A 72,089-nucleotide genomic window follows, 5' to 3' on the forward strand; every position below is an offset into this window, starting at 1 on the left:
GAATGGTTGTGCAAAAGTGGTGATGTCTAAAGACATTTCTACTAGAAACCCGCTAGCCCCAAAGGACAAATTTACCTAAACTACCCTAACAGTAATAAATTATCATTCATTCATATATCTATATATATATATATATATATATATATATATAATTTAAGGTGAACATAGAAATTGTGTTGAAAATATTTTTTTTATATTTTTTTTACATACTATTTATTTACTTATACATCTCACTCATATTGGGATGTAAAAAGCATTGATCAATGCATTGAGAAATTTTTTATTTTTAAATGCTCTATGATTAAATGTTGAAAAAATGAAATAAATAAAAACATTTATTAATTAATTAGAAATTTTTAATTACGTTTTACACATATATACATACATATAGTTCATAGTGATATATATATATATATATATATATATATATATATATATATATATATATATATATATATATATATATATATATATATATATAATAATGAAACTATTACATTTTGAAAAGTGAACAAATTTGAATATGTAAAAAATACATATTTGTAATATTTTTGTTTTCTTTTATTCTTTCTTTTTATAAATTTTATTTAAAGGGATAACTAATGAGTTTGAATGATGGAAGTGTTGCGGCTAGGGTTAGAGTCTGCAGCTAGAGTATTTAGGGTTTCAGTTGTAGGTTCTTCTTGGAGTAATTGAGAGGCTTTTACCTTTTACCTTTTGTTTCCTAGTAACACTCCATTTGAAGTTTAAGACATAAGCTTTATCGACAAACTCCTCGTAGTGTGCCTCAAAGATTTCTGTTGACGACCCATACAAATAGAAATTAGTCATGGAAAGAGCCGCTCCTACTAGATGGGAAGGGGGTTGATCTAGCTTATTACCTTTCCTTTATCTGAATGGAGGATAAGGAGTTGCTCAATTATTAGCCTATTGAAAATGAAAACCAAGAATTATGGGGTTAGTTGTTGAACCTCAGTCAAGTGCAATTAGAGGAAGGGGTGGTTGATAAGTTGGTTCGGGAGGCCCAAATTGTTTCCATTGGTGTTGAATATATTCCATTCCATCTGGTGGATCGCAAACACATCATCTAGCTATAACATCACCAAGCTTGGAAACTCAGTGGAGGCTTAGCCTTAGTGTTGAATATTTTGGATAGAATTTCAATGGCCACCCATGGAGCATTGTCGCGACACATCTTCCGATATGGCCAATTTCATCTTCCACAATTTGGGAGTTTGGGCTTGAATTTTTGTTCTCAACATTGAACCCTAATCTATTTGAATGTTTTGGCATAAGTGAAGGAATCCTTCTTGTAGAGGTACCTTCAATTCCCTCCCCCCCAAGGTACATCCTTCCAACCCCCTACAAGTAGTTTTTTTTGTGAACTATTAGTTTTGATGGATGAAGCAAGTCAGAACAAATGGGAAACCACTACAAAACCATCAGATAGGGAGCCTATCTCTGTATCAAAAGGAGAAGTGTCTCAAAAGTAAAATTGAGAGGCTCTAGGAAAGTGGAAAAATATTTAATGCATAAAGAAGGCATGTAAGAGAAGGATGCCTTTGGTATTAGGGGCAGACATTGTTATGCAACATATAGAATATTTAGCAAGGAAATCATTGGTTGAGAAGGTGTGTGGCAAGAAATTTTGTATACCCTTCACAAAGCATGGGTCGAGGAAGAGCTGAAGATGATGGTCAAAAACCCTCGAAGTCGGAGTATTGGTTAGGGGTTGGATGCATTTGATATTACAAGATGAGGAGGATGTTAAAGTGGTATCTAGAAAGGTTTGGAAGTTTTTTTTCTACAATTTTCTTCAAATTATGGTCTCCCCTCTTTAATGCCAAGTGAGAGCACTTGTGTATTGTGGATATTTGGGTAAGAGTTTTATGCCTCCCTATGCACCAATGGCATGATCTAATCTTCTATGATATTGGGAATTATGTAGGGACTTACCTAGAGCATGGAAATTCTTACTTAACCACTAGAGACAAGCCAATGGTGTGGATCTTAATAAATATTGACCTCCAGGGAGGTTTGGCTGAGGAGTTTGTTATTATTCAGGAGGAAGACTATCCTCTAGTTTTGGACTATGAAGGTGTACCTTACTATTGCAGGAGGTTTCACCAACATGGGTATTTTGTCATAGATTGTGTGCTACCTTTTCAAAAGAAGGTGAATAAATCCGCTGCTCCAATTTAGGGTAATGACCTCAATCACAGGGCTTCCTCATAGGAGCAAGGGGTTACAAAGGCCAAACTAATTCCTTGTTTCTAGCTTGTAGCAGGATATATCCACTCAAGGAGGAAGTCAAAATAAGACAAGGCAACTTGAATCCAGATAAAGTAGCCAAAAATTATGAATGTAATTCAAAGGTACACTCCCTGTCATGCGGAAAGAGTCGATAATGCGGACAAAACCGACCTCCCTAGAAGCAAAGGCTTTCTAGTGACAAACAAGACAAATAAACACTACCTTTCTCTAAACATGCATTTAGATTACAAGTGATCAGGTGATTGTAACATACCTTTAGTCCAACGCTTTGTAGTAGTCCAGCCTCGCCGATTCGGATGAGCTCCTTCTTCTCTTCGAAACCTGCATTCACTAACAAGCCAAAAGATTAAATAGCACCTGATAAACTCATAGAACAATACATATCCATCATACAGACCAAGGAGTATATGAAACAAATCATGAATAACAATCTATTGAGAAAAATGAGTTCATTTGCATTAAGTGGAAACAAAAGAAACCATTACAACCTGAGCCTTGGTGTTGTGCAGGTCCCTCCTAGGGTCCAACAAGAGTTTTCCTTTACTTTGATCAGCTCACCCACTCTCAAATAAGGCTAGGAAAGGATGGGAATCTCTCCTCTCAAGCTCTAAATGGGAGTCCTAATTCCAGCAGCATCTACCCTTAGGAATGTTCAGCTTTCAACCTCCCCTCCTTCTGACCCAATTCCTGTACTTATAGGGCTCTAGAGGAAGTTATTCAGGTCCACCATCAATGGGATAAGCCCCTCTTTGGATGGGATAGCTCCCCTCTTGATGGGATAAGTTCCTCTTTGGTAGGGATACATGAACCATCTGGAGGCGCTTCATACACGTCAAACAAGCTTCTAGAATGCTCTAGAAATGACCACAAGTAACTTTTTTGGAGTGAAACTTGCGCCTTTTGACCTTTAGAGGAGTACGCACCCATTGCTTTATAGACAGAGCGTACAAGTACGCAGGTATTTTGGACGTGGGATGCGTACACGTAGGTAAGGCTAAGAGAAACTGCATACCCAGAGATATATAGATTTTTAATGACTTTCTCTCTTTCTTGGAGTTTGACATGGAGAGAAGAGGTATAAGACTTGCCAAGGAGGATAGTATGACAGTTAATGGAGCCATACTAATTGCAAATAGTCATGGTGACAAATTTTAGTGTAACAGATTGCCCCCTAAAGTGCGAAGCCTGTAGTAGATAAGGGTTTCATATCATCTAGGAAGGGTGAAGTACTTTATCATTTCAAGGATTATCTTGTGGAGAGCCCAATCGGAACCTGAAAGTATTCAACACAAAATACATATATAAGATCATATCATCGCTGAGGTAGGCATTCCCATACTCAGATTGAAAACTTTAACTAACAAACTATCTACTGCTCTGATACAGGAATGATTTTGCAGTACATCATAATCATAGACTTTTTGTAGACACAGTATGGACGTAGCCATCTATTTATGATTAGTCTACTTGTATAATGAATACAAAACTCCTCGCAGCCTGGATGGTGGAAACTAGATCCAGGGTCTTCATTTCTACTTCCCGAACAGGTACGATTCTATCCATGTGAATAAATGAGTTGATGTCGAACATGGTAGAAACCAGTTGATTACTAGTCAATGATGTAAACTGTTAACAAGTGTGAGAGAGACCACCAGTGATGTCAATGGTTCTCAAAGTACCCAGTACAATCCATGAGATGTTAATGAATGAGTTGATTTCGAACATTTCACGGAATCCTTCGATCGAAAGTCAATGATGTAAATTGTCGTCAAAGGTGAGAAACCTGTCATTGATGCATGCAAACTTCAAGGTACTGTTGTTTTCTAAGTCATCTTTCTAGATAATGTGCTGATGTCGATAGAAAGCGACCCGTTGCAGGCAAGCCCACAACACGAAATCATAGATCAAGTTGAAGAAATGTAGCTGTAAGGACTGACTCAGGGATGGTCAAAATGGATGACGGGTATTTTGTAGATGAATTTTTATTGCAGAGACCTCTTGAACACATAACGACACGACAGATGGCTTGGTGACATTTGACCCAAAGTTAATACCCGGCTGAAAACTTTCAATGTGGTTTGATCAACTGTGAGGCAAAGGATTTCCCAACCCACGTGAATGAAAAGTGTCGTGTTCAAGAGTGGTAATAAGGCTTCTTCTGAGACAAAGGATAACAAATAAGTTCATTTTTCTCTCTTTTCCCCCACCATTTCTGGCAAGTACCTCTTTATTTTTTACAAGCTTGAGGAGGATAACATATGCTTGATTATAAGCTCATCCTTCGAATGAGTCCAACTTAGTTTTGATTCGAACCCTATGAAGGAGTGGTCCGTTCCTGTTTGTAATCGAACAGGTCCTTTACTGTGAAATTTTAACGAGTCCAGTATAGGAGAAACTTGGCGTTTTTCATTTTTAGAGAGTATGAAAAAACTTAAGAAGACTCCAGGTTGAACTTTTTCGTAAAGTTGTGTCTCCCAAGCCCGAAAAAATATAAAATAATACTTGAGAGAACCGCTTAGTCTTGCGACCAAGGAGTACTTTCATGATTAGTGTCTTTGACCTGAAAAGTAAAAAGCGATCAAGGACACGTCGTTTTATTTCCAGTATCGAATTTGAAACGACAAAAATGCAGCAATCTTTTCCTATTTTTACGGTCAGAAAAGAGCTATAAGGGGACCATCTTTTAATTTCGTTTTAACGAGTGTAAAAGAAACGCTCGGCAATCTTTTCATGTTTTAGGAGTCAGAAAATGGCTTAAAAGATGACTCTGATGTTTTGGTTCGTGAAAAATGATAATTTTCCCTGAAAATCCTTTTGTCCTGCACAAAAACGACACATTACTCATACCTGTTTAAGATAGGCAAAAATACATTGAAAAACATCCTTTCATGGTGAAACATAAACAAACTTAGCATTCATTTATCCAAAAAACCTATAAAAAGACCTTTTTACCATGTCATTTTACCATTTTACTGTTGAGGGAGAGAAAAGGACTTTTGGCAAGAAACTTCTCGTGGACTTTGCGGAGAATCCAATCGTCGGAATCGAGCGCCGTCTCTTTCAGGTATTTCACAACATCCTCCTCTTTGTTTTTATCCGTTTAGAATTTCATTTTAGGCCCTAGTTTGATTTTTTGGGGGCTTTAGGGTTTCAAGATCCGCTTTTTGGGGTACGCAGGTGCCCCATGGGCGACCTGCGTACCCCGACATTTTCTCCATTGGGAAAATGGCAGGTGTACGCGACCTACCTTCAGAGCAGTTGCGTACCCACGCTCTGTTTCTGAACGCGGGGTGCGTACTCCACGCAAAGCATTTTCAAACCCCCAAATCTCAAATTTGAACCATTAATTTTTTATTTAGTGAATTCTAATGGATGTTTTTTGGTGTGTAGATTGCCCACCACGCTTGATTGGCGCGAAAGAGAACACGAAGATGTCGATTTGGCCGCAATAGATCATCAACCCTCCATTGATGCTTTGAAGGCATGCGGTCTCTACAAATATTGGGCCATACCTGGCATGAGGGCCCAGGTGCGATTCTTAGAATGGTTTGGTTGAAAGGTGGAACGTTCAAGATCAATGCTTTTACATCGGAGGGCACCAGCTCGAGATAGATCCCTCAGACATATACTTTCTCACTGGTTTGCCTAATAGGGGCGAGCAACTGTCTCTGTTCGGGACTAGGCCGGGTGGCCAATCCCTTGCTAGTCTCCGGCTAGAGTGGTGCAATAATCAGCACCAGGAGAAGGGGATAGAAATCAAATACATATCCCGACCTGAACTTATGGTAATTGCCTTTACAGTTACCAGACTCTGTGGCGCAGCCGGTTTGCACATTGCCACCGGGTCCCAAATGCGGATGGCGATTGATTGCTTCCGAGGCACCATTTTCAACTGGTGTGACGCTATGTTGGCCAATATGAAGGGCCAACTGACTAGGGCAAAGAACGGGCAATTAAAGACCTTTGGGTATGGGCCTTTAGTTGTTAGCTTTGCCCTAGAGAGAGTTCCGATGCTGATCCCGCAGCATCTCACTGTTGCAGTTGGGCCTCCTCGAGAGCCAAAGTTGATGCGATGGGTTGTGGTGATGGCCCGACATCCTGATGAGGGAGCGGGAGTTGTCCAATTTCCTGCGGGTTACTTTCACTGGTTGGAGGACCAGGTCTTTGCGATCCAGGATTTTCCTTATGCCGAAGTAGATTTTCGCGGTGATCCGGACATGGTTCTTCCACAGGGAGAACAATGGGATGACAGAGGTACTTCATTTTTCACAAGTTTTTTTTTTTTTTAATTATTTACTTTTTTTTGTTTTTATATCGTCTTAAAACTGACAGTGACAATTTTCAAAATGCAGATGTAGGTCCACAGTGTCCGGCCAATCTCCGGCCTTTCCAGAGAAGAGTACCAGTTGCACCAGCACCGGCCCCATAGGATGCGGCTGCAGAGACCTTAGCCGAGTTGGAACAGGACCTAGAGCGTCTTACGGGGGACATACCAGAGACGACTATAGATGATATCCCTATCAGACTTCAGCGCTATGTGGTCGCAGTCCCAGGACCTTTTAGGAGGTTCTTGTGTAGGGTAGCGCGGGCAGTGGTCTCGTATAGAGAGCACCACCAGTGATTGGCTAGTCACTTTTTGTGGACACATGTGACATTTTGGTTTTTTGTACTTATCATTTTTTCCGATCATAAGGTGTTTTTCAACCTATGATCGAAGACGATGTATATTTTGACACACTCCTATCTATATATATCATTATTATCGGCTTATCTTGTTAAACATGTATGATGAAATGTTTTTTAAATTTACATGTATGATTATCGTAAATGTCTGTCTAACATTCGAGAAGCAATTGCATCTGCTAATGTATTTAATGACCTTGGAATATGCTGATATTCAATGTAATCAAATTCACGTTCCAAGAGGCGCACTCTAAAAAATAATCTTAATAACACTGGGTTTCTAATGGCATATACTCTATTAAGCTGTAATACAACGAGTTCAGAATCTAACCTCACTATCAAACTCCGAATCCCAAACGAAATAGATTCAGACAATAACTCAATCACTGCACTATATTCTGCAATGTTGTTTGTTGTTTGACCGAGGCTCACCCCATGCATAGAAACTAACTTGTCAGAGGGCGAATAGATAACCCAAGCTGCGGAAGAGATATTCCGTGTACTACGACAAGCACCATCAGCGAATCCAATGTACGTTTGGAGAGGCGTCGACATCTGCAATATCAAGAGTAAAACCAAGATAAGCCAGAATAATGACGAAAAACACACTCTCTAAGCTAAGCACACTGTCTATACTAACAAACACACCAGCTAGAAAGAAAAAACTAACCTAACTAAATCTCCATACCCATCATTTAAGCATAATACCTCTTTAGGTAAAGTCCATTTCTGAGCTTACCCAAAGAGTCCCCATCAAAATCTACCAGCTCATAGGCCCCTTTTGCTAGCTTTCGCTTGACAATGTAGGGCCCATGCCACATAGGAACGAATTTCCCAGCACCTAATTTATCGTTAGCTTGATCATATAATAGCACTAGGTCTCCTTCCGAGAAATTACGAAGGGTCACATTGCGATCATACTGAGCTTTCATCCATTTTGCGTGAGTCTCGATTGCCAATGCAGCGTCACGTCGAGTCTCATCTAATTGAGCTAAGTATAATAGACGCTTCTCCTCTTCGGAAGTAGCTGGAAGTAATTCGACAACCATTTGAAGTGACGGGATTTCGCATTCAATGGGCAGCACTGCTTCCAAACCATAAACTAGTTGGAAAGGAGTGAACCCTGTTGATGTTTTCACTGAGGTTCGGTACGCCCAAAGCGTGGAAAATAACAGGTTGTGCCAATTCGACCAATGAATACCAATGATTCGTCGGATCATGATAACTAGAACTTTGTTGATAGACTCAACCAGGCCGTTGGCTTGTGGATAATAAGGAGTTGAGCTATCGTGACGCAAACCAAGCTGACCTGTAAGTTTTGTCATCATAATGTTTCGAAAATGGCACCCATGGTCAGTGATTATCGCTTATGGGACACCAAACCTAGCAATAATGTGATTGAATACGAAAATCGTAGCTGTCTTGCCGTCTGCCTCGAATGTAGGCATCGCCTCGGCCCACTTAGTAAAATAATCAACCGCAAGGATGATATACGCATGCCCCCCGACCGAGTGAGGGTTACATGTAATAAAATCGATACCCCATTTAGAAAAAGGACCAACGGCAATTATAGGGTGGAGAGGAGCAGGTGGTGCGCGCATCTTGCGATCAAACACTTGACAATTGTGGCATTTTCGGACCGCAATGATACAATATTTAAACATGGATGGTCAGAAGTAGCCAGCACGCAACACCTTCTGGGCTGTGGCATACCCAGACATATGACCGCCACACGCTCCAAAATGACAGTCATTCATAACCCTTTCTGCCTCTTCATGAGTTAAGCAACGACGAAAAACCAAGTACGCCCCACGACGATAAAGAGTATCTCCAATAATTTTGTACTGTTGGGACTGGAATCGAATTTTCCGACGTTCCGACTTTGAAAGTTAGGGCCGAAAGGATTGGGTTTGGAGATAGACAATTATATCTCCATACCACGGATCTAAATTGCTGATGAGAAACAAAGATTCATCCGCAAGGGGTTCGTCTGCCACAGTTTCCGTATCAGCACGCGGGAAATCACACATCAACTCTGCAAAAACTAAAGATTTCTTAGACTTAGACTTTTCAAATTCCAAGTCGAACTCCTGCAGGATAACGATCCATTTAGAGTACTTGCCCCCTAGCAACTATTTAGTCAAAATGTAGATCATAGGGTTGCAATCCGAAATGACTGTAGTTTTACGAAGAAGAATGTAGTGACGAAAACGTTGGACAGCTTGAACGGCTGCCAAGGCCAATTTCTCCACATGTGAATATTTGAGCTCAGTGGGATTTAACGTCCGACTAAGATAATAGATCACATGTTCCATTCCGAATTCGTCTTCCTGGACTAAGACCATTCCAATGGTGGAATGAGCGGCGGCGAGATACAAAAATTAATCCTGGTTGTAGTTGGGAGGATGCAGCAACAGTGCATGGGTCAATGCGTGCTTAAGCGCATCAAAAGATTTCTGAGCTATCTCATCCCAAGTGAATTGAGCATTTTGTTTCAACAACCGGGTAAACCCCTTGGTAATCTCGGCATAGTTCGGAATGAATCGGCGTAAAAAGTTTTCTTTCCCCTGCAAACTTTGGAGTTGGCACAAACTCGAAGGAGGAGGCAATTTGATGATAGCTTCTACCTTCGAGGGATTGACGCGAATGCTGGCTTTTGAAACTACAAATCCCAACAATCGTCCCACTTCTATGCAGAAGACACATTTGTGTGGGTTCAACCATATACGATAATGCCTACACCTCATAAAAATCGCTCGTAAATGGACAAGGTGATCAGCTCGATGTAAGGAGTGAGCGGGCAAATCATCGAGATATGGTTGCACAATGCGCTTGATGTCATGAAATGCATAAGACATCGCCCTTTGAAAAGTGGCTTCGGCATTCTTAAGCCCAAAAGGTAATTTGCAATAAGCAAATGTCCCCCATGGACAAATGAAAGCCGTTTTTGGTTGATCGGCAGGTAGAATATTGATTTGGTTGTAACTGGAAAAACCGTCCATAAAGGAAAATATTTCACTGTCGACACAATCATCAATTATTTGATCGATATAGGGCGTTGGATAGTTGTCCTTGGGACAAGCACGATTGATATCCCTATAGTCGATACATATTCTTATTGTTCCCTGCTTTTTGTTAACCGGAACAATATTCGATACCCAATCCGTTAACGGGGTCGGATAAATGAAACCTGCTTTCAACAGCTTCTCAACTTCTGCTTTAATCGCAGCCGCTTTTCGTGGGTGAATCTGACGCAGACGTTGCCGGACAGGTTTAGCGTCTGGGTAAGTCTTGATTTCATGGACAACAATGGCGAGATCAATTCCTGGCATTTCCTCGTAAGACCAGGCAAACACGTCGCGGAATTCTTGAAATAGGGCCTTGTATGTTTGAATTTCATCATCTGAACATGAGGCACCTATATGAATGTGTTCAACAATTCCGGGCTTGACTGAAATGTCAATGGGAATAGTACGAGAAACTTTTCCCAAATTCAGCTCTGAATCAGGAAGTTTCATTGGATTCTGAGCGTCTTTGACATATTCAGCTGTAAAGATTGATGAGAAATTGTTTTCAAAACGATCATCCTCAGGTAAAAACGAAGATCTATGATGGAGATCTTCCCATGGTAAATCGTCTACGCACAGGATTTCACAAAGTTGTTCGTCAGATGACACAACTTCGGGAAATGTTATTATCTCTGAGGTTGACGCGAAAAGGGATTCCTCATGGACCACATTCATTTGGTCGATTTTGGTTGAACTTGGGTCGGAAAAAGACTGCACGGCTTCATAAGCAATTTCATATGGACTCAAAGGCATTGCATCACCAAATGAGTCTATCTCAGGTTCTGAAGGAACGATCCAAGGATCGTTGTAAACAATGGTGTCTGAAGTAATCATATGAATAGATGCAAACGAAGACACGGCGTTGATTGGAGGAAAAGGAAAAGTTCCCAGTAAACCGACATCTTTAACTAATCCTACACCAACATCCTTGTAAGGGATAGTCGTTTTACCGACATGCTGGATACTCTCTGAAGAGGCTGGGTCGGATGAAAAATAAGCCAGCTGGTCTATGGTTACGATCTTGCCATTGTGTGGAAATTTTATTACTCTGAAGACCGATGAAACGACCGCTGTCATAGCATAAGACCAACTTCGACCCAAAAGAAGGTTGTAGTCTAGAGGGGCATCAACCACCTCCACATCTAGACTAACGGTTTTTCCTTCAACCCCTATAGGCAAATCCTGTAGAATGCCAAACGGATGGAACCCACGACCATCAAAGGCCTTAAGAATTTTAGGGGATTGATTTAGTGAAGGAGAACCAAGCGATCTCCAACACTGTATCGACATAATACACGTGGAAGCTCCCTCATCAATTACAGTCCGATGAATAGGCCTGTTTTTTACTATCACTGGGATCTGGAAAGCCATCTGATGAGGTAAACACGGTGTACTATTTTCTAGATCAAAGATTATGAGGTTCGGGTCCTGAACGTCAACAGCTCCTATAGCCGACAAAAGTAATTTTCTTTGTGTTGGGCATGATTGCAGCACTTCTAAAGCCAACATTACTGAGGGTGAAACAGCTAAATCCTCAACAATGTTGTAATTCTGGGTCGCTCTCGCATGTGGATTGAAAGCAGACCTTCGAAGAACACCCTTGGCGGGCGGTTTGATTACTAAGTCAGGGTTAGGTTTCTCGATCTATAGTGGATCGAAACCGGGAGCTGAGGTTGATGGATTTGAATGAGAAGATTCTGCTTCTTTCGATCCATCAACAGGATTCTTACTACCATAATCTTGCGATCGAGTCGCAATCCTTACATGAGACATCATCAATATGGGTTCTTCAGTGGCACTCGAGGAAGAACCTATCATCTTACTCTCCTGCTTTGGAAATGGATCTTTCAAAACAGCAGGAGTTGAGGAACCTTTGATGATTTTGACAACCTCGGCCCGATGGGGGCAATCTCTTGTAAAATGATCCTCTTCACAAATAAGACAAGGATATCGAGGTTTGCGCTTTTCGTCATTGGTTTCCGACTTTTCTGTTTCTCCTTTGGAGTCTTGTCTGCTTTACTCTTCTTCTTACCTTTCTTCTTCCCACCGTTTTTTGATTTAGCCGTAGATGACTCTACAGCGTGAATATCAGCGGAAATTTCAGGAGAACACTCTCCTGTCAGGGAATCTGGTAAGGTTATAATGGGCGAAGAATTCTTTGAAGATTTCTTCTTACTTTTAGTATTTACCGTACCAATCATGCCATCAGCAGCATGAGATCCCGAAGGAGCAGCAGCGATTTGATTTGACTTTGGAAGATCTGGGATCTTTTCGTGTAACGTACCTGACTGAGTGTAAACTAAGTCAAGGTACTGCGCTTGAGCAATTACTTGCTCCTCAGTAACTACTCCGGCCTTAGCTACATCTTCAGTAATCTTCGGTAATAATGATTTAACAAACCATTCAGCTAAGATTTGGTCCGGGATAAAAACTTTCACTAATCGCCGTCGACGTCTCCATTCATGGATATGATCAGAAATATAAGTGGACGTTGACTGCTTTAGGGAAGTTAGTAGCTCCGTGCCATTATCATATCTGACCGGCAACTGAAAATGAGTTAGGAACGAGGTAGCTAACTGACTAAAATTGTAAAAAGAGGCCCGTGGTAACTCAATGTACCACTTGGCCGCGAGACCAATGAGCGTATGCTGGAAAAGACGTAAGCGGATCGAATCATCCGAGATGGAATTTGAAGCACACCAGAGGTGGTAAGTCATCACATGATTGGACGGATCCTCTCCAGACTTACCTTCGAACTTGGGTATATCGTTGGGCAACTTATTTGGCATTGGTGGCCAGAACGGAAGATAATTTATTGGATCGTTCGTTAGGCGCAACAAGTCTGGTAAATCCAAAGTTGCGATAAACGGTAACTGCCGATTAGGATCCCTAAAACTCTGGGTCACAAGACCAGTCCCAGGAGGAGGATATCCAGGATAACTTGGAATAGGAATCGCATTCGGGATATTATATCCTCCTGGAAAACCAGGATTAACCGGACCATACTGGGGTTGCTGAGGTTGTTGATAAGTGTACCCAGGATACAGTTGATACTGGTAAACCAGCTGTTGGACAGCAGGCCCATATTGGTACTGTCCCTGGTACGGTTGATAAGTGAATTGTGGTTGACTAGTGACAGCCGTACTTAAACCAGGTTGTCCTACAGGCATCTGAACCGTAGTTTGAATCGTAGATCCAGACAATGGTAAAGATGTCTGAGGAGTAGTTGCAGAGACAGTAGAAACTGGAGCTGTCGATACTCCAGAAGCAAGTGTGGTGGAAGGAGCAGATGTTGCGCTAGTTGCAGCAGTCGTTTGAGATGGAGTACTAGGTGCAATTGGCGACTGAGTAACTACCGAAGGTACAGAATTTTGAACATTAGATTGGACTGGTTGCTAGGATGGACCAGCAACTAAGGGTTGTCCAGCTTGAGAGGAAAACTGTACGCTTGGCTGCAATACCTGTTGAACTTGCGATGGATCCCACACTATGTTCATTCCAGGGTATTGACCCATAACAGGTTGAGGATACTGAGATCCATAACCGGATTGAGGGTAGGAATGATAATTGAAAGGTACATTTCCCGTACCTTGAACATAAGATTGACCTTGAGGTGGTTGATAACCTTGACTCGAGTATTGACCTTGAGGTTGATAACCCTGAGGTAAATACTGATACTGGGGTTGACCTTGAGCTATAAATTGATACTGAGGTTGACCTTGGGGTACATATTGAGGCTGGGGTTGACCTTGAGGAATGTATTGTACTATGGGTACATACTGTCCTTGAGGTTGCCCCCCAGACGCAACTTGTGTACCTTGAGGTTGCCCCCCAGGCGTTAATTGAGGCTGCCCCCCAGGCGGTAATTGGCCACCTTGAGGTTGAGAACCGGGAACTGAACCTGACATCATGTAAATGTCCCCTACACCCAATGGTTTGTTACCATTGTTTCCAGCTAATAACCCATGTTCAATGGGTTGAGGAGATGCTCCCGCAAAAGTACCAGAAAGTGACTGATAGCCGGAGGGAACAGAAGGACCGTCGTACAAGAAAGATTCAGGAGATTGAGTGAACACGGACGACTGACAAGACATATTTACAGGAGTATAAATACCTCCAGGTGGAAAAGGAGTACGAGGTGGAGAAAAACTTATCCCTGAGTTGTCTAAATAATTGGTTAACGAAAGGTACCAAGTAGTACTTCTAGGAGGACTGTAAAAGATGGATTCACGCTCCCTTAGATCAATAGTAGGTTGATCTTCAAGGATAGAAACGCCAAATTCTTCCTCTGGAGCAAGTTCTTCAATAGCTATCAAACCAGCAGGAAGATTTTCAATGATAACTCTTTCTACCCTAGGTGAATCAGGTGCACTAGAAGTTGGAGTAACAGGTTCAGATATTTCAGGTTCTTTGCCTATATCACTAGTAGATGAAAAACTACCAGCAAGCTCAGAAACTGCAACAGCTTCGAGATTATAACTTGTTTCTAGACCTTGGTAATCTGGATGGACTACCAACGACGATTCTCCTTCTTCAGGTGAACCTACTTTACTGCCACTCGGAGTTACAAGGACTTTCAAACCTTCGTAATGACTCGGGACCTCTTCAGGAGGTTCGCCCCGCAATCTACGGGACTTCCTCAACAAATCGGCCACGGTAACAATCTCAGGAGACTTGCCCCGAAGTCTACGTGACTGTCTCGGTAATTCAGCCATAGTTAAAAACTTTTAACTACTGCACACGCAAACAAAGTAAAATCTCAAAGCAAACCACCTAAAGTCTCTAAAGAACCAAACAAATTTGAATCACACACCTAAAGAATCTAGGGCGTCAAACCATACACAAACAGTAGCCTTCCGGACCGAAAACACTAGTTGGAGATGAAACCCAACATCGCCGAATTCAGTACAGAAGTGGTGGGCGGAACAGTTACCCCGGCAACCTGCGTAATGAATAGACCAGCACAAGTTCCTCCACTTTAACCATCTTGAGTGAAGTGAACCCCCCGGAAAATCCAAGTGATTCTAGCCGACGTCTGCTCCAGGTACAGTGGGATCTTCCCTCCACCGTCACCTCGGTAGAATCCTAAAGATAATGGTCACTAAGGTTACCAACATCAACAAATATACCTGGGGGAACAATCTACGACCCGATAGCACGCAAGGGCAGAGTAACAAGCTCAATCCCCTTGCCGGCTCCTTGACAATAATCCGGTTTACTGACAAGTGACCCCAGGCTCCTCGATAATAATCCGAGGTTTACCGTTTGTAGTATGTGCATATCTGGCATCTTTCCCAATGAAGGAGGATTGATCCCCTCACTGGTTCGGACACGGTCTCGTGCTTCTCCTTTAAGAGGAGCTTTCCCAGAGTACAAATGAAACAGTTGGATTTATCCTACCACAAGATGAGCTACTTGTTTGGTTTTGCTGTCTTGGAGAGTTAATTACTCTCCTACTCCAAGACACTAGCCTGATCTATATTGGTGTTTCAGAGCCCTAGTAAATAAAAAGTTACTAAGTTGATTTTACTTTAAGCGTTAATTTCATGGCTTTTCTTTAAGACAAAAGGTAGTGGAGATCAAACTGATGGTATGTAGACTCGACCGAAATCCACTAAAAAGATGCACTTAGGATGATTTATACTATTTTTTTCTTTTTCAATGAATTCCCTAGCTAAGAGAGTTGGAGAATGCAAAATTGATATAAAGACAACTTTCTTGGCAATGAAAATCAAAGAAACAAACTCTTTATCTTTTCAGAACATACAACACATGACCACTAATTACTTCACGAAAATTCCTTTCCTTTCAAAGACTCAAATGCTACCCAAGCAAACTTTCCTTCAAAAGATATTTTTGTATTTTTTCCTAATTAATAAAGCATGTAAAACTTACTTTAACAAAAATCAAAGTTAAAAAATCTATAGCAATCAAATCAACTCAATTTCATTTAAAAGCAAAACTAAGAGAAATAAATCTAAATGTAAATCTAACGAGGCAAAAGCCTACTAAAGATGATTCCTGGATGTTTTACTCAGTCAAAATGTAACTAAGGACTAGTTAATGCAGAACCAAAAACCAGTCAAAAACAAAAATCAAAATCTTTTGTTCTTTTTCTCAAGAATAAAATTCAAAGTTCAATCAACAAACTTTTTCGAGATTTGGCAAAGAGAAGACACAAAGGTAGGTTTCTCACAAGGGTGGATTCTATGAAAAGCCCGACTCCTAAGAGGACTGAACAAAACCAGGGAGATCCAAAGCTTGACAACCTCTAAAGCCAAAGTCACTACAGGACCAGTGCAAAAATCAAACCCTAAGGCAAAATCCCTATGAATTTCACTAAAACTCTCGACACTAACGAAACAAGCTTAGGTGAAGATTGATGGCAGAAAACCAATGGATCTGGGCAGAAAAACAAATGAAAACTAAAATCTAAAAGGTAAAAAGGAGAAAATTAAAATTTTCTTAATTTTGACAGGGTACGCAGGCGACCTGTTTGCACAGGTGCGGGTACGCTCTGTGTACAAAGCTTCAGTGGGTACAGGTACGCACTGTGCTCAACCCAGAGGCTGCGTACTTCCAGCAAAACAAAGAAAAACTAAAATCTAATTTAACCCTAAGCTAGCCCACCCAAAAACACAGTCAGACAGCCAAAAACCAGAAAACAAACAACTTTTCTTAGACCAAATTTTCATACAAAGGAAAAAACATTCACATCAATGGATTCCCCAGTGGAGTCGCCATTTTTTCATGCGGAAAGAGTCGATAATGCGGACAAAACCGACCTCCCTAGAAGCAAAGGCTTTCTAGTGACAAACAAGACAAATAAACACTACCTTTCTCTAAACATGCATTTAGATTACAAGTGATCAGGTGATTGTAACATACCTTTAGTCCAACACTTTGTAGTAGTCCAGCCTCGCCGATTCGGATGAGCTCCTCCTTCTCTTCGAAACCTGCATTCACTAACAAGCCAAAAGATTAAATAGCACCTGATAAACTCATAAAACAATACATATCCATCATACAGACCAAGGAGTATATGAAACAAATCATGAATAATAATCTGTTGAGAAAAATGAGTTCATTTGCATTAAGTGGAAACAAAAGAAACCATTACAACCTGAGCCTTGGTGTTGTGCAGGTCCCTCCTAGGGTCCAGCAAGAGTTTTCCTTTACTTTGATCAGCTCACCCACTCTCAAATAAGGCTAGGAAAGGATGGGAATCTCTCCTCTCAAGCTCTAAATGGGAGTCCTAATTCCAGCAGCATCTACCCTTAGGAATGTTCAGCTTTCAACCTCCCCTCCTTCTGGCCCAATGCCTGTATTTATAGTGCTCTAGAGGAAGTTATTCAGGTCCACCATCAATGGGATAAGCCCCTCTTTGGATGGGATAGCTCCCCTCTTGATGGGATAAGTTCCTCTTTGGTAGGGATACATGAACCATCTAGAGGCGCTTCATACACGTCAAACAAGCTTCTAGAATGCTCTAGAAATGACCACAAGTAACTTTTTTGGAGTGAAACTTGCGCCTTTTGACCTTTACAGGAGTACGCACCCATTGCTTTATAGACAGAGCGTACAAGTACGCAGGTATTGTGGACTTGGGATGCGTACACGCAGGTAAGGCTAAGAGAAACTACGTACCCAGAGATATATAGATTTTTAATGACTTTCTCTCTTTCTTGGAGTTTGACATGGAGAGCAGAGGTATAAGACTTGCCAAGGAGGATAGTATGACAGTTAATGGAGCCATACTAACTGCAAATAGTCATGGTGACAAATTTTAGTGTAACACTCCCCTCCTATTTCTATTCATATTTTAGTTGAATGTAATCCTTATATATCTCTTAATCAATTAAATGTATCAATAGACACATTGGTTCTCGTGCATCCCTTCATTAGGGTAATTTTGAGGTCTAAAATGGGCCTCCTAAAGAAATTATAAAATAATAGTTGAAATAATAAAACAAGATTAGATTACATCATCAAATTTTTGAGGGAAAAAAGAAAAAAACTATTTTTTTCAACTTGTATTTTCAACTTATCTCCCTATGGGTTTACTCAAATTTCAAGTGGAAACACTCGTTGGATGAAAAAATTGATTCCTAATCCAAGGAGTACCCATGTTGCATACTTTCTATGGACCCTGCTACATGAAAAATGAGAAATACATGAAAAACATGATTGCAATCACGTTTTTTCATGTATTTCTAATTTTTCGTGTAGCAGGGTCCATCAAAAGTATGCAACATGGGTACTCCTTGGACAAGGAACTAAATTTTCCATCCAACGAGTACTCCTGCTTGAAATTTGAGTAAAACCTTAGGGAGATGAGTTGAAAATACGAGTTGAAAAAATAGTTTTATTATTTTATTATTTTTTAATCTTTTTACTTTTTTACTCCAAAAATGGTGAATCATCCCCCATGGTTGACATCATCATCTTGAGTCCTCTTGGTTCTTATAAAGTTTATTTTAGGTATACATTTTTCTTAGGAGGCCCATTTTAGACCTCAAAAGTCCCCTGATGCCTCCTCATCATTCTCTTCATTCTACACTTCCTCGCGTTCCAGTGGTCTCCCCTCATCCAAGTGTACAGGGTGTTCCCCTCCATTTTGTATCTTCTCCCTTCAAAGGTATCCCTCCTTCTGTGATCTCATCAGTACTTGAGGTATCCCTCCCCGTAGTTCAATTAGGCCCTACACCATCCCTTCTCGTTTCAACTTTGTGTCTCTGCCTTAACGCACAAGGTGATCTTTCCTCACCATCATCCTCAGTTGTTCCCTCTTTCCCTGAAAACTTTGAATACAAGGATGTGCTTTATAACCTTCAATATTGAATGGGGTTCCTTCTAAGGAGGGAAGTGTATGGGGTCTAGGACATATTTCCCTCGCTTACACCAACTTTAGAAGTCAAGGAAAAAAATCATTTTTATCCAAAGCAAACAAAAAAACCTACGTAGATATTGCAGCAGGAAAAGAGTTATCCATCAAAGGGGCCCTTAGAGAAAACCCATCCCTTGCAATGGTTTCAAAATGAAACTTCTTTCCTTCAACTATAAAGGTTTTCCATGTTCCCTTGGAAAGTGTGCACTCAATATATTCGTTGAAGTTAGTGATCTAAACCTGAGCTTTCTTCAAGAAACTCTCAGGGGTGAATCTGTAATCAAATTCCTTGAAACTCTATTGGTGGGATGGAGCTTCACAACCTCGAATGCATGTGATTAGTCTGGGGGACTTGCTATGGGATGGAGATCTAGGAAATTCAAAATTATAAATATTTGGAGTATGGATTCTTTTTTGGGCATTTAAGTTTTCTCATCGGATTTGGGTCTCTCCCTTACACTAATGAATATCTATGGGCCATCCCAAAAGCATGAGTTCTAGGAAAATATTATAAATAAGTCTATTTTCCAATTCAACTCTGTAATCATTGGTGGTGATATGAATTTCTCCCATGGTCTCTCATTATATTGGGGTCCTCGAGCAAGGACGGATCCCCTTGCTGACTTTTTCAGGAGTGGAATGGTATGGAGTAAGCTAGTGTATGTGGAACCAGTGAAGCTCATCCACACATGTCGGAGTTGTCTAATAGGGGAAGACAGTGTCACCAAGAGAATAGATTGATTCTTTCTTTATGGATCCCTAGTGGAACCCCTCCCTTTGATAAATTAGTGGACTGGAACTAGGGGAGTCTCGAATCATTCCCTCATTTATATGGATATTAAAGGAGCCTCAAAGAAGCCTACCAAACCTTTCAAGATGAATTCTTTGTGGATAAAAGATGAGGATTTATTATCCCTCATTAAATATCACTAGAAATCCTTTGACCCCCACTTAGGAGCCTCACTTGCAACCAAATTTGAAGCAAACCTCAAAATAATCAAACAAAAGATGAAAGAGTGTGAAAAAATAAAGAAAATGGTTGAAGAACAGGAGCTAGAGATGATAGAAGGGAAACACTAGGACATAACAAACTCAAATGAGGAGGCATTCAACTCTCAGGGATCCATTGATGAGGAGGGTTTCAGTTCTCAAGGATCCAAAGATATTATCATCAACCTCGAAAAAAGGAAAAAAAATCCTCACAACATGGGAGGAAGAATGGTGATTGAAAAGCAAGGCCATCTGGTTGAAGAGTGGAGATGAAAATACTATTTTTTTCCAGGCCTATGCAAAGGGAATAAAAATGGTTAATACCATATGGATCCTTCAAGATGATGAAGGTAGAGAGGTCTCTTATTTTGAAGGCCTAGCCAACATGGGAAAGAGTTATTTTGAAAATCTCTTTCGAGCTCCACTGGAAACTTCAATTTCAAAAGTAATTTGTATAACTCAACTCTTCCCTAGAATGATCAATTAAGAAGAAATAAGGGAAATTATGGAGGAGGTCTCAAAGGAGGCGCTCCAATTGGTGATGCAAAGTTTTTAGAAAGACAAGAGGCCTAGCCCTAATGGGTGGGACATTGAATTTCTCCTAGGGATTTATGAAATTCTAGGCCTATATATTTTGGAAGTGATGGAAGAGTCCAAAAAGGAAGATAGAATGCATCCTACCTTTAATTCAACATCCATTGCCCTCATCCCTAAAGTGAACCACCCCTTATCATTCTTTGACTTTCATCCCATCTCCCTTTGCAATACAATTTATAAGATCAATACCAAAAATTATTTCCTCCAGTTTAAAACCTATCCTTTCAAAATCAATTTCCTTAGAAAAATTTCCTTTTTGGAGGGGAGGAAAATTCATGAACCTATTGGAGTCACCCAGGATGGCATGCACAGTATCAAAAATCAAAATATGAAGGGGTTGTTATTAAAATTTGTGTTTCTAAACCCTATGATAGAGTCGACTGGATCTATATAAGGCTTCTTCTCACCCATGTGGGCTTCAATTTGAATTTCATCAACTGGGTCATGAGCTACAAATATACTGTATCCTTTGTTTACCTTTTTCCATGCTCAAAGAGAGTTGTGTTAGGGGTGTCCCCTCTTGATCCATATTTACGAAGGAAAGAAATGGAATACAAATATAAACAAAAACACAAAGTTACAGAAAAAAACATAACTTCAATTCATTAATAACAAAGTATTGAAAACTATTTACATGTAGAAAGGAAATAAACTAGCTAGCTACATGCCTTCTGAATTGTGTTACAATGAGGATCGAAGACCTATTTATTTTTTAGAAAAAATTGAAAACCATAAACATTCAAAAACATAACCCTAGGAGATGAAGTGCCAAAAGATTGTGGGCCCCATTGGGCTAAATTAGTACATCGACTTCCTGGGTCCTAACTTTTGCATATGATCTCCATTTGATGCGTACAATACATCGCTACAAATTTTTATCCAAGGACTGCAAATTTTGTTTGAAAACCCTTATTGTTAGCCACAATTTTTCCCATTTTCCAAAAACATGTTGTTTCGGGCCTCAAAATAGCTCTGGAAGTTTAGGACCCAAAAAACTACCAAAAATAGTAAATTGTGCTATAATTAAGGAAACTGAAAGAAAAAATGTTGGGAGTCCAAGTGGAATAGGTAGGTGGCCACAAATATCCACCAAGATTATTCTTCCCCCCTTAAGAAGCAATTGTCCCCATTGCATTGAGTGCCTCCATGAGATGGGGAAACTTCTACTGAACTTGGTCCCTGGTGAGCCACTTTCCCTGGTGCAAGAGCTAGCCAACTTTGACAACTCGATACAGTTGAATATTCTATTGGTGAGTGTTCTTGATCTGTGTGTCCATGACCTGATCAATTGTGGCTTGTTTCATGCAGTCTGGGTTGAGCTCTATTTGTTTTATTTATTCTACAATGTCTGATGTGTCTAACAATGGTGGAAAGTATGGTCGAAGGCAATCCACATTGAACACTCGGTGCAGGCCGAGGAATGGAGGAATGTTGAGTTTGAAAGAATTATCTCCCATAACCTTGGTGATGTTGTAAGGCCCATATCGGAGTGTTCAGAGCTTCTGATGGGCTCTGACATGGCATTCTGTCTACAAATGCAACCAAACTTTGTCACCGACCTAGAACTTATGTGGCACCAAATGTTGATCATGTCGCTGCTTGTACTTGGCATTGGACTTCTCCAAGATTTTGTGCACCTACTCGTAGATGTGCTAGATGTGTTCAATGAACCTGGTTACTTTATCAACCTCATAGTGTACATGTGCGGATTTTGTTTGTGTAGTCGCATGAGGTAGGGCAACACCAATCAAATACAATGGTTTAAATCCAAGACCCACTTGAAAGGGGTTTCATCTAGTCAAGCTATGGAGAGCTTTGTTATAATTTTGTTGCACATAAGGAATACTCTCATCCCAGGTTCGTGGATGCTTGGAGTTGTACATGTGTAGTATTTGCACTATCGTCCTGTTGACGACCTTTGTTTGGTAATTAGTCTAGGGATGGAATATAGTCGACTTGGTGAGCTTGATGTCCAATAATTTCCAGAGGCTTAACCAAAATATGCTCAAGAAAATTCTATCCCGATCTGATATAATGGTCTGCAGGATCTCAAAATGTACCCACATTCGTTAAAAGAAGATTTTGGCAGTGTACTCTACTATGATACTCTTCTTCAAGCCACCAATATAGCCATCTTAAAAAATCAATCCATGGCCACAAATACATAGTCATTACTATGCTTTCTAGAAGGGAGGCCCGATAGATAGTCCATGGAGATGGATTCCCAGGGCTAGCTGGAAGTAGGCAGAGGAGTGTACAAGCCTTTCTCCTTGGTGGTTGTCTTCGCGATGGCATATGCAGTGTAGGATCTAATATGTTTCCCAACATCCTATTAAATTTTTGGCCAATAAAAATACTTTTTTCAGTACAACTACAGTTTTCTCCACACCAAAGTGTCATGCGACCTGACTGTAATGTGCTTCCCAAATCAACTTGGCACACTCACTTGAAGAAACACAAAGTTGGCCTAGGTAGCATAATAATGTGTCCTGGGGGTGGAAATTTGGAACTTACTTGCCATCCACTAACATCTAGTATATGCTGGTGAACTCTGGATCATTTTTGAACAATTGCATCCATTTGGAGGTCCCGTGGCCAAAAGAGTTGAGAATATTAGTCAGTTCTACAACTAGCGGTTGACTGAGGCAATCTGAAGCATGATTGGTGTTGGCCTTCTTGTATTTAATTTTCAAGTGAAATTGTTGCAGATATGTAGACCACTTTTAAGGTAGATCGTTCTACAACTTTCCTTGTGTCTATATAAACTTAAGAGGTCGGTGATCTGTGTAGATGACCATATATTTCCCCGTAATGTAATGTTTCCATTATCAGCACACTTGCACAATAAAATACATCTCTTTATCATATATGGGGTATTTCCTAATTGTATCGAAAAGTGTCTCACTGTTATAGGCCACTAGATGCCCTCACTGGGTGAGAACTACACCAATAGCATAGTTTGAGGCGTCTGTCTCAATTTTAAAAGGTTGTTACAAGTATTTCAATATGAGTATAGGTGTAGAGTAGAGGCAGTGCTTCAGCTCAATGAACAACTTTTGTTCGGACTTGGACCAGGAAAAATTTTCTTTCGCTCCACCCTTGGTAACATGACTTGGAGGCCAAGTGATATGAGACAATCCCAACATGAACCTCCGATAAAAATTGGCAAGGCCAAAAAAGTTATGAAGCTCTGTTAGGGTGGTCAGGGCTAATCAATCCCAAATGACTTGGATATTAGCCGAATCCACATGCACGTGCCTTTCTCATCAACGTTGTAGCCCAGATATTGGACCTGGCTCATGCCAAAGTTGAAGTTCTCCAAGTTGGCACATAGTTTATGCTGCCATAGGGTTTGAAGGACCTACCGAAAGTGTAGCAAGTTCTCTTCCCAAATCTTGTTGAAGATGAGGATGTCATCCATATATACAACCATGAACAAGTTGATGAAGGGAAATAAGATGTCATCCATTAGCCTCATAAAAGTTGTAGGGGAATTTTTCAACCAAAAAGGCATGACCAACCACTCGAAAAGGCCCTCCTTGGATTTGAAGGTGGTCTTCCATACATATTTGGGTTCTATTAGAACCTGGTGATAGCCATACTTCAAATTGATTTTGATGAAATACTTGACCCCCTTGACTTGGTCAAGAGGGTCATCAATCCATGGGATTGGATACCTGTTCCCAATAGTGATTTTGTTTAGTGCTTGATAATCCATGCAAAGCCTCTAGGTTCCATCCTTCTTCTGTATAAGTACAACCACGCTCCCACAAGGTGAGGAACTTGGTTTGATGTTCCCTTTTGCAAAAAATCTTAGATTTTTCACTTGATTTCTTCATTTTCGATAATGGAGCAGCAGTATATCAACCCATTAGGTAGGGATTCTCTAGGAGCCATATCAATCGAATGCTTGACCTGAAAGTGCAAAGGTACACCTATGGGTGAGGAGAATATGTTCTTGTATTCTTCCATGACCTTATCCACTTGCTTTTGCTACATGGGGGAAGCTTTCCTGGGGGCCATGGATGTGGCCACTATATTCCCCTTACTTTTATAGTGAATCAAAAAGAAAACAAATTTCCTAGTTACGGGATCTTACCGCATTTCCTAGTAGAGATAAAAGAGATGGTGGTAGTCGGGGCTACCTCTAATATCCTATATAACTCATTGCCCAAAGTAATAATAACAGTGTGAGGCTTGGACTCATACACAACGTGAAGCTTCCACAAATATGGTTGGCCTAATAACACATCACAAACTTCAAGAGGAGAAACATCACATAGTACCTCATCCACGAAGGGCTTAATGTTGTAGGGAAGGTGACACTACTGGCTGACGTGGAGATCTCGTCCTTGGTGGAGCCACCCGATGGTGTATGGTTGTGGGTGTGGTTTGGTCGATAGGTCCAACCACTTAACGGCCTTCGCTAAAATGAGGTTCTTTTGGCTCCTGTTGTCGATAATGAATTGTAGTGGAGAACCCTTCACCCACATCTATGAGTGGAAGAGAATCTCCCCCTCCTCTGTATATTCGGGCTCAATCTTATGAACCTTGGTGGTGGAAATAGTGGCACTGGGTTCTACATCAATAATCTGCTTCTCTTTTTCATTCCCCTTGTCGGGTTCTAGCTCAGAATTAGAACATGCACAAGACTTTGAAGCTTTTATCTCGGCCACCAATGACTGCTTGGCGCGACACTAATTTTTGTTGTGAGTGGGGCTCTTGTGGAACTCACACCACTTTCCTGTGTCCTTCTTCATTTTCGCAATGCCATACTTTTCTTATGGCTTCGATGGGTTGTCCTGGGCCACTCCACCTTGGCTTTGTCCTTGTTCTGTGGTTTGGGTTTGCTCTTTCCCTCCTTCTGATTCACAGATCCAAAGTCGTGCTTCTTTTGTTTATATTTTTTTTCAATCTTGGCATCTTATCGGTATGCTGCACCAAACAAGGATATGTCTAGGAATTCCATTTCTTCTTGAATGTATTTGTGCAAATAGTCGCAGTACTTGAGCACCAAATGTCACTTAAATTCTTTGATACCCACTTTTGTTCGTAAAGTATGAAAAATATTTGTGAACTCATGCACATCTTGGTCCCTTTGTTGTTGTAGTGTGGCCCACCATATGTACTTATCCTCATTTAGCTCCTAATATTGTTCCTTGACAACATCTCGGTAAGAGTTCCGAGATGTTGTGGTGGTAAACAAAGAGGGTTCCTCATCATTTTTCTCACAGTAAGTTTCCCACCAATGCTTAACATGGGGAGAGACATTAAGCAATGCAAAAGTAATATTTTCCCTGTCGGAGAAACTATGGACCGAAAAATAACCTTCTAGAAAATTTAACCATTTATCTACAACATCTGCATCTATTTGACCTTCGAATATAGGGATATCAAAGTTAACTTGTACCTTGAATGTGGTGACACCTCCGAAGTGATCGTTGGATGAAGATAAGCCGCTTGTCATTAGAGAAATTTTGAGGTCTAAAATGAGCCTCAAAACAAAAATTACAACCAAAATCAACTTTATAAGAACCAATAGGATTCAATATGGTGATGTCAACCATGGGGGATGATTCACCATTTTTGGAGTAAAAAAGTAAAAAGATTAAAAATTAAAAAAATACTTTTTCAACTCATATTTTCAACTTATCTCCCTATATTTTTACTCAAATTTCTAGAAGGAGCACTCTTTGGATGCATAATTTAATTCCTCGTCCAAGGAGTACCCATGTTGCATACTTTCAATGGACTTAGCTACATGAAAATTGAGAAATACATGAAAAATGTGATTTCCTATGGCCACATGATGAACAACGGAACCGGGGTCTCGAGAGAGTCAAGGGTGTTGGCCAACGACCCATTAAAATATTAATTTATATCAAAACCAAACGTGCCATTACAACCAACTGCATTGAATCGAACTTGAGACCTCTGGGTACCCAATACAATGTGCCACCATTGGGCCAAAGGCCTAGTTTTGTTAAACAATTTGCAGAGCCATTTGATTTTGAAGACCAGTTTGTAGACCAAAATTTGTAGAGGTGGTTTTTTCTTGTTTCTAAGCCCTTTTGAAATTCCACTAGATCCTAGATAGGGTCTTTGAGCATTTTAGACAGGATAGGAGCATTTGTTTTGCAAGTTGAGGTTTTTATTTTGATGTAATGAGCACTTGAGCATCTTAATAAAGTGACACCATTGGAAGTTGGACCCGGAGATGTAGCCCAAGATGGGTGAACTATGTTATTAACTTGTGTTTATCTTGTGTTGCATTTTTGTCCTCTTTTTACTTTAAAATATCTACAAATTAACTTATGCTTATGTGTTTTCACAATTTTGATCCATTGCACAAAGACACATAAACTAACCTGCAAATTGATCATTAAAAAGTTCACTTTTGTTTTTGGATCTTTCTCCCCCATCCTCTCACCGAACTTCTTAGAGATAGAGGTGATATAAAGTTGGTGAGCCCTGGTATTGCACCAAGAGTGTTGCAACTCCCAAGGGCTCCTCAACTTAAATTATCAACCCGGGGTTCATACAAACTTAGAGGTGACAGTGTTGTATGCACAGTAGGTTAAGTTCTACTCATGCCACCCTCAATCATGACATCAAAGCCAGGATTTCAGAGACCATTCCTCCAACTTAACTATAGTGAAAACTCCCAATGAAATTGATTTTAACTAGGAAAGTGAAAATGTCATTCATTCAACTTGTAGATGTTAACTAACATTACATGAGAAAAAGGGCTAGTCTACTTGCAAAAGTGAAGATACTCTATTTTGCACATTTCATCATATTAATAACCTACTTGCTTGTATCCTTGATCTACTTTACATTTTCTTGAAAATTAGAAATCTAACTTGTACCATGCTTGTGAATTAAAAACATTAATTCTACTATTTTTTGCAGTGACGAAAAAAGTAGTTTGGAGTGGTATAATAGCTTCTATAGATCATCAAATCACAATTTGGGGGTCATTATTCATCTTATCCAAGCTAAGATTGAAGTGGGGATAAAAACAGGTGGAGGAAAATGGTGTTATAAGCTTTCTACAGGTGCTGCTACAAGAGGTCTTGTATTGTTGCGGGAGGGCCTGTAATGCTACAGGAGGGGTTCCGAAAGTCCTTTCAGGATGGATATGGTGTATTGAGGGTAGGAAGAGATGGATGAAGGTAGGAGGGAGTGAATAATTTTGGGGAAGCCTCTTAGCCAATCCCAGGACCTATCAAAGACCTATCTTTCACCAAGATGGATGCCCATGGTGTCTCTAATTGCCTAAACAAAATGACTGTGGAAACAGAGTTTGAGAGCAGTGTGAGAGGTAAAGGGAGAAGATGGAAAAGTCCAAGTGGAGATGAAATATGTGGCCACCCCTGTAGGTCAACACAACCTTGCAACTAGCCCACTACATGCATTAAATGATCAATAACATAGTGACATAAATTTTCATGGAAAAGATGAGTTGAATTTGACTACAATCTTATTCTATTTCACAATGCTACTCTAATCATTGAAATAACTCCTAGGTTGCAGAAAGTAAATATGGAAAATGATAACTAACATCTACCTATTTCCAAGAAATCATAAACAAATATTTTTGGACTGAGATTGTGAATCTTTCCCACCACTTTTCCCAAAAGAGAGGTGATAAGGAAGCCTGCAATCACAAGTTTTTATAGCTTAACACATACTACAACGAAAGAAAGGAATGAAATGCTTGGAAAAAAGAACAAGTCAAAAATACAAAAGAGGGACTAAAGCCTCTGTTTTGGGCCCAAACCCAAGGGTTTCAGCCCTCTAGAACTAGCTCAGATGCAGCTCAATAACAAACTTCTCATTAGTAGAAAATAGTAGTCTCATACATCACATGAAAGTTAACAATAACAAGGTCAAGCCCTGGGCTCAATAACTACTCCTATATGAATAAAAAATTTGAATCCTAATGAGCCTTTCAGCTCGTTTATTTATACAAAAAGGTAGCTGATAGCAACTCCCTTGAAAATACGAGTGATTCCCTCCTTGATCTTGAAAATTGTGGATCTTGTCCTCCTTGAGCTTCTCATGCACTTAGAGTTACTCGGTTTTCAGTGAATTCGATCTTGTGAGTGAGAATTTGGTGATCTAAAGTTGAGTTAGATAGTTAAGAAGGTGGGAAAGCCTCCCTAAATTCCCTTCTAGTTGTCTCCATCAAGCCCTGACATAGAAAATGCCTCAAAAATGATTATTTTTCATGCAATTTAATCACATTAGGCCACATACTATGACAAACACCTTTTACTCTTCTTACTAAGCATATTATAACCAAAAATTTGAATTAATGTGAGAAAATGATAGTTTTAAGGCTGGAGGATAGCATAATGAACTTCAAGATATACCTATTGATGGGACTCATCAAAAGTATCCCATATTTCTAATCCTGCAAAGTCATCAATCTCAAGTCAAGGTTGGTTATCAACCATAGAGCTAGGTTTAGCGAAGGATCACTATGATTCATGACAGGGTTTCTTGCAAGCTCTATCAAATGGCCATATAATATTAATAAACATAAATGATGAACGCATTTGGAGCATCTCCCCCTATGGGACCTACACCCCTAAGCTTGGCTACATTTCCCTATTGGCTGACAGTTGTAGCAGACCATTAATGGTTGTGGAAAATGATTTGGAAATCCAAGTGCCCTGCCAAATCAAAATTGCTTATGTGGTGTTTAATGAAAAAGAAGGCTCTAACCTAGGATGTATAGCAAAGACAATTTATGACAGATCTGGGTTGGTGCCATTTATGTAAAAACAATGATGAGAATGTAATGCATTTGTTCATCTCATGCCCTTTTTATTAGTGGGTGTGGAATGAATGTAGGATCACTCTAGGTCACACAGTCTCTTGGAAAGGAGTCGATTTGGAGAATTCTTGGAAGGCATGGCACTCAAATCCCATATGTCATGCCATCAAATCACTTCCCTTAATTATTTGTTGGGGGTGGTGGGTGTCGAGAAATAGAGCCATGTTTTAGATAAGCCATCAATTCCCAAACATATTGCAACTGAAGTTCTTTCCATTTTACATCATTTTTCATAGGAAAAAATCTTCCCCCTCCTAGAGTGCTCAAACTAGAATGTATATGCCAATCTAGGTTGTTGTGACAACCCCAGGCTAATTCCCCTTCATTGTAAAAATTTCATATACTTTAATTTTAAAATTACGAAGGCCTAAGAATTGGGACACATATTCCAGAGTTTGAGGAAGGGTATTTCTTGGGATTTGAAGGAAACTTGACATGTTTTATGATAATCCATGAATGGCTAGTAGGTGTGATTTTAATTGGGTTGATCATATTAGTTAATGGAGATAGGGAAGAAAGGATAAAAAATAATGAATGATGGGCTACACTGGCAGTTGTGATGGTTGAATTCAACCAACAGGGAGTGAAGGGGATCTTACACAACAACATCCCACGACCACGTGAAAATAACCATTGTGACCAAGCTGGTAGGAGGATGGTGAAAAAGACTTGTGGGAAGGAACACGTGAGGTGAACATTCTCGAAGGGGATTTTCTCATGCATTGAGGAGAAACTCTCAAGAAGAGGCTAGAGAAAAGGGAGACGATTGTGGTGTAGAGGGGAAAAAGTCATAACACATGAAGGAAAAGGGAAGAAAAGCTTTGTGTTGCTATCAGAACATAGGGAGTAGAGAAACCTTTCAGTTGAGCATTAGGAGGTGGGAAATAATAGTTCTTAGGTGAGGGTAGTAGTGTATGGATTCCCTGTAATACTAAAGGGTGGAGATGGTTTTCTCTAGGATTCCATTTAAAACTTTGGTGGAGGCCTATTCCTTTGATTCCTACTAAGAAAAGTCCTTTAACTCCCTCTTCTTGTTTTTTGTTTTTTACAGTGAGCTCTGGACTACCTTGCTGATTTGAGGTTGATGATGATAGCCTTTGAATTCCCTTATTGATTTGAAGGTGGAGGCATAAGCCTTTTGATTCTGATTTGAGGGTGGAGGCATATGCCTCTGAATTCCCTTACTAATTTGAGGGTGGATGTGATAGCCTTTGGATTCCATTGCTGATTTGAGGGTGGAGGCATACACCTCTAGATCCCCTTGTTTATTTGAGAGTGGAGGTGACAACCTATAGGTTCTCTTTTTTATTTAAGGATGAAGGTATAACCTATGGATTCCCTTGCTAATTTGAGGGTGGAGGAATAAGCCTTTGGATTCCCTTGCTGATTTGATGGTTGAGGTGGTAGGCCTCTAGATTCCCTGTTTTAAATTATGATAGTAAAGTTACAAATATTATTGAAGTGGTTGAAGGGTGGAGGTGGTGGAACTCTAGATTCTCTGTGAGATATTGAATGCATGAAGTAGCTGGTGGGTGGAGGTGGATGGTCCTCTAGAGTCCCTATTTTAGATAGAAGAATCGATTAAATCTCTTAAGCACTCATCCTCAAGCTCTGGAATCTAGATCGGGGGTGACAATTACAAGAAAGGCTTAGTTGCAACTTGTCTAAGGCTGGGTGGAGAGTTGAAGTCCCAATCTCAGTTGTCTAGTTCAATATATCAAAGATAAGTGTCCACTTATGACATTTATGTTATGAATGCTTTATTCTTATTTAATGTATTGATCTACCATAGCTTGTAATGCTGAGGAATGAGGCAATATTGTATGGATGATAATTATCATTTTAAGGGCATGGTTATGGAATGGTTTAATTTTTGTGTTAAATTGAGCATAAGCATAGTCTTAACAACTTGTGTGCAAGGAATGTGTGAATCTTGTAAGTTCTTGATTTAGAACTATGGTTCATGTGCCTAAATAATGAAGAGATGGGTGAATCTATGCAATGATTATACTCTGTTAAAAGAATGGTTGGTCAGTTTTGATTCTAATCTATAAGCCCAGGAAGGATAGATATTTTTACATAGGGTAATGTGCTAGTTTAATACCTATGATATGTTGAGGAAAACGAATTCCTATATAATGCCAAATTTTGTGCCATAGATGAGGAATGACTCAGTCCTGGGGGACTGATATATGTATGTTTCTTATGTTTCATGTAATGATTATTGTAGGTTGGTACAAGGTTGTTAATTTGCTCCAACTAGTAACCAAGAATGTCAATCTAACATGGAAATGTATTGTAGGTGCCTAAAATGTATATATATGTATGTATGTATTATGGGAATGAGCTTACTCTCTATGTTCATCTTGAGCTTGGAATTTGTCTTGAGTATGTACGGTGAGATGGGTACATCTTTGTTAATTAAATAGATGTTTAAACTTGAAACAAATGGGTTCTTCAGCCTTGATTAAAATCATGTGAGCTCGGGAGGAAGACTTGTATATATATGTGTGTGTTTGTATTTATGTTGTTAGGAAAAACCTATGTCTGTAATATATGTATATGTATATATATATATCTATATATATATATATATATGTGTGTGTGTGTGTGTGTGTGTGTGTGTGGGTGGGGGGGCGGGGGGCTAAGATGGGTTGGAGTTTAAGTATAAGCTCAAAAGAGATAGTGGAAAGTTTGTAAAGGTGTATACACTACATATATTCCATATATAGGCCGCAGACCTGTTTGGGCCGAGATGATGCCAAGCTCAGAGGAATAGCTCTAAAGAGTTGTGTAAAGTCAAATATGTCTAAGCCCATATGTTTACATGAGGCAGTAACTCTTAGCTCTTTGGAGGATGTCATTAAGCCTCATACAATCATGCAAAAAAGAGTTGTGACCAAGGGCATCGGTGGGACAAATCCTAGCCTTCAAATGTCACAAGGTGCTAGAGCTATCTACATGTCCCAAAGGTGCAGGCTGGGAAAAGCTCACCTGGAATAGTGAGAAATCCTATATAATAGGATATTAAAAAATAATTTTATAAAAGTAGATAGTTATTGAGTCTAGAGGTTCATTTTACAATTCAATATGAGAAAATGTGTAAGTTTGTTACTGCGTACTTTTGAAAAATAAAAATTATGTTCTAAATAGAAAAATAATATAGATTATAATTCAAAAAAAATGAATATGTGGTAAAGTAATTAGAAATAATTAAAAAATGCGTGAATATTTAAATCTTATATTTTTCAGAAAAATTTTAATAATAGATTTAAATAAACTATTCAAAAATCTATGTTAATTAATTGATGTCGATATCAACTTCATATATATTTAGACATAGAAAAAAATTATGGTTAAATATTTTATTTGGTCCTATATATACTCTATTTAGCATTCAAAAATACAATTTAAATAATAAAAAATAACACATTGTATGTTGCACGCTTAAAAAGTTTGGACTTGAAGAAATTTGATCAATTTCAGATCATGTTAGATCCATACTTAAAATGGATCTATGATGATCATCATTAAGCCAAGAGACTCATTGAGCCGAGAGGCTCATTCTACATCCTGGTATGATGTGTAAGGATATTCGTCAATTTTATTCATGTTGGCCAAAATAAAAAATTTAAAAAATCTAAAAATAAATAAATAACTATACAAAGCATTTAAATAATGTCAGCTCATAAAAAAATTTGCATGTGAATAAATTGGATCTCTCTCCGCTCATGTTAGATCCTTATTTAAGATGGATCTATGATGGAGTATGAGGTGATGTGTAAGTTTTGCATGTGAATAAATTGGATCCCTCTTCACTCATGTTAGATCCTTATTTAAGATGGATCTATGTTGGAGTATGAGGTGATGTGTAAGTTTGTCCTTCCATCTGTTCCCCTTTAAAATAAAAATAAAAATAAAATTATATTCTAATAGAAAAATAATATCCACTATAATTAAAAAAAATGAATATGTTGTAAAATAATTTAAAAAAATGTGTAATCAAAATGTTTAAATCTTATACTTTTCAAAAATATTTCAACAAGAAATTTAAATAAACTATTTGAATATCTATGTTAACTAATTTATGTGATCAAAATGTTTAAATCTTATACTTTTCAAAAATATCTCAACAAGAAATTTAAATAAACTATTTGAATATCTATGTTAACTAATTTACGTTGATATCAACTTCATATATATTTATGTATAGAAAACAATTGTTAAAATAAAATATTTTAATAACAATTAATATTCACATATACTTAAAAATATATTAATAATAAAAAACCATTTTACATTGTGTGATAAAATGTCTCCATATACATGTTACAGAAAATATTTTAATGTCAATTAGGTATCATTTTAAAACAGTGATATATATGTCATGAAAAAATTAAGTTTTTATGGTGAAAACATTTATTTGATCCTATATATAGTATATTTAACATTCACAAATACAATTTAAATAATTAAAAATAAGATATTGTATATTGTATTCTAAAGAAATTTGTTCTCTCTCAGCTCATATTAGATTTACGCTAATTATGGTATCATAAATCTATACTGTAATCTTTTAATCCAGATTGTGCCTTGAAGATGAACCACACTTACTAGTTCGGAACCACACTTGCTGGTTCGAAACGGATCAACCCAAATCTTCAATATGACTTCTTCCGAAAAATTATTTATACATTATAATATAGATGACAAAAATTCGAATTCAAATAAAACTTAACTTTTAAATTAAAAATTTCAAAATCAACCATTAAAACTTAAATTTAATAGAAAAAAGGTTTAATTTCACTATGGAACAACCATCCATATTGTGAAGAAAATACCTTTTTACCAACGAAGTGCAAGGCAATAATGGTTTTTTTTATTCCTCCTCTCCTGCTACTTTTGGTAAACTTTGAAACTCTTTCAAATCAAGGCAAACATCGCCATTTTGTGGCCGCCCTGCCTCCATAATTTATAATTTATTTCCAAGGGGCAACCAAAGCATCATCATTTTCAAGTGCTAGAGTCCAACTTAGACATGCCCTCTTTTCCATACATCTCTTATTGTATTTATAATAATAATAACGATACTATCTATATTTTGACTATAAATAATAGTGGGTGGGTAATGTAGACCTTAACATAGACCTGCCCTCTTTTCCATACATCTCTTATTGTATTTATAATAATAATAACGATACTATCTATATTTTGACTATAAATAATAGTGGGTGGGTAATGTAGACCTTAACATAGACCTGCCCTCTTTTCCATACATCTCTTATTGTATTTATAATAATAATAACGATACTATCTATATTTTGACTATAAATAATAGTGGGTGGGTAATGTAGACCTTAACAACAATAGTGATATAATTAATTTTAAAAAAGTAATTATAAATATTATAATTAATTTAAAAAAAAAATTATAAACATTATATATCACAGAAATCTATCTTCAAAAATACAAAATATTTTTATGGTGGGCCCTACCTATCTTGCTACTGGACAGAGTGGTGACACACAGTCTGCACTGCGAGATGGACATTACACCTCATTATAGTGGGATGGGGACAACAAGCACATGCATGTCACATTCAACAGCGGGCGTTATAACGACCGTTCTTGGACAAGCAATCTCACTTGTGGAAATCCACGGCACTTGATGCCTTGAATGAGTCATCACATCACAATTTTTAAGCTTTCCACGTGGGAGATGGAGATACTTACACTTTTTAAGTTTTTCACGTGAAAAACTTAAAAAGTGTACACTCTGACACGATACATATTATTTTATTTTTCAAATTTTAAATTTATAATCTTTTAAAAAGAAACACATGCTCTTAACCCATAAACCTAAAAATAAATCACAAAATACTCAAATTTAATCGGAACGTGATAAGACCTGTGCCGTACGAAGGCTCTCTTGGTGTCCCGGTTTGAAGCTTGGGTTGTATTTTATGTCAATTCATCTGATGGGCTTTTCCTACGTGGTCCTATCACTTTCCAAATATTTTCCTTGGCAGTTGTGCTCGGATTGAACGTGGGGGTGATAGATGACGTGGGACGATCTTGATTCACGAGCAGATGGAACGTGGCCACGTTGTGAGGTGACAGGTCAAGCTTTTAAGCAACATATTTGACGCTTTAAAAGGATTTTAATTAAATTTCTTTGTTGTATTCAGATTTCAAAATATATGTGAACATGGCTAGACTTTATCTGGCCTGCCAAGTAGAAATTTGAGGATGATTATTTTTTATGTGTAGGTTTGTAGGTAGTTATACAAGAATTTTTTAAGTATAATAGTTTGTTAGTTTAGTTTTGTAACGATCTTTTTTGATGAAATGGATGTCAAATAATATATAATTAAAAAATATCATTATTCTAATTTTTTTTTGTTATTTTTTTTATTTATAAAAAAATTTAATGGTGACAAGAAATATGTTATGTAACTAATAAGTGTGGTGATAGGAAATATGTTATGTAATTAATAAGTGTTTAAGATAGTTTTTATTTAAATTATTCATTAAAATTTATGACAAAACTTAAATATTTATATGTCAAATTTAAGATTTCAATTTTTTTTACTAATCATTTTTTAAATTTCAAAATATTTCTTCATTGCCAAATACAATTAAAACGTAAAAAAATGTTTATAGAATACCAAATTCCAAGCTTATCTAAAATATCTAATTTCTTAAGTAAATATTAAACATCATGTAATAAGTCAATCATTAATTCATTGTCTTTTCATCTTATTCCTATTTATTTCATAAAAACAAAACAATATTTAATAAAACAAAATAATATTTAATAGACATGTTTAAAAAGATTGATTTAGCTCGAAATGCTTAATATTTGCTTGACAAATACATTTGTGATGTGACTCTAAAATGATTTCATATTTTGAAATTTTTGTGGTGACCTCAACATATACGTACAGAAGGTGGCACTGCACATTGACAAGCCAGACGGCGAGCACATGCATATCATATGTCAAAACACGTGGCAATATGCCATTGAGTAATTGGGAATCTTTTGGAATAGAAATTGGACTTGCAGTGACGGACATGGACGACGTGGAATGCATTGTCATTTTCTGGGTGGTCCATCCATTCCCCCTCGTCATATCATGTCATCTCGATGTTTCGTTTTCCTTTTATTTCGCACGTCGCGGTAATTGCGGGCAACTATGGAAAGAGGACATTTGACCCAATTTAAGGGGATGGATACGGCCCAATTTAAAGTAATTTTGTAATAGAAAGTTAGTAAAAAAATTTATGCTTAGCATGATTTAACTCTGTAATATGTAAGAATGACTTGTTTTTTATGTAAAAAATAATTGATAACTTTAAATTAAAGTGATGTGATAATAATGTCATGTTTTTGTATAGATGTATTTTCTGTATATTAATTATAAGTAGAAAATACGAAGGTGTCTCTGAAAAAAAGAAAATAAGAAGGTGACATTGACACTGTATTCTTATTATTGGATGACCATCTTGTGAATAAATCATTTTTAAATCTAAAATTTATAGCATCTAATACCATTGACTTTGAGGCTAGCCTCAATTTAATAATTTTGATGATTTTATTATCTTTAATTAACTTTACAAAATTGTATGTGTCATGGTATGGGATGAGGAACACTAGTAACACTTCCATTATTCAATAATTTTTTTGTCTAAATTCAAATTAAAATTTTATTTCCAAAACATTCATCATAGTTCTTTGCTCCAAAAATTTGACTCATTTTAAAATTATTTAAACAATCCGGGAAGGGAAAAAATCGTATCTCATCAAAACTAAAAAGAAAATAAAAATGAGTATGGTAAAAAACAATCAATCATAAAATTTAAAACTTCCAAAAAAAGGGCAACTTTTCCAGAACCCTATTATTATTTCTTAATTTTAATATTATCCATTCTAGATCATCTTAACTTCGATCTATCAAGCTAGGAGAGGGATCAAATCTGTCGACCTAATTTTTTAGTGCAAAACTTGAAGAAAGGTTTGCACCTCGAGAGATTTGATCCCTCTCGACGCAGATCTGCAGTCTATGTCACAAGGTTCGTTGAACTTTAACCTTAAGGTTCGAATTTTGGCGAACCTTAAAAAAAAATTGAGGTTCGGCAAACCTCATTGAACCTCATAGCCATTGATCAAGTCCATAGATCAAAACTCGTAACATCCTGTCGCAACTCAAGCTTGTAATTTATCCGTGCAGTTTCCATGTCTATGATAGCATTTTTGATGTTTACTGATGTTGATTTCTTACTATTTTATCGTATAATTCATTTTAAATTAATATATATAAACGAACCTAATGACGAACCTCATCAAAACATTCAAACTCAATTCGAACCTAATCATTGTCGAATCCGAACTCGAACCCGAACCATGTGACATTGTCTACAGTTAGGATAGATCTAGGCAGGGGTGTGTAGCCAAAGAAAATCTAATGAACATATGATATAATTAATTTTATCAATAATATGTAAATTCATCTAATATTAATATAATCATTTTAAATATGCTAAATATGTCTCAGATTTTTAATTTTTAATTTGCTTAGTTACCTCAGTTCGTTGAGATGATAAATAATGTTAATAAAATGAAATAAAATTTTCGAATGTAAAGTGACAATGTAATAGTGTTGAATGATAGAAAATGTGAATAATAAGAATATAGTCAATTACAAATAGTCTTCATTATGATTAATCTCAAACTATTTTCTTCTACTATTCTTATTGTCACCCTTGTTACTTTTGTCATTTTTTCATATCAATTGTCATCTTTTCATATCGATAATATGAAAAGGAAAGGTTAAATCGTAAACCATATGAATCTTTAGCTCGAGCTATTGTAGTAAACATCATACCTTGTCCCTCTTTCTCTCCAATATTAATAGGTTGAATTACTATAACACAAAATTCAATCTACATTGTTAATGTTTTTTTGTGCTTACACTGAAATGAATGCACAATGTTAATCCAATCACTTTAAAATTAATGTACCATCATACATCCAATTACATCAAACAGAAATCAACATCTACACTGAAATCAATGCATCTAATGCAAGAAATCAAATAACATTAGAAAACAACATTTACACTAAAATCAATGCATGTAATGCAAGCAATCAAATAGGATTAGAAATCAACATTTACACAATGCATCAAGTGCAAGTAAGCAAATAGGATTATAAACCAACATCTACACTGAAATCAATGCATTTAGTGCAAGTAAGAAAATAAGATTATAAACCAACATCTATATTGAAATCAATGAATCTAGTGCAAGCAATCAAATAGGATTAGAAATCACCATCTACACTGAAATCAATGCATTTAGTGCAAGCAATCAAATAGGGTTAGAGATCATCTAAATTGAAATCAATGCATCTAGTGCAAGCAATCAAATATTATTAGAAATCAACAACTACATTGAAATCAATGCATCGAGTGCAAGCAATCAAATAGGATTAGAAATCACCATCTACACTGAAATCAATGCATTTAGTGCAAGCAATCAAATAGCATTAGAAATCATCTACATTGAAATCAATACATTTAGTGCAAGCAATCAAATATCATTAGAAATCAGCATCTACACTAAAATCAATGCATCTAGTGCAAGCAATCAAATAGGATTAGAAATCACCATCTACGCTGAAATCAATGCATCTAGTGCAATAAATATTCTTCCCTCTCTCCCCCCTCCATATATATCTATATCTTTGTCCATCTCTCCTTCCTTGTCTCTCTATCTCAATCCCCCAAACACACATGCTTTCTCACTCCATATCTATCAATCTCTTTGTCCTCCTGTCCCTCTCTCCATCTCTCTCTTCTTCCCTCTCTTCACTTTCCATCTATGTCTCTATCTCCCTTTGTCTCTCTATATCACCCCCAAAACATACACTCTCTTTCTCTAATCTATCTTACTATCCCTCCCTCCTCCTCTCCCTCCCTCTCTGTCTCTCTCTTCCCCTTCTATCCCTCTCTCCCGCTTCTATCTCTCTTCACTCTTATTGTCCTTTCTCCCTCTCTCTCCATCTTCCTTATCACTCCCTCTCTCTCCACCTTTCTCTCTCTATTTCTTTCTTCTTAGTTGCTTCTCTCTCCACCTTTCTCTTTCTATTTCTTTCTTCTTAGCTCCCTCTCTCTCCCCCTCCAACTCCATCTCTCTTTACCTCCCTCTCTTCACTCTCTCACGTCCTCTCTCTGTCTCTCTCTTCAACTATGTTACTATATCCCTCCCTCTCTCCTCTCTCCTTCTCTCCCCCATTCTCTCCATCTCTCCTTCTTTGTCTCTTTATCTCACCTCCAAACATACACACTCTCTCTCCATCTCTCCCTTGTCACTCCCTCTCTCTCTCCACTTCTCACTCTCAATGTATTTCTTCTTCCCTCTCTCCCCCTCCAACTCCATCTCCCTATCCCTCCATCTCTCCTCCTCTCTCTCAAGTTTGCTCTCTCATACTTCCTCTCTCTCCCTTTCTCTCCTACCTCCCTCTCTCTTCCCCACCACTCTCTCTCTCTCTCTTTCTCTTTGCTCTCCAATCCTCTATCTTCCCCATCACTATCCTCCTCCCTCTCAAGTATTGTCTCTTGTTCTTCCTCTCTCTCCCTTTCTCTCTTACCTCCCTCTCTCTTCCCCCATCCATCTCTTTCTCTTTCTCTCTCTTTCTCTTTCTTTCTCTTTGCCCTCCAATCCTCTCTCCCTCTCTCTCTCTCTCTCCAACTATGTTACTATATCCATCCCTCTCCTTCTCTCCCCCCTTCTCTCTATCTCTCCCCTAAACATACACACTCTCTCTCCATCTCTCCCTTGTCACTCCCTCTCTCTCCACTTCTCACTCTCTATGGCTTTCTTCTTCCCTCCCTCTTTCCCCCTCCAACTCCATCTCTCTATCCTTCCCTTTCTCCTCCTCTCTCATGAGTCCTCTCTCTCATCCTTCCTCTCTCTCCCTTTCTCTCCTACCTTCCTCTCTCTTCTCTCTCTCTCTCTCTCTGCCCTCCAATCCTCTCACTATCTCCCTCATTCTCTCTCTCTCCCGCCTTCATCTTTCTGTCTCCATCTACCTCTCTTACCCTTCTCTACCTCTCTCTCTCCTCTCCCTCTCTCTCTCTTCATTCGTCCTCTCCCCTCTCCTTCAGTGTATCTGCATCTCTCCCTTGTCACTCCCCTTATCTCTCCACCTCTATCACTCTATGTCTTTGTTCTTCCCTCCCATATATATCTAGAGTTAATATATATCATGATATATTAATATATATTATAATATAACAAATTTAATATTGTATTATCTAAAGTTATTAAATTTAATAATATTAAGATTATAATATATTAATAAGAATATTAGATTTAATAATAATAATAATAATAATCTTTTAATATTAATATTAGGGTTAATAATGAATTTTTGCATGGTATTAATAATAATTTGGCCCATATTTGATATATTTTATTTATTTACCATACTTCTTTATACCTCTTATATATTTATTTATTTACCATACTTATGGTTTATTTATATTTTAATTATTTACCATACCTCTTTTTTGAGTGTTCGTAAACCTCTTTATATTTTAAATTTATATTGTGCTTATACATAATAATAATTAGATTGATTTTTAAATAAAGTCGACATTAGATTAAAAATGTTAAATATTAAATTATATTTACATTTACATGTTTATGATGTACTTAAAATCTACCCTATTTACCTGAGATCTACCTACCCCACACTAGAATGCAGAATGCCTCTCAACTGAATTAATAAATAAAAATTATTAGAAATAATAAAACCCTAAAAAATTCGTAATACAAATTCATTTCATAACCATAATCACCCTGATGATAATGATATTAGCATAAATCATTCCATGCATGAACCATGCATTTTCCTTTTCCACAAAAAAAAAATTGTAAAATAAATAGCATAAACCATTCCATCCATTTTCCTTTTCCACGAAGAAATTTGTAAAATAAATACATTTCGGTTATGTTTTGACTAAACCACATATGTTTTGTGATGAATAGTTTGATTTTAAGAGAAAGTGAAGTTTTAAATTGGCTTGCGTTCCACTATCTAATTAAATTAAAGATAAATGTATGTGTACGACCATGTTTAAAATTAAAAGTAATAAAATAGAAATTTAACCATCTTTACGCATCTAGCTCTAGTGACATTATAACTAGTTCTGAAAGTTAACTGCAAGTTGCTTAAACTATTAAAAGCATATTTGAAACTTTAAAAATTCTCTCCTATCGCTATTACATGTCAATGTTATGTCCACTTACAAAATACGTATTTAAATTTTAAAATGTTTCACAAATGGTTGAATTCCGGGCCTTAGATATGGACACGTCATTCTTTGCGTTGAAGAATGTGATGTGCAGTATCTTATTTATCATAACTAGTTGGGAGGATGCATCTCTATGGAATTCCGGGCCTTAGTTCTGGACACGTCATTCTGTGCGTTGAAGAGTGTGATGTTAAATATATGTGAAAAGATCTATTCTAATATCTTATTTTTTTCCTTTTCTCCCATAGACATCTATTCATCTTACATATTTATTATTTACAATTGAGGATGATGTCATATTCTCGTTTTTCAGAGGAAGCTCTATCGCTACCACCTCCTAAGAGTGTAGGACATCCCTATCACTATCTGAATGATCGGACTCGCAAGGTCATTTCTACCCACTAGTTGTAGCCATGATTAATGTTGATGAACTTTCATTCTCCATAGTTGTACGATTATTTTCCCTTGAGGGAAGAGGCGTATTGACCGTGGGTTGCATAGGATGTTGCGACGCTGAAAAATCAGGAGATTTCTTTTCCTACTGAGGATTGTCCTTCTTATTACTTGTCGTGTTCTTAACATTTGAAGTTGCCTTTTGATCACGCCATCCATGGTTGGGTTTTCGTGGCTCCGAGGATCCTGACACCCCTTTAGGGTATGCACTCTAAAGATGCCTAGAACGTTGACAAGATTTGCATCTATAACACCCTCCTCCCACATTTGCCCCATGTAACTCCCCATGTATAGTTAAGGAAGTGGAACCAATAAAACCAACCCAATCTGACCTTCCACACATGCTCCAAAACCTTCAAGAGCCAACCAACCCTTCCAGGTGACCAACCCCTGAGACAACTTGACATTTCGCTGATCTAGACCCTCAGCCGCTCCCATGACAAGCCATGCATGCAACTGAGGCCTTTCGGTCGCTCCCACAACAAGGCACACCAACGATTGTGGAATTTTTCAACTAGTTTTGAGCCAGTTACCCCAGATTTTGTGCCACTTTTTCAGGGCCAAGACTCAGGCCACTATCCAGAACTTCTTGAAACTTCCAAACATGATAAATGATATTCGAGCAAAGGTACTGATGTGAACACTGGAACACGTACTTGATCTGACCCCTACTAGCCATGACAGGAATTTCGTCAAACATGTCACAAATATGTAATCTACAGGTCGTAACAACATATATGAGCATAGGGGTCTCATACTTATATGATATTCGTAAAGAAGCATTGGTGTCTTATCACATTAGATCCATTATTATCTATTAGGTCATGTATTCATTGTACTTTCAATTACTAATCAAAACATGATGAAAGCCATACATCAAGTTTGTCATAAAACATACTCATAACCAGCATATAACCAACATAAATAACAAAGATATAACAACCATAAGATCCACATATAAGCCAATACATTTACGCATGAAATACCAAGGAGAAAACACACTTATTAATGAATGCAAAAGCCAACTAGGTATGGGACTTCCACGAACCCCTCGACCATAGATTGGCTGAACAAAATCTTTCCTTCAACCAATCACCCTCGTGCCATATTCCAAGCATGAATGTGGGACTCACAACAAAACCAACCAAGGTTTTCCGAGGCCAAACCACCTCAACCCTCGTCAATAGAACTAGGGTTTACCACAATCCCCACCAGATCACTAGGCTCTAAACAAGCATGGATGTCTCTGGATCTCTCCACCTAAACCGTGAGGAATTTGTCTGACTAAACCTCTCAGCCTTACAATTTATCCCGCCATTACCGGTCAAGGGATTCCTAAGCCTACGAGGTCTCCACCCTCTGGGCTTTACCGTGTATCCCGCCATTATCGATCAAGGGATTCCTAAGCCCACTTAAGGGTATTCACTATTGATTTTTATCGTGTATCCCACAATTCACCGATCAAGGGATTCTAGTCTCAATCGAAGTGTTCACATCCAGGCTTTACCGTGTATCTTGCCATTCACCGATCAAGGGATTCCTAGGCTCAATCAAAGTGTTCACATCCAGGCTTTACCGTGTATCCCATCCCAGGATTCCTAGGCCTTGTGAATAATCCTAAGACCACCCCACTCAACTTCGAATCCATTTGACAATCCAACTCAACCAAATATAAGAGAACCCATGACACCATCGCTATCCAGAAATGGCAAGGCAAGGCTGAAGAACACTGTCACACCTAGAAAAAACCATGCCAATGATAACAAGAGAACCAAAAACACACATGTGTGTACCATGCATGCCACATCTAGCAAGGGAATCACACATGCAAATCGATACCTGCAAGTAATCCTGTTGTAGCTGCTTGATCTTGCTCTTACTTATTTGATCCTTGCCTCCCTTTGCCTTTTTTGTCTTTCCTTCGCTTTCCTTGGTTCAATACTAGAGTGCTCCAAGAATGCTCTAAGTGTCCAAAGGTGAGAGAGAGAGAGAGATCAAAAACTGAACTGACAAAAGGTACCAATTGATCTTCAAAAATAATTTTTATTAATGAGGCCTCTAATTTCTTCAATTTTCCATTATTTTCCTTCAATTTCCTCCTCACATGCAACCTATGACCTTTCACTTTCCTTTTCTCCTAATTTCCTTTATTTTCATAAATAGATTGCCAATTAATGTCTCATGCCTTTCCAAAGCCTTTGCCATTGCCTCTGCCAATTTCCTAAGCTATAATAAACCAAATGAACGCCCACACTAGAATGTTTTTGCCCAACATTAAACTTGGAATACGTGTCCCATGACCTTGGTTATTATTTTTCCTTTATTAACTTTATTACATAAAATTTTGACCTTGGTTGTTACAGGACCCTCCCCCTTGGGGGAACATTGCTCTCGATGTTCAATGACACCTATAGCCAACAAGACTAGTAAGAATCAAAACATACTGCCCATGGAGCTTTATAACTTAGCTCAATGCAGTATTTACAATGATCAACCTGCTGACAAGCAAACCAAAATGACGCATAAAAACATAACAACCATAATGACATGACACCCATACCACTTATTGGAGCTTTATAACACAGCTCATGGCGGTATTTACATCCATATACATATGTACATATACCAAAACATCATAGTGAAACATATACTAAAAACGTTCGCTGAACCAGTGAATAGTGAAGGATACACAGTCTGCATCTGATCTGCCATCTCCCATGTAGCTTCATCAAGCCTAAAGTGCTTTAACTTGCTCGATTGCTCGGTTTAGGAGCATGAGCATCTTTCTCTACAATACACACTAAGGTTCCGACAGGTATTCTCCATCTAGCTCCACCTGCAATATAGACCATTCAATCACATGATCAACATATTTAACATACTTCTTAAGCAATGACACATGGAAAACATCATGGACTTTCACTGTCGGAGGCAATGCAAGTCGATAGGCTACTGGTCCAATCCTTTCAAGAATCTTGAAAGGTCCACAAAACTGAGGTGCCATCTCGACACATTATCCAATCCTCAAAGATCTCTTCTTCATCTTGATGCGCAAGTACACCTGTTCCCCAACCTAAAACTACTTAAACATCCTATTCCGATCTGAATAGATTTTCTGCATGTCTTGTGTTACCTTTAGATTCTTCTTGATTACCTACATTTATTGTTCCATCTCTTCCAACATATCTGATCCTATCAACAACCGGTTAACTAGATCACTCCAACTAATGGGAGTATTACAACTCTGCCCATAGAGTTCCTCGAACAAACCCATCCTCATTGACTCCTGATACCCATTGTTATAAGTGAACTCAACCAACAAAAGATACTCCTTCCATCTCCTCTGTTGATGCATCACATACATCCTCAACATGTCCTCCAATATCTTGTTGACCCTCTCTATCTGTCCATCTGTCTGTGGATGATAAGTTGTGCTGAAGGCCAACTCTGTCCCAAAACCTGCAAACAACTCCTTCCAAAACTTGGAAGTAAACTTAGCATCCATGTCTGACACAATCTTTCTTATAACACCATGCAGCCACTACATCTCTGATGAATACCTATGCCACATCACTAGTTGAATATGTAAATTTCACTGGAATGAAGTGCACTACCTTTGTCAACCTGTCCACCACAACCATGATGGAATCATGTTGTCTATATGTCCTTGGAAAACCTGTGATGAAATCCATGGAAATGACCTCCCACTTCCACTTTGGAATCAAAATTGATTGTAGTAGGCCACCTATATGCTTACTTTCTGCTTTCACCTGCTGACAGTCCAACCATCTAGCCACAAACTCTACCACTTCCTTCTTCAGATTTAGCCATTGATAAAACTTCTTCACTGTTGTCAATGCCTTCTGGTATCCTGGGTGACCTGAATACGATTTTGCATGAAACTCTCACAAGATAGTCTTCTTGAGTTCATTGTTGTCTGGCACATATATCCTATACCTAAATCTGATCAAACCATTTGTTGTAAGATGATAGTCCACATCCTTCCCACTTGTATCTTGTTGTAACTTGTGCATAAGCTCCATGTACTTGTCATCCTATTATCCTGCCTATAAGATCCGATTGTGTAAGTCTGCCCCATAATACCTCATAGCTACTATATGATTCACCTATATCCTCCTGCTAAGAGCATCTGCAACCATGTTCTCCTTACCCTTGATGTACATGATCTCAAATTCAAACTCACTAATTTTGGCCAACCATCTAGCTTAATTGGCATTCAAATTTGGTTGGTCAAATAGATACCTCAATCCATTGTGATCACTCATCAATACGAATGTCCTCCTGCCAATATGATAATGCCTCCACATCTTCAATGCATGGATGATCGCTACCAACTCAAGATCACGTGTCAGATAATTCTGCTCATGCTCATTCAGTTTCTGTGACTCATAGCATACTACCTATCCTTCCCGCATAAGGACTCCACCAAGTCCTCTCTTGCAAGCATCTGTGCACACCACAAATTCTTTGTCCCAATCTGCAATCTTTAACACTAGAGAATTTCTCAACAACTGCTTCAATTGCTCAAAACTGGCTACACGTTCCTCCGTCCATTCAAATTTATTTCCTTGCCTTTGCAGTGACGTAATAGGGTATGCAATACGAGAGAAGTTATTGATGAACCTCTTGTAGTAACCTGTCATCCCCATGAATGATCTTACATCATCCACATTTCTAGGAGATGCCCACTCCATGATAACCCTTATCTTTTCTGGATCCACTGATATGCCTTCCTTAGAAACAACATGTCCCAAGTAATGTACCTCTATCTGAGAGAAACTGTAATTGCTAAGCTTGGCATACAATTGATGTTCTCTCAGTAATCTCAATATTGTTGCTAAGTGCTTGACATGCACTTCCTCATTTTTAGAATATATCAAGATGTCATCAATGAATACAATAACAAACTTGTCCAGATAAGGAAACAATACACTATTCTTTAAGCACATAAAAGTAGCTGGAGCATTACTCAAACCAAATGGAACTACAACAAATTCATAAGCCCCATATCTGGTCTTGAAAGTTGTCTTGTATATGTCCTCTTCTTTGATGTGTACCTGATGGTATCATGATCTCAAATCAATCTTCGAGGACATTGTTGCTCCCTTCAACTGATCAAACAAGTCATCAATCATCGACAATGAATACCTGTTCTTGATGGTCACCTTGTTAAATTTCTTGTAATCAATGCGTAGCCTGAGAGTACCATCCTTCTTCTTCACAAACAATACTAGTGCACCCAAGGTGATACACGCCTAATGTACCCCTTTTCGATCATTTCCTTCAACTATAACTTCAGCTCTACTAACTCTGGTGTGCTCATCCTGTATGGTGCCTTCGATGCTTGTGCTTTCCCTGCTACCAACTCAATGTAAAAGTCCACTTCTCTGTGAGGCGGAAACTCTAAAATCTCTATTGGAAACACATCCTGAAACTGCTGCAAGATCGGGTACCTTCTCAATACCTTCGCATCCTCAACAACCTTACCTTTATCACTAGAAATATGCATTGCAAATAACAGACACCCTTTTCTACGACTGCATTTTGCCTGCATAGTTGTCACCATTCTAACTGTTGTTCCCTTCTTCTTACCCTGCAAGATTCTATGTTCTCCATTGTCATCCAATGACTCAATGGTCTTGTCATAACAATCCACTTTGGTCCTATGAAGATACAACTAGTCCATACCCAAAAACATAATATATGATCCCAACGATAGTACATTCAAATGTGGTGAGGTAGGCATACCATTCAACTCAAATGCACAAGCCTTTACCCAATGATGAACTCTCTTCTTTGCCTGTAGCCAATTGCACTAATTAAGATTTTGCATGCACTTCTTTATTCAAACCACACTTATCCACCAGGTCAGGACTAACATAATTATAATTAGATCCAGGGTTAATCAAAATAGAAACAACTTGACCACAAATCTTATTGTCCATCTCGATAACAATTGTCTGGTGATCTGCTTGCTTGTTATCCAATGCTGCATAGATATGAGGAATGTTCTGCCCAACATCCCCAACAACATGTGCCTCCTGTGCACTATAGATATGAGGCCTACCACCCTGATACTGTGGACAATCTCTCTTGAGATGCTCCTTTCCATAAATCAAACACTACAACGGTCCCATACCATCACCTCTATTCTACTGCCCTCCAGGTTGTGACCCATGTCTCTATCTAACTATGTTGAACTTCTTATAAGCTGGAACATTTTCTTTCTCACCTGAATCCTGAGGGCTTGTTTTTTTCAACTACCCTTTACCTTTAGCTTTGTCTTTCCCTTTCCAACCCTGATGTGATTCTATCTTACGCTTTCACTGCTCATAACAGTGCTTCAATTTCCCAATACTTCCTGAAGTGGCGGAGGCTCATCATACTCAATCCAATCCCTAAATTCTAATGGTAATACACGAACAAATCTCTGAATTGTGGCCTTCTCATCTTAAGATACGGTACATACCTCAATAGCTCCAGGAACTTAGTCATGTACTCGTCATCTGTCATCGACCCCATCTTTAGCTCATAGAATTCCTTGGCTTTGCTTTCATAGTACCTCTCTGACAAGTACTTCTTCCGAAAAAGTCTCTTGAATTCATGCCAACTCAAGTCTTCTGTTTTGATGTCTCTGACACGCTTCACATCTTCCCACGAGATGTTTGTTTTCCCTTTGAGGCTGAAGATAGTTACTTTGGCCTTCATATTCTTTATTTACTCATGCATCTCAAATAACTTCTTCATCCCAAGTAGCCATGTTTATGCATCCTCCGACTTCTTCAAATATCCGTCAAAGGTAAGTGGCTTAGCTTTCTTGAACTCATCTGGAAAATATCCCTAGTCACTCCTCCTGTAAGGATGATAATGATAACGATCATAGTGTCTGTTAGAACCAGAACTAGAACAAAAATTATGCCCATCACCTCTCTTATTCGAAGCATCCAAGAGCCTACCATATCGTATCGTTTCATTCCCATCCGACCTATGCCCACCATGAGACCTACTACCATATGCTCCATTAGTTATGTCCTCCTACCCATGGTTGATCCTAAGCGGTCGTTGTCTTTGCAATTATGGGATTACTACATTGGCTTCTGCTTATTTCTCTTGTGCATGAATGATTCTGTCATTATCCGCCTTGCAACTTCTTATTTTTGCCTTCAAGCTTCTTAATGTGTTTGCTATATAAGAAGAGTGCCCAAAACCACACGGCTCATTTGATCAGTAGGGAGAGTCTCGTGAACTGTAGTCTACCATCTTGCTAGTCATATTTGATCTCTTTCCTAAAATTATACCATGTCATCTTAAACCAAAACATAACATAATCAACACACTATTGGTATAAGGAATTACTGAGAGCGGGGGGGGTTGAATCAGTAATAGTGAGGTTTTTACAATTTTTATTGAATATGTTTTTAATTATTTCCTCTAATGTCTGTTACTTATGAAAGTATTCATGCATAAAGAAAATGGGTAGCAATATGTGACATTCACATGTACATACAATTCATCACATGAGCAACATACACATAATGACACCGGTATTTTTTTGTGGAAACCCAAAGGGAAAAACCCACCAATCTATTCGTTGTTATGATGTAAAATTAAGCACCTACTTAATTACATCATATGGTTTCTAAGCACCCACTCTTTGGAGGCACCAACCCTCTTAGAATAGCAAGCACCTACTTGCTAAGAGGCACCAACCTCTTCATGCCACTATTCTACTTTTCCTACTATTTTGAAACTGAAAACAAAGGCATTTACATACATATAAATATACCACTTTGGTTGGTTGTTGACTCAATAGAGACACGCTCTATCCACTGCCCACAACAATCAATTCTCAACCCTAAACCTTCTCTTACACAAGCCCTCAATAGCTCTTCACTTCAGCTCAACACTTAATGCATTCCCACAGACTCCACACGACTCAACACATTCAACAATACTCTCTTTCCCCCCAATTTTCTTGATGGAAATCAGTGGTTTTGATCCTCTGTTGCACCCTGTTCAACGTTGCCTTTGTCACAAGTTTCCATCACTTTCTGAGTATACCTCTGTAGGGCTCCTCCATGCTTATGTTGTATTGAATGGGTGAATTATGTCATGGCATTTAAACATAAGGATGGGATTCCAATTTCTTCACTTACTCCCTGAGAAATCCTCCATACCGATAATTTAATCTCAGTCAAATTTCCCATTCTAATGTGACTTCCATGCTTATTGAAGGCTTAACAAAGCTTGCCGGTACTTTGAGAATGGATTCTATGTTCCTCATTCAAGACTGTAAGACATGGAAAGAAATAAGAGATGGCCTCTATATTTGTCTCAATGAACTTCTGAAGTCACAATAACTCCAGTGACCAACCTTATTTAATTCCCTTAGCTATCGACTCATCCAATCTTGCAATGCACTCAATTGTTATATCAAAGCTCTTACACATCGAAACCTTTTATTAATACAAGATTATGAAATTGCAAGGTCTTGATTGGCCTTTAGCTCCTCCAAGCCTAGCTCCTTATCACACGTCTTACCATGGGACCACTGTCTGTGACTGAGTGCTTCAAATACAACTATGTTGTATCGGAGCTCCACTTCATCGTAACTTTTATTAAAATTACCTTATGAAATTATGAGCTTCTAAATGGCCTTTAGCTCCTCCTTTCTTAATCCCATTGCTGCATTTCCTCTATAGGACCGTTGCCTGTGACCAATGGCTTCATACTCCACTATGGTGCTATATCGGAGCCCCTGCATCGTAAATTTTATTAAACAGACCTTACGAAATCGCGAGCTTTCGGTTTGCCTTTAGCCCCTTATCGTTTCTCCTCCATGAGACCGAGAGTTGTGACGATGGTATAGTCATTGGGTGCTACAATATCGGAGCCAACATATCTCGTAACTTTTATTCAAATGATGCTACGAGGTCGTGAGGTTCAGAGCTCCTTTCGCTTGGCACTTTCCTGTTTTTCCTCCATAGGACTCGGTGCTGTAATCAATGGCTTAACTTTTAGGTCCCAAGAACTTTTATTCTTGCCAAGGGCCGATCCTCCTTCTCTACCCTTGGTTCCTCGGACTCAATACCTTCGCATCCTCAACAACCTTACCTTTATCACTAGAAATATGCATTGAAAATAACACACACCCTTTTCTGCCACTGCGTTTTTCCTGCATAGTTGTCACCATTCTAATTGTTGTTCCCTTCTTCTTACCCTGCAAGATTCTATGTTCTCCATTGTCATCCAAGGAATTAATGGTCTTGTCATAACAATCCACTTTGGTCCTATGAATATACAACTAATCCATACCCAAAAACATAATATATGATCCCAACAATAGTACATTCAAAAGTGGTGAGGTAGGCATACCATTCAACTCAAATGCACAAGCCTTTACCCAATGATGAACTCTCTTCTTTGCCTTTAGCCAATTGCACTAATTAAGATTCTGCATGCACTTCTTTATTCAAACCACACTTATCCACTAGGTCAGGACTAACACAATTATAATTAGATCTAGGGTTAATCAAAATAGAAACAACTTGACCACAAATCTTACTGTCCATATCGATAACAATTGTCTTGTGATCTGCTTGCTTGTTATCCAATGCTGCATAGATATGAGGAATGTTCTGCCCAACATCCCCAACAACATGTGCCTCATGTGCACTATAGATATGAGGCTTACCACCCTGATACTGCGGACAATCTCTCTTGAGATGCTCCTTTCCATAAATCAAACACTACAACGGTCCCATACCATCACCTCTATTCTACTGCCCTCTAGGTTGTGACCCATGTCTCTATCTAACTATGTTGAACTTCTTATAAGCTGGAACATTTTCTTTCTCACCTGAATCCTAAGGGATTGTTTTTTTCAACTACCCTTTACCTTTAGCTTTGTCTTTCCCTTTCCAACCCTGATGTGATTCTATCTTACGCTTTCACTGCTCATAACAGTGCTTCAATTTCCAAATAACTTCCTCAAGTGTCGGAGGCTCATCATACTCAATCCAATCCCTAAATTCTAATGGTAATACACTAACAAATCTTTGAATTGTGGCCTTCTCATCTTAAGATACGGTACATACCTCAATAGCTCCAGGAACTTAGTCATGTACTCGTCATCTGTCATCGACCCCATCTTTAGCTCATCGAATTCCTTGGCTTTGCTTTCATAGTACCTCTCTGACAAGTACTTCTTCCGAAAAAGTTTCTTGAATTCATGCCAACTCAAGTCTTCTGTTTTGATGTCTCTGACACGCTTCACATCTTCCCACGAGATGTTTGTTTTCCCTTTGAGGCTGAAGATAGTTACTTTGGCCTTCATATTCTTTATGTACTCATGCATCTCAAATAAATTCTTCATCCCAAGTAGCCATGTTTATGCATCCTCCGACTTCTTCAAATATCCATCAAAGGTAAGTGGCTTAGCTTTCTTGAACTCATCTGGAAAATACCCCTAGTCACTCCTCCTGTAAGGATGATAATGATAACGATCATAGTGTCTGTTAGAACCAAAACTAGAACAAAAATTATGTCCATCACCTCTCCTATCCAAAGCATCCAAGAGCCTACCATATTGTATCGTGTCATTCCCATCCGACCTATGCCCACCATGAGACCTACTACCATATGCCCCATTAGTTATGTCTTCCTACCCATGTTTGATCCTAAGCGGTCGTTGTCTCCGCAATTATGGGATTACTACATTGGCTTCTGCTTATTTCTCTTGTGCATGAATGATTTCGTCATTATCCTCCTTGCAACTTCTTATTTTTGCCTTCAAGCTTCTTAATGTGTCTGCTATATAAGAAGAGTGCCCAAAACCACACAGCTCATTTGATCCGTAGGGAGAGTCTCGTGAACTGTAGTCTACCATCTTGCTAGTCATATTTGATCTCTTTCCTACAAGTATACCATGTCATCTTAAACCAAAACATAACATAATCAACACACTATTGGTATAAGGAATTACTAAGAGCGGGGGGGGGGGGGTTGAATCAGTGATAGTGAGGTTTTTACAATTTTTATTGAATATGTTTTTAATTATTTCCTCTAATGTATGTTACTTATGAAAGTATTCATGCATAAAGAAAATGGGTAGCAATATGAGACATTCACATGTACATACAATTCATCACATGAGCAACATACACATAATGACACCGGTATTTTTCTGTGGAAACCCAAAGGGAAAAAACCACCAATCTATTTGTTGTTATGATGTAAAATTAAGCACCTACTTAATTACATCATATGGTTTCTAATCACCCATTCTTTGGAGGCACCAACCCTCTTAGAATAGCAAGCACCTACTTGCTGAGAGGCACCAACCTCTTCATGCCACTATTCTACTTTTCCTATTATTTTGAAACTGAAAACAAAGGCATTTACATACATATAAATATACCACTTTGGTTGGTTGTTGACTCAACAGAGATGCACTCTATCCACTGCCCACAACAATCAATTCTCAACCCTCAACCTTCTCTTACACAAGCTCTCAGTAGCTCTTCACTTCAGCTCAACACTTGACACAGTCCCACAGACTCCACACAACTCAACACATTCAACAATACTCTCTTTCCCCCCAATTTTCTTGATGGAAATCAGTGGTTTTGATCCTCTGTTGCACACTGTTCAACGTTGTCTTTGTCACAAGTTTCCATCACTGTCTGAGTGTACCTCTGTAGGGCTCCTCCATGTTGTTGTTGTATTGAATGGGTGAATTATGTCATGGAATTTAAACATAAGGATGGGCTTCCAAGTTCTTCACTTACTCCCTGAGAAATCCTCCATACCGATAATTTAATCTCAGTCAACTTTCCCATTCTAATGTGACTTCCATGCTTATTCAAGGCTTAACAAAGCTTGCCAGTACTTTGAGAATGGATTCTCTGTTCCTCATTTAAGACTGTAAGACATGGACAAGAAATAAGAGATGGCCTCTATCTCTGTCTCAATGAACTTCTGAAGTCACAATAACTCCAGTGACCAACCTTATTTAATTCCCTTAGCTATCGACTCATCCAATCCTGCAATGCACTCAATTGTTATATCAGAGCTCTTACACATCGAAACCTTTTATTAATACAAGATTATGAAATTGCAAGGTCTTGATTGGCCTTTAGCTCCTCCAAGCCTAGCTCCTTATCACACGTCTTACCATGGGACCACTGTCTGTGATTGAGTGCTTCAAATACAACTATGTTGTATCGGAGCTCCACTTCATCGTAACTTTTATTAAAATTACCTTATGAAATTATGAGCTTCTGAATGGCCTTTAGCTCCTCCTTTCTTAATCCCATTGCTGCATTTCCTCTATAGGACCGTTGCCTGTGACCAATGGCTTCATACTCCACTATGGTGTTATATCGGAGCCCCTGCATCATAAATTTTATTAAACAGACCTTACGAAATCGCGAGATTTCGATTTTCCTTTAGCCCCTTATCGTTTCTCCTCCATGAGACCGAGAGTTGTGACGATGGTATAGTCATTGGGTGCTACAATATCGGAGCCACCATATCTCGTAACTTTTATTCAAATGATGCTACGAGGTCGTGAGGTTCAGAGCTGCTTTCGCTTGGCACTTTCCTGTTTTTCCTCCATGGGACTCGGTGTTGTAATCAGTGGCTTAACTTTTAGGTCCTAAGAACTTTTATTCCTGCCAAGGGCCGATCCTCCTTCTCTACCCTTGGTTCCTCGGACTCAACACGACCGAGTGTCAAAACACCATCGGAACCCCCCTTTCATCTAAGCTTTCCTCATAGGGAATTTACATAGTAGTTATGAAATCTCCATCCTCTAATATACTGCACAACACTTAGGTGTTAGCCCTACTCTGCACCATTGGTTCTTTGGGCTTCATGACCATGTGTTAGTCTTATCGGAGACCCTTTCATTGGAACGTTTCTCATAGTGCCTTCACATAGGAGTAACAGAATCCTTGACCTCTGAAATGCTGACCTCTGAGTGACATCACACTTACATAATCACTCCACATGGCGCCTCCTTAGTGGTGACACATGTCACCTGAATATTTCCCACTAAGCCACCTAAGATTCCTAATCTGTCTTCCACATGTCTTGTCGTACAACCACATCATGACTACGTCATCTACCACCTCAGTTTCTTAGGGCCAATAAATGTTTTCCATGTATCCACCTGTTGGAGAGAGAAAGGGGTCCATCAGACTTTGATTTTTCGATGAAATCCTTTGTTTTTCGCTTCTCTGCATCCCTCGACACTTAACAATATTGGAGCTTTTGAAGAATTCATTGGTTAATAAGTTTTGAGGTTCTGATATGCTGAGGTTCCAATGTATTCATTTGTTTCGAGGTTCTGATATCGGGTCTACAGAGGGAATTTCATTGGAGTTCTGAAATCCCAATATACGATCTACTATCCTCCGATATTTCGGATTCCGAAATTTGGCCCTGCCAAAATGCTTTCCTACTCATCCTCTAATATCGGGTTTCAATATTTCGATAGCCTCCAGCAGGAGTTTCTGATAAACCAGCCTGCCCCAATATTTTTATATGTTCTGGACAAACTTTGGCAATCAATAACTTTTGATCCCGATGGCCTTTCTTGGACTTGTTCATATTGTTGGAAAGGTCTTTTAGAGAACTTTCCAATGGAGAGGGCACGTTGTAGTAATGAGCCCACTTGCAGCCTGAAAGATGATGCAAAGAATCTGACCCCTCGATTCACCATAGTCATCCAGTTGACATCAATGGCAACACACTCACAACCACTAGCCATCCTGACAATGCCAACAGTCCAACAATACCCCCCTTCAACATTGATGGCAACACCATAAGGCCCCCCTGAAGATGGGCATGGTCTTCTAGTAGATTTATCCCCCTTTGGCATCAATGGAAAATAATACTCTGGAATACTCCCCCTAAACCACTGTAACCTACTCTTCCATTGATCCCTCATGCTAAGTAGCTGCTAACGCCCCCAAAAATGGAGTCATTTGGAAGGAGTCACAACTCCTATCTGCTGTCGAAGATATTCAAAGGGTTCTCTTGTTAGAGGCTTAGTAAAGATATCAGAAATTTGGTCTTTAGTGGCCACATATTCAAGTTTGATAGTATTGGCTGCAACTTGTTCCCTTAAGAAATGGAACTTGATAGGAATATTCTTGGTCTTTGAATGCATGACTGGATTTTTAGAGATGTTGATGGCACTTGTATTATCACACATAATTGGAATAGGATCAATCAACTCTATCTGAATATATTTTAAGGTCTGCTTCATCCATATAATTTGTGTGCAACAGGTAGTAGCCATAATATACTCTACTTCAGCAGTCGATAAAGAAATGGAGGCTTGTTTCTTGCTGACCCATGACACCAAGAATTTTCCCAAGAAGAAAGTTGCACTTGAGGTTCTCTTCTTGTCATCAAGAATTCCAGCCCAATCAGCATCAATGTAGGCCTTCAACTTAAATTCTTTGCTCTTAGCATACCACAATCCATATTCTGTTGTTCCTTGAAGATATTTGAAAATCCTTTTGACAACAACAACATGAATTTCATGAGGGAAGGCCTGAAATCGAGCCATAAGACCCACAACTTGCATGATATCTGGCCTCGAATTTGTAAGATACAACAAGCTTCCTATCATGGATCTGTATTTAGTCTAATTTACTAGTGGTGTCTCATCTTCTTTGCATAATTTGCAGCTTGTAACCATAGGTGTGCTCACTGGCTTGCAATATTCCATCCCAAACTTCTTCAGAGTTTCTCAAAGGTATTTGGATTGGGAGATAAACACTCCACTTGGAGACTGAGATATTTTCAATCCCAGGAAGAAAGACAACTCTTCGATCATGGACATTTCAAACTCTATCTGCATGAATTTTGCGAATTGATGCCCCAATTGTTCCATGTCGCTGCCAAAAACTATATCATCCACATACACTACTAAAATTAGTATATGGTTGCCTTCAGATTTTATGTATAAACTGTTGTCAACAATAACCTTTTTAAAGCCTTGATGCTGAAGATATTTATCCATCCTTTCATACAAAGTTCTGGGAGCATGTTTCAATCCATATAGAGCCTTTTTTAGTTTGCACACAAACCCTTCATCTGTGGTGAGCATAAATACTTCTGGCTACTCCATGTAAAATTCTTCTTCTAGATCTCCATTGAGAAATGCAGATTTTGCATCCATATGATATACCCTAATGTTTTTATGACTGGAAAGGGAAATAAAATTTTTGATAGCTTCCAGTCTTGCTACTGGTGCAAATGTTTCTTCGAAATCCACGCCTTCTATTTGAGCATACCCTTTGCAGATCAATCGAGCCTTGTTCCTGATCACTTGACCCTGCTCATTCAGCTTGTTTTTGAAAACCCATTTGGTCCTAATGACATTTTTCTCTCTAGGTCTTGGAACAAGCTCCCAAGTTTCATTCTTTTCAATCTGGTCAAGTTCTTCATTTCTAGTTTTCACCCAGAACTTGTCCTCACTTGTGTGGCTGAGATTCTTGGGTTCGATTTGTGACAATAGAGCCTGATTTTCATAACTTGTATTGTCAACAAGTTTACTCCTGGTCTGAACACCATGTCTTTGATATCCAAGTATCTGACTCTCAGGATGTTCTTTATGTACATACGTGGAAGGTGTCTTTGGCTTTGGAGTTGTGCCTGCTTCTTCGTCTTCACTATCTGAATCTGTTTCTTCTAGATAGACATACCTCATATTTGGATTTTCTTCACCATCTGAGTTCATGTATATTTTAGAGGACTCGGGTTGTGAAGATATTTAATCTACTATCACATCAATGAAATCCTCAATCTTCTTTGTCTGCTGCTTGTAACACTTATATCCTTTGCTTTGAGTAGAGTGCCCGAATAATATAACCTCATCAGTGTAGGAGTCAAACTTTCCAAGATTTTTATCATTTATTTTGATAAAGCATTTTCTCCCACATACCTTGAAGTGCTTAACTGATGCAGGTCTTCCCTTCCACAACTCATAGGGTGTTTTATTAATATTAGGCCCGAGGTGAGTTCTATTTGATAGGTATATTGTTTCTTGTGTTGCTTCTCCCCAAAATATGTGGGATACTTTTGCTTCATCCAACATAGCTCTAGCCATTTTTTGGATTGCTATTCTCTTTCTCTTAACTACTCGATTTTGTTGTGGAGTTATAGCCACTGAATACTGCTTTCTAATGCCATGTTCTTCACAAAAGTCTTCGAACTCTCTTGAAGTGTACTCTCCTCCTCTGTCTGATCTTAAACATTTTAGCTTTGTCTTTCTCATTTTCTACTTGAGCTTTAAATTTTTTTAAATGCTTCTAACTTTTCTTTTAAGAGCATGATCCAAGTGACCCTAGTAAAATCATCAGAATGGTCCTGATGATGGATCCCTGTTGGGATTTGAAACGTTGAAAAATATTGGTTATTACTTTGGATACTTCGAAGCTTAACTCAACAAAAAATGAAATACCTTTCTCATTTTGGGGTTTTTTCTCTAGTTGGGCCACAAATATCTGTGTGAATGAACTCCAGTGGTCTAGATGAGGGGAACCCTTTTGACTTGAAATGAGTCCTAGTCTACTTGCCAAATTGGCATGACTTGCAGATTGAGTTATCAGACCTTAACAGTCTTGGTAATCTTCTCACAGCTCCCAACTTGTTGACTTTTATCAAGTTGTAAAAAATCATATGGCCAAAACTCCTATGCCACAACAATGCTTCATGTGTTTTGCTTAAATAACAGTTAAATATGGAATCATGAAACACATGTACATTATTGTGGGTTCTAATTTCTTTTCCCACCAACTTTCTATTCTTCATGTTGTGGATCTCACAGTTGTTGGATAGAAGCGTCAAATCATAGCCATTATCACACATTTGGCTAACACTAAGCAGATTGTGCTTGAGACCTTCCACATACAACACATTTTGTGCTTTTGTCTTGTTATCACTTGATATGACAGGTTGGGTTGTGTCAAACTCCAACCAAGAGTAACTATTTCAAACCACTTGTAGCTAGAAGTTAGCCCTTCTAGCATGAGAGGGCTCTCTCAAAGAAAACAATATGATGTTCTAGATAAAACTCAATTACAGATGGCTAAATCTAGATTTTTGTGTGATTCTTGTAGGTGAAAGAAAGAGTGATAATCACCACCATTGGGCATGGAGTCAAAAGAAAAACTCAATTACAGACAAACATTGTTTTGTGGAAGATGAGGCATTTTTGGCTTACTAATGTGAATATCAAAATTTACAGTTAATCACAACAAATTGAATGAAGTCGTAGCAATATAACATTGAATTCTAAGTAATCAAATAAGCTATGAAAAATTGATAACAACATAAAAGTATGATGAAATATTATAACAACCAAAATTGAATCCCAGGTTGAAAAAACAGAGTATACTGCAAATATATATTAACTGGATAAAGATTTACAAAAGTGGTCTTTCTCACATTCTCAATCCTTTGCAGAGTCAAAAGACTACAAATATATAGAAAGACATCTCCATCTACCATTAATTACAAAATCTACCACCTGGGGCTAGATTCGATCATCATCCTAAGAGACCTAATCCCATTTGACTTACAAAACATATTTGATATTTCTTAGGAATTTTCTATTTTAATACAATTTGAATGATACCATCTCAAACAGGACCTTTAATGAAAGTAATTGAACACAGCAAGATTGCGGAATTTTGAACTGGGATTTTTATTATATGGATGCAGATATTACATAGGAGAAATCTCCTTACAGAGATTGACTGTCTACGCGTTTACCGGACTTTATACCGTTCCCAAGGAACAAGTGTCACCGGAGGCTACCTGGCAATAGACAGACTCTGCCTCAGAGATTACAGACAAACTCTCAGACTTTCCTATTGGTTCAGCCACTTTAGGTTCTCACCAGTGCCGAGCACACTGATGCGCAGGCTTCCAAACCAGACTCTAAGACTTATCAAACTCTTCGTGATGCAAGCAGATCAGACACAAATGTCCGCAGATGCAGAGCAGGAAAAGTTTTTGACTCTAAACTCTCTCGACCCGAATGAGTCTTACTTCGCAGCTAGCTCTTATTTATAAGCTGGAAGGGAACAAACATTCATGAGTGCGCTATGTACAGACTGATGACTCAAAAACACAAGTACTCAGACAGATCTGAGTAGATCGCTGAAAGCAAGATTCGGGCATAGGACAATATCGTCCTATGTTATCTCGTCCCTACTCTTTATCAGAGAGCCTGAGGCATGTGGGGACCGAATCTTAGTACCAACAGACTATTTACACAGAGGAAATTCATAAGTGAACCCTCGAAAGACTAAAATGACATAAATATGAGATTTGCAAATCTTAAAGGTTTGTACAAAGTGGAGATTCCAGAGCGAGGGAATCCACGAAAGCTCGTCCGGCACCATAGTCGGCCAGAAAGACATCACTCAATCCATAGTATAGTATTCTATCTGAGGATGTGTATAATGCTGATATTTGAATCTTTCGATTAGAGAATTATTAAAGTATTGCACTCTTATTTCTTTCTCTGATTCCCACATTTGTGAAATATTTTGGTTGGGTGGTTCCAAAAAGTTGATGGGTTGGAAAGGATTTGATGTGATATCAACCTGATGGTGGAAATCTTCATAATTAGTACTATGGGATATCATCCTTGCCTTGTACTGGTTTGTGACAAACCATCTGATATGACCACAACGTCGGATTGCTTGCAGAAAAGATAGATCACTGATGTCGGCAACATTTTCAACATCTTTGTATACAATTCCATTCATATGGGAAAATGGTTCACTGAAACCAGGGATTTTAAGCATATGGAGTGTATACGGCTTGATGATTAGAGCTGAAAGGCCATATATCTGCCACCACTCAATGAACCATTCTGGTGTTGGATCTTCTTGTTCCAAGGCTTCTGCTGACATACCTTCAAATAAAAATGAGGACTGTATAGAATAAAATAAATTGGCTGAGCAATTTTGGAGATTCATAGCTGTATAGAAACATTCTTTTTGCCTGTCAGGGTCATAATTTTCTCTATGAAGAGGGTTATCAAACCTTCTCAGTGTGATGTGGCAGCTCGTCATCCGATCATCATCCTCATCATCTCTCTCAAGAGTATAGTGTATGCTGTCAATGTATTCCAAATATTCCAGAGCATCCACTGCTTCTTGATTCATTTCATCTTGCATTGTTTCTGTCCATAGATAAGGAATATCTTCTCGATGTCTAATTTCTTTGATTGGGTACCAATCTACATCATGGATAAGTACTGGAGTTTCAAGCATATAACTTACCCATCCATTTGGTGTTTCTATTTCAACAGTACTCTCCCTTCTCCTGATATAATTGCAATGTAGACTTAAAATTGAATGTTCTGACAGAAATTCTCTACTCAGCATATCTGCAAAATTGTTCTTATCACCTTTAACAAATTCAACATCAAAATTGTACTGGCTTAACTGCATGATCCACCTGACCATAGCAGCATCCTCAAAATCACATTTATGAATTGCAAATTTCAATGCCTGGCAGTCTGTCTTAACAGTAAATTTGGTGTAGATAACAAAATCCCTGAATTTTTCTATTCCTAAACAAACTGCTCTGAGTTCTTTCTTCAAACTTGACCAATTCAATTGATTTTTTGCCCATAATCCAGATGCATATTGGCAGATTTCAATCTCTCTTTTGCTGCTGGGATTATTCTGACATAAAACTGCTCCCCATCCTTCATAACTGGCATCTGTCATAATGATTTTCTCCCATTCTTCTCTGATACGGGAGAGTGGCTGAATATTTCTGACTTTTTCTTTTATTGCCTTGACTGCTTGTGTGCAATCATTATTCCATGGAATTGGATCCTTTTGAAGCCTTTTGTTTAATAATTTCCTTTCTTGTGCACAATGCTTCAGAAATTTAGAAATGTAATTCAGACTTCCCAAAAACCTTTGCAGTTGATTTTTATCCTTGATTTCATCAGGGAAGTGATCAACAAAATTTAAACTTCTTTGGATTACAGTATAGGATCCGTACTGTATATTGTAACCCAAAAAGTCTATCATTGGCCGGAATAGTTTCATCTTGGATTCTGATAATACCATACCCATTTCTTTGACCCTGCGAAGAAAGATTTTCAAATGTTTAACATGGTCAGCAATATTATCAGAATGAATCAATAAATCATCAATATTTTTTTTCAGGAATTCTTCCATTCCTTCAAAAGTTTCATCCATTATTCTCTGAAATGCTGAAGGAGCATTGATCAAACCAAATGGCATGATATTCCACTCATAATGCCCCTCAAGTACAGAAAATGCAGTCTTCCATTCGTCTTCTTCCTTGATCCCTACTTGCCAAAAACCAGATTTGAGATCAAATTTAGAGAATATCTTGGATCTTGATATCTGGGCGAGTATGGAGGATGGTTTTGGCAAAGGATATGCATCATAATCCAGAATATTATTCAGAGGTTTATAATTTACAACCAACCTTGGTTTTCCTCTGGCTATTTCAGCATGTTTATTAACATAAAATGCAAAACATGCTATGGGGCTCTTACTCTTCCTGATAAGCCTTTTCTTCAAAAGATCTTTAATTTCTTCTCTGTAGAGTTTCATCTATTCTTCATTCATTGCCACTGCTTTAGACCTTCTTAATTTTCCACTGAAGTCTTTCTTGAGAGGAAGTTCTACCTCTTGTTTCTTAATATGCCAAAAGGCATTTGGATCATCTGAACAACATTCTTTGAACTGGGAAGTGAGATTTGCTATCTCAGAAGCATACTTTCCGTTATCTAGATGTTCTTCTGTTTTCAATACTTCCCTTTTCACTTCCATCTTTGCCAAAAGATTTTCCATTCTTTCAACTCTCTTAATCCTCATTGGAGAATTAGAATTGATAAACGGGAAAAAGACTTCTTTATTATCAAAATTAATAAAATATCCATACCTCTGGGTTTTTGCATCAAATTTTGCTCCATGCATGCTAAAATTCTGAAAAAATGGTGTCCCGAGGTACATTGCACAATCCAATCCTGGAACAACATGACAAACTAGATGAACTCCAATTTTTTCTGTAAGCAGAACATCAATTTCCGCTTCATGCTTTGTAGGGATATCACCACTTGCAGTGATTACCCTTGGACATGTTGTTGGTCTTCTATGATGCATGCCAACCACTGTATCAATTACAATATTTAGCCTGGAACCCGTATCCATAAGAACTTTCCAAAACTCATACTGGTGTCCAATCTTTACCTTCATTTTGACACAATACATGACATCTCTATTCATGCTATTGCATCCAAAATCTGTTCTTGCTACCTCTTCTTCTTCTTCTTCTTCTTCTTTGTTATACTGCTGTTGAACTGGCCCTGTATGATAGGTCCAGTTTTCTGTCTTCCCTGAAATAGGATCTTGTGATGAAGAAGCAAAAGGAGCTTGTGCATTTAACATCTTTAGGCTTAACTCATTGTGCCTTTTAACACACAATTTTCTATTTTCTTTGATTGTTTTTCTTAATTCTTTTATTGCCTGATGCACTGCAGGTAAGGTCTGTGGCAAGTCTTCTCCAAAATCTTCATTCTTAAACTGTCTGGTTAAGGCTTCAACAGAGAAAAGAGTAGCAGGAGGCACATACCCTTTATTTGGAGAATTCTTTGAAGTAGAGGGTGCTTTCTTCAAATGTTTTGTCAGCAAAGATCTGTACATTTCTTTCATTTGCGGATCTGTAGCAACCATCATTTGTGCAAAAATATTCTTACTGATTTCATCATAATCAGTCTTCATCATCCTGACTGCATTGCATGTACAAATATCAGGATCATCACAATCACAATATTTACATTCTGTACAATGGGGATCATTACAGAATTCTTCATCAGATGATTCATCTGAATCAACAAAATTAAATTCATTTTTCAGATTCTGAATCAGAAGATACCAATTCATCACAGCTACTAGGAAGATAGAATGAATTTATCTTTCCTTTCTTATTTCTATACTGGACTTTCTTTTTAGAAGAGTCTTTCTTTTTATTTGGACAATTTGGAGCTGTGTGACCCTTTTTGTTACAGTTGTAACAAATTATTTCTCTATCCTTAGAAAACATCTTTGTATGCTTGTAAGGTTTTGCTTTGTAATGTTTTCTCTTTGGCTTATCTTGGGAGATCTGGGAATTTTTCTTGAAATGTCTTTTTCTCCTCTTATGCCCCTCAGAATTGCCAGCTTTACCAAGATGCCATTGTTTGCAAATCCCAGTTTCTTTAGTCCACATCCTGTCATAAAACATTCCAAAGAAACTAGTGGATCTAGCAAACCAGAATCTTCTAATCTGATGACTGAAGATTCCTATACTAGAGAAGAAGAAGAAAGTTTTGATACAAGTTTTCACAAAACAGAAACATCCTTTGGTGATATGACTCTTCACAAAATAGAAGCAGAACCACAGATTGAAGAGCTTGAAACCTGTATCAATAACTTATCTTTGACAGATCAAGAACAGGATCAACCTGATAATGAAAATCAAGTCAATGCTACATCATCCAGGTCAAGATGGGAAACTACTTGGAATCCTGCTCCTGATAGAAGAGATCTTATGAAATCTGAATACCATAAGGATTGGTCTGCAAATGCTACTTACTCATGGAATATTGATAATTGCACAGAGGCTGAAATCATGTCTGTTTTACATTCCATGCTTGTATGCTATAGGACTTATCTTGCAGATGACATAGGACCTATCAATGCTACAAGAAGAATAATCAGAGGATTTGAAGGAACATTGGATTCTTGGCTAAAAGCTGAGACAGTAAAAGATCCCCATCTCCTTGCAGGTTGGGAACAAGCAGTTGTTGAAAATGGAGATGGATCTACTCACATAGATCCTGTCACTAGTTTGCCTGTAAACAATATGATCGGAAAACTTCTTTATGCTATTACTGTTAATTTCATTGGTTTCCCCCAGATAACCAATGATATTACAACCATTACTTTGTTGGCCATGAAATTTCATAATATGAAACACTTTGATGAATACTTTAATGAATTCCTTCACAGATTGCATACTCTGACTCCAGATCTCATTCTTGAGCCAAAATGGAAGGAAATTTTTGTTGCATCTCTTCCCCAATGGGTCTCTTCAGCCATTGTCAATAAATTACCAGGAGAGATTGGGGACTATAAATTTGGCATAATTAGACAAGCAGCAAAAGCAATCATTGTTGAATTATGTTCACAAATGAAGATTGCAAGAGCTGCCACAAATCCTAAAAAGCCACATGGATATCAACAACTTTGCAAACAATGGCATCTTGGTAAAGCTGGCAATTCTAAGGGGCATAAAAGGAGAAAAAGACATTTCAAGAAAAATTCCCAGATCTCCCAAGATAAGCCAAAGAGAAAACATTACAAAGCAAAACCTTACAAGCATACAAAGATGTTTTCTAAGGATAGAGAAATAATTTGTTACAACTGTAACAAAAAGGGTCACACAGCTCCAAATTGTCCAAATAAAAAGAAAGACTCTTCTAAAAAGAAAGTCCAGTATAGAAATAAGAAAGGAAAGATAAATTCATTCTATCTTCCTAGTAGCTGTGATGAATTGGTATCTTCTGATTCAGAATCTGAAAATGAATTTAATTTTGTTGATTCAGATGAATCATCTGATGAAGAATTCTGTAATGATCCCCATTGTACAGAATGTAAATACTGTGATTGTGATGATCCTGATATTTGTACATGCAATGTAGTCAGGATGATGAAGACTGATTATGATGAAATCAGTAAGAATATTTTTGCACAAATGATGGCTGCTACAGATCCGCAAATGAAAGAAATGTACCGATCTTTACTGACAGAACATTTGAAGAAAGCACCCTCTACTTCAAAGAATTCTCCAAATAAAGGGTATGTGCCTCCTGCTACTCTTTTCTCTATTGAAGCCTTAACCAGACAGTTTAAGAATGAAGATTTTGGAGAAGACTTGCCACAGACCTTACCTGCAGTGCATCAGGCAATAAAAGAATTAAGAAAAACAATCAAAGAAAATAGAAAATTGTGTGTTAAAAGGCACAATGAGTTAAACCTAAAGATGTTAAATGCACAAGCTCCTTTTGCTTCTTCATCACAAGATCCTATTTCAGGGAAGACAAAAAACTGGACCTATCATACAGGGGCAGTTCAACAGCAGTATAACAAAGAAGAAGAAGAAGAAGAAGAAGAGGTAGCAAGAACAGATTTTGGATGCAATAGCATGAATAGAGATGTCATGTATTGTGTCAAAATGAAGGTAAAGATTGGACACCAGTATGAGTTTTGGAAAGTTCTTATGGATATGGGTTCCAGGCTAAATATTGTAAGTGATACAGTGGTTGGCATGCATCATAGAAGACCAACAACATGTCCAAGGGTAATCACTGCAAGTGGTGATATCCCTACAAAGCATGAAGCAGAAATTGATGTTCTGCTTACAGAAAAAATTGGAGTTCATCTAGTTTGTCCTGTTGTTCCAGGATTGGATTGTGCAATGTACCTCGGGACACCATTTTTTCAGAATTTTAGCATGCATGGAGCAAAATTTGATGCAAAAACCTAGATGTATGGATATTTTATTAATTTTGATAATAAAGAAGTCTTTTTCCCATTTATCAATTCTAATTCTCCAATGAGGATTAAGAGAGTTGAAAGAATGGAAAATCTTTTGGCAAAGATGGAAGTGAAAAGGGAAGTATTGAAAACAGAAGAACATCTAGATAACGGAAAGTATGCTTCTGAGATAGCAAAGCTCACTTCCCAGTTCAAAGAATGTTGTTCAGATGATCCAAATGCCTTTTGGCATATTAAGAAACAAGAGGTAGAACTTCCTCCCAAGAAAGACTTCAGTGGAAAATTAAGAAGGTCTAAAGCAGTGGCAATGAATGAAGAACAGATGAAACTCTGCAGAGAAGAAATTAAAGATCTTTTGAAGAAAAGGCTTATCAGGAAGAGTAAGAGCCCCATAGCATGTTTTGCATTTTATGTTAATAAACATGCTGAAATAGCCAGAGGAAAACCAAGGTTGGTTATAAATTATAAACCTCTGAATAATATTCTGGATTATGATGCATATCCTTTGCCAAAACCATCCTCCATACTCACCCAGATATCAAGATCCAAGATATTCTCTAAATTTGATCTCAAATCTGGTTTTTGGCAAGTAGGGATCAAGGAAGAAGACAAATGGAAGACTGCATTCTCTGTACCTGAGGGGCATTATGAGTGGAATATCATGCCATTTGGTTTGATCAATGCTCCTTCAGCATTTCAGAGAATAATGGATGAAACTTTTGAAGGAATGGAAGAATTCCTGAAAAAATATATTGATGATTTATTGATTCATTCTGATAATATTGCTGACCATGTTAAACATTTGAAAATCTTTCTTCGCAGGGTCAAAGAAATGGGTATAGTATTATCAGAATCCAAGATGAAACTATTCCGGCCAATGATAGACTTTTTGGGTTACAATATACAGTACGGATCCTATACTGTAATCCAAAGAAGTTTAAATTTTGTTGATCACTTCCCTGATGAAATCAAGGATAAAAATCAACTGCAAAGGTTTTTGGGAAGTCTGAATTACATTTCTAAATTTCTGAAGCATTGTGCACAAGAAAGGAAATTATTAAACAAAAGGCTTCAAAAGGATCCAATTCCATGGAATAATGATTGCACACAAGCAGTCAAGGCAATAAAAGAAAAAGTCAGAAATATTCAGCCACTCTCCCCTATCAGAGAAGAATGGGAGAAAATCATTATGATAGATGCCAGTTATGAAGGATGGGGAGCAGTTTTATGTCAGAAGAATCCCAGCAGCAAAAGAGAGATTGAAATCTGCCAATATGCATCTGGATTATGGGCAAAAAATCAATTGAATTGGTCAAGTTTGAAGAAAGAACTCATAGCAGTTTGTTTAGGAATAGAAAAATTCAGGGATTTTGTTATCTACACCAAATTTACTATTAAGACAGACTGGCAGGCATTGAAATTTGCAATTCATAAATGTGATTTTGAGGATGCTGCTATGTTCAGGTGGATCATGCAGTTAAGCCAGTACAATTTTGATGTTGAATTTTTTAAAGGTGATAAGAACAATTTTGCAGATATGCTGAGTAGAGAATTTCTGTCAGAACATTCAATTTTAAGTCTACATTGCAATTATATCAGGAGAAGGGAGAGTACTGTTGAAATAGAAACACCAAATGGATGGGTAAGTTATATGCTTGAAACTCCAGTACTTATCCATGATGTAGATTGGTACCCAATCAAAGAAATTAGACATCGAGAAGATATTCCTTATCTATGGACAGAAACAATGAAAGATGAAATGAATCAAGAAGCAGTGGATGCTCTGGAATATTTGGAATACATTGACAGCATACACTATACTCTTGAGAGAGATGATGAGGATGATGATCGGATGACGAGCTGCCACATCACACTGAGAAGGTTTGATAACCCTCTTCACAGAGAAAATTATGACCCTGACAGGAAAAAAGAATGTTTCTATATAGCTATGAATCTCCAAAATTGCTCAGCCAATTTATTTTATTCTATACAGTCCTCATTTTTATTTGAAGGTATGTCAGCAGAAGCCTTGGAATAAGAAGATCCAACACCAGAATGGTTCATTGAGTGGTGGCAGATATATGGCCTTTCAGCTCTAATCATCAAGCCGTATACACTCCATATGCTTAAAATCCCTGGTTTCAGTGAACCATTTTCCCATATGAATGGAATTGTATACAAAGATGTTGAAAATGTTGCCGACATCAGTGATCTATCTTTTCTGCAAGCAAACCGACGCTGTGGTCATATCAGATGGTTTGTCACAAACCAGTACAAGGCAAGGATGATATCCCATATTACTAATTATGAAGATTTCCACCATCAGGTTGATATCACATCAAATCCTTTCCAACCCATCAACTTTTTGGAACCACCCAACCAAAATATTTCACAAATGTGGGAATCCGAGAAAGAAATAAGAGTGCAATACTTTAATAATTCTCTGATCGAAAGATTCAGATATCAGCATTATACACATCGTCAGATAGAATACTATACTATACATACTGTAGCCAGTTCTTCTACCTATGGTTTAGGTTATGTTGATTCTTCACCTATTCCTGAATACAGAAGAAATGCCATTGATAAGATTCCTAGACATGTAGAAATTCCTTCTGATTCAGAGATAATTGCCTTTCTAAAGATTTTTAAAGGAATTAGTCCATATGATCCTGATGATCAATGGAAAAAGAAAATGTTCAATTGGGATATGTTTACTAATGAAAAAGAACATTTGTATTTTGAAGAAGTAATGCTTCTTCCAAAGAATGATCGTCCTGCCTTCAACAAACAGAATGTTGAAAATTGGAAAGAATGGATGAAGGCAGAAAATCAATGGATATCATTCTATGAATGGTATTATCCTTCTGCAAATATAATAGAACAATCCTTGATGAAACAATTCAGGAACCAGGCTAAACAGAAAAAAATCAAGGATCCAGAAAAATTTGTAGAAGAAAAGTTGAAAGAGAATCCAGTAGTAATTCCTCCTCCTTTGAAAGCACATGTTTTTCAAGCTCTTCAATCTGTGGTTCTGCTTCTATTTTGTGAAGAGTCATATCACCAAAGGATGTTTCTGTTTTGTGAAAACTTGTATCAAAACTTTCTTCTTCTTCTCTAGTATAGGAATCTTCAGTCATCAGATTAGAAGATTCTGGTTTGCTAGATCCACTAGTTTCTTTGGAATGTTTTATGACAGGATGTGGACTAAAGAAACTGGGATTTGCAAACAATGGCATCTTGGGAGATCTGGGAATTTTTCTTGAAATGTCTTTTTCTCCTCTTATGCCCCTCAGAATTGCCAGCTTTACCAAGATGCCATTGTTTGCAAAGCTGTTGATATCCATGTGGCTTTTTAGGATTTGTGGCAGCTCTTGCAATCTTCATTTGTGAACATAATTCAACAATGATTTCTTTTACTGCTTGTCTGATTATGCCAAATTTATAGTCCCCAATCTTTCCTGGTAATTTATTGACAATGGCTGAAGAGACCCATTGGGGAAGAGATGCAACAAAAATTTCCTTCCATTTTGGCTCAAGAATGAGATCTGGAGTCAGAGTATGCAATCTGTGAAGGAATTCATTAAAGTATTCATCAAAGTGTTGCATATTATGCAATTTCATGGCCAACAAAGTAATGGTTGTAATATCATTGGTTATCTGGGGGAAACCAATGAAATTAACAGTAATAGCATAAAGAAGTTTTCCGATCATATTGTTTACAGGCAAACTAGTGACAGGATCTATGTGAGTAGATCCATCTCCATTTTCAACAACTGCTTGTTCCCAACCTGCAAGGAGATGGGGATCTTTTACTGTCTCAGCTTTTAGCCAAGAATCCAATGTTCCTTCAAATCCTCTGATTATTCTTCTTGTAGCATTGATAGGTCCTATGTCATCTGCAAGATAAGTCCTATAGCATACAAGCATGGAATGTAAAACAAACATGATTTCAGCCTCTGTGCAATTATCAATATTCCATGAGTAAGTAGCATTTGCAGACCAATCCTTATGGTATTCAGATTTCATAAGATCTCTTCTATCAGGAGCAGGATTCCAAGTAGTTTCCCATCTTGACCTGGATGATGTAGCATTGACTTGATTTTCATTATCAAGTTGATCCTGTTCTTGATCTGTCAAAGATAAGTTATTGATACAGGTTTCAAGCTCTTCAATCTGTGGTTCTGCTTCTATTTTGTGAAGAGTCATATCACCAAAGGATGTTTCTGTTTTGTGAAAACTTGTATCAAAACTTTCTTCTTCTTCTCTAGTATAGGAATCTTCAGTCATCAGATTAGAAGATTTTGGTTTGCTAGATCCACTAGTTTCTTTGGAATGTTTTATGACAGGATGTGGACTAAAGAAACTGGGATTTGCAAACAGAGAATATGGATGAGAAGAAGTGGGTGGTGGAAAAGTTATAGAGTTGGGTGTTCTAATAAGGCTTTCCACAGAAGGAGTAATAGAATATGGGACAGAAGTCTTAGGTTCTAAAAATATAGTTGCAGATTTGTAGGTTTCAACCTTAGGCTTCTTCTTCAAAGATTCTATCCCTTGAGTGACTTCCCAGACTTGTTTCTTTACAATATCTAGGGAATTACTGATCTTTACAATTTCCTTTCCATGAGCATTGGTAGCATCATGGGTTTTTTTATCTATCTGCCCTGTTTGTAAAGATAATCTGTCAAGACTCTTAGCAAGAGCCTTATCATTTTCTGCCAAAGTATTAACACTGTTGTTCAAGCAGACTGTATTATAATCTTGTTTTCTCAAGATGCTTTCAAGCATGATCTTCATTTCAGAATTGGCAGTTTCAATATTTTCAAACTTAGAACTGACAAATTTCTCCAGACTGGATAGAGCTAAATTTGTCCAATTTGTAGCAGCAACAGCATCTCTTGCTACTAAACTAGGATCATTAACATGGGATGGAAGTAATTTATACAACTTCCCATCTTGGCTTCTAATCACAAAATTTTTCCAAGGGGGAAACTCTGTGTCTGTTTCTAAAAGATTTCCATCAAGGAGTTCCCACTTGTGCTTATTTGGGGTCCCAGTCCGCATCATGTTTACTTGGAATTGAGAACAAATTTTTCTTAGTAGTTTTTCTCCTTCAATTTGAACAGCAATCAGAGATCTGGGAATGTTTGGCTTATTTAGCATGCTCTGAATTTTTGGCTGAAAAACATGTGCTTTCAAAGGAGGAGGAATTACTACTGGATTCTCTTTCAACTTTTCTTCTACAAATTTTTCTGGATCCTTGATTTTTTTCTGTTTAGCCTGGTTCCTGAATTGTTTCATCAAGGATTGTTCTATTATATTTGCAGAA

The sequence above is a fragment of the Pinus tabuliformis genome, chromosome 9 (assembly GCF_031772625.1).
Source record: "Pinus tabuliformis cultivar Carrire ecotype Pingquan chromosome 9, CPIR1, whole genome shotgun sequence".
NCBI classification, from domain to species: domain Eukaryota; kingdom Viridiplantae; phylum Streptophyta; class Pinopsida; order Pinales; family Pinaceae; genus Pinus; species Pinus tabuliformis.